At 33.6% G+C, this 72,089-nt stretch overlaps 4 protein-coding genes and 1 long non-coding RNA gene across 5 annotated transcripts; 2 read left to right on the forward strand and 3 right to left on the reverse strand.

Moving 5' to 3' along the window:
- Nucleotides 1-8,590: 8,590 nt before the first annotated feature.
- Nucleotides 8,591-9,841, forward strand: LOC128286864 (uncharacterized). Its single transcript, XR_008277523.1, has 2 exons — nt 8,591-8,939; nt 9,061-9,841. It is a non-coding gene; the product is annotated as an uncharacterized LOC128286864 (long non-coding RNA).
- A 13,533-nt stretch (nt 9,842-23,374) lies between these two features.
- Nucleotides 23,375-23,951, forward strand: LOC108462646 (carbamoyl-phosphate synthase large chain, chloroplastic-like). Its single transcript, XM_017762571.1, has 2 exons — nt 23,375-23,680; nt 23,793-23,951. Exons 1-2 carry the CDS (start codon nt 23,375-23,377, stop codon nt 23,949-23,951), a joined length of 465 nt encoding a protein of 154 aa, XP_017618060.1.
- Nucleotides 23,952-24,713: 762 nt separating this feature from the next.
- LOC108464489 (uncharacterized) lies at nt 24,714-27,451 on the reverse strand. The gene has a single exon (XM_017764817.2). The coding sequence runs from the start codon at nt 27,065-27,067 to the stop codon at nt 24,923-24,925; it is 2,145 nt and encodes a 714-aa protein (XP_017620306.1). The 5' UTR covers nt 27,068-27,451; the 3' UTR covers nt 24,714-24,922.
- A 19,306-nt stretch (nt 27,452-46,757) lies between these two features.
- Nucleotides 46,758-49,791, reverse strand: LOC108461795 (protein SAWADEE HOMEODOMAIN HOMOLOG 2-like). The gene is made up of 9 exons (XM_017761729.2): nt 49,222-49,791; nt 48,749-48,834; nt 48,596-48,641; nt 48,341-48,518; nt 48,171-48,243; nt 48,026-48,077; nt 47,594-47,737; nt 47,371-47,490; nt 46,758-47,283 (listed from the first exon to the last, which is right to left on the reverse strand). Exons 1-9 carry the CDS (start codon nt 49,273-49,275, stop codon nt 46,909-46,911), a joined length of 1,128 nt encoding a protein of 375 aa, XP_017617218.1. The 5' UTR covers nt 49,276-49,791; the 3' UTR covers nt 46,758-46,908.
- A 182-nt stretch (nt 49,792-49,973) lies between these two features.
- LOC108461641 (RNA exonuclease 4) lies at nt 49,974-53,899 on the reverse strand. Its single transcript, XM_017761541.2, has 9 exons — nt 53,634-53,899; nt 53,487-53,559; nt 53,223-53,301; nt 52,176-52,257; nt 51,647-51,755; nt 51,316-51,404; nt 51,162-51,226; nt 50,984-51,062; nt 49,974-50,418 (listed from the first exon to the last, which is right to left on the reverse strand). Exons 1-9 carry the CDS (start codon nt 53,700-53,702, stop codon nt 50,260-50,262), a joined length of 804 nt encoding a protein of 267 aa, XP_017617030.1. The 5' UTR covers nt 53,703-53,899; the 3' UTR covers nt 49,974-50,259.
- Nucleotides 53,900-72,089: the final 18,190 nt, after the last annotated feature.

Below are 72,089 nucleotides of genomic sequence, written 5' to 3' on the forward strand. Positions count from 1 at the left end.
GAGAATGATCCCATTTTAATGCTTGGGTTGCTCGTTATTCATCGAGGTTGTATCACCGATGCAATATCTTGTCTCCTCGGTCAACTAATATCTTTGACAGAAAATTCGAAAAGATAGTCACAATTTAGACTCCTCTTTCTCAAACATTTCCAACCCTTAGGTTTGGTGAGTTCTATACAACAGTCCTATTTCAAGTTCTTGTACTATTTAGAAGCCTACAAAGTAATATGCATAACTTTTTTTGTGAAAGTTTTATTAGTCCATTAATCATTATTTCAATGCAAAATACTTGAAAAAGATCATAACAATAGACAAGAAGGAAATTGATTAGGAGAATAGCTTGAAATGAATAAATTAATCAAAGATAGCAAATATAATAATAAGGAAATTAACTCAAAATGAAAATAAGGAAATTAACTCAAAATGAATAAGTTAATCAAAGATAGCAAATGTAATAAGAAGGAAATTGATTGGGAGCGTAGCTTAAAACGAATACAGTAATCAAGTATAACAAACTCAATATGGGTTAGATGAAAATTAGGTACCCCAGATATCGCAGCCTGAGCTTCTCTGTACGAACTTCTTGAGTACCATTTTGAGCTCGACATGTGTTTAAGAGATCTAGAGTACTTTGTCGATGCCCCAAGATTTAGCATACCTTCTTGTTAATTTAGGCATAGCAAGACTATCGTATGCCTTACTTTTTATCAAAATTTGAATTGCCCTTTATAGGTTTTCAATTCAAAACCCCTTTGGTCTCAAGGTGCTATTTACGGGTTTTTGTCTGGCTTCTCATTTTCCTTTCTTTTTTCTTTTCTCTTCTTTTTTTGTTTTTTGTTTCTTTTTTTGGAAAATTTTTTGACTGAATCTAAATTTATGGGATTAGGCAGGTTCTTGCCATCCATCTCGGTCAATATCAATGTTCCTCCAAAACAGGCCTTCTTTACTACATAAGGTACTTCCCAGTTTGGCATCCACTTTCCTTTGAAGTTCTTTTGTATAGAAAGGATCTTTTTCAACGCCAGGTTCCCATCGTAGAATTTTCTAGAACGAACCTTTTTTTCGTAAGCTCGCGTCATTCGTTTTTGGTATGTTTGACCATGACGGGTAACTTTCAACCTCTTTTCTTCAATTAAGTTCACTTGATCCATTCTGCTTCATCCGATTTTAATTCAGCCAAAGCTTGGAAATAAGGAATCTCGATTTTAATGGGCAAACCGCTTCTATTCCATAAACTAATGAGAAATGTGTTGCCTCAGTGAAGTTCCTAACCGACGATCAATAAGCATAGAGGGTAAATTGTAACTTCTTATGCCAATATTTACAAGTCTTGGACATTTTCCCCACAGTCTTTTTTTTTGTTTTGTTTTGTTTTTTTTTTGTTGTCTCTCATGCACTATTCATTTTGGGGTTATATGGCGTCTGATCTTGAACAGAATGCAAACTTTTGATATCATGTTATTATGCATTATTAGGGGGGAATTTAATGACCATCAAATTTGTGACATTGGCATATGAAATGACTTTCACCCACTTAGTGAAGTAATCAACGACTATAAAGATGACAATGTCTGCTAGAAGTTTTTGACAAGATCGGCCCAATAACATCCATGCCCCACATAGAGAAAGTCTATGAAGAAATGAAGGAGGCACATGAATCTTATTTCCATAAATTTGGAATTTACGGCAGAACTGATGCGATCCCCTTCCATGGTGTACTAATAGTACCCGAACCTTATAATTTGTCTGGCCATTGTAAAACCGTTAACATGTGTTCTTCTGTCGCCCTTATGGACCTCTTCTAAGATTTTCTTAGCCTTAACAGCATCCACACATCTTAGTAGCCCATGCATATCTTGATATGATCTTGCGAAAATATTTTTGAATTCTTGGAATAACTCAATGACGTATCGCTTTGTCTCTGTGGTGATATAGGCTCCGATATTCACCTCTTTATCTTCTCCTAGGCTCGCGATGTCTATTGACCCTTTTGTAAGGTAGGATCTGTTTCTCATCTTATTCTACCATCATTAACAAATCAGGAGATAGCTACAATCTCTATCATCTTAAAGTCTTGAGATCCCTCTAGACACATATCTTGCTCAAAAGGAGATTCTGGGTTAGTAGCAGTGTCGCTCATGTTGTTGATATTTGAAGACCTGTTGTAAGTACGAAGGAATATTCCAAAGAAATGAATAATTATTTGTATGGTATGATCATGAATGAAGGATAAAACAATATTTGAAAGAAAGTCCAAAGAATAAAAGAATCTAAGAATAATTATTGTACAGAATAAAAGAATATTTTCTCAAAATGATAGCAAAGATGCATTTTTTTGAAATAAAGATTTTGGACATAAACCTATTTCACAAAAGGATTCTTATTGCTTCTAGGCTTAAAGCAACAATCGTGTTTTGAATATTACTCTAAATTGGCTCTAGGAAATACAGGGATCTCTTCCATAGTTCTATTGTTCAAAACACTCCCAAGTACGTAAGGGCAGACGTTTGGGAAATTCTATTCCCTAGTTCCCTCTTCGGATACGTCGTTAATGTTTAGATTCTCCAACATTCCCACCGGGCCTTCGATATCTTCATAAAATTTGATTTCTTTATTATCCATCACATCCTGTACCAGGGCCCCGAACTCGATGCATTCTTAGATTTCATGCCTCTCTTCATTGTGGAACTCCCACTACATTGGGTGTGGATGGGTCGTCAAACTTTACAATCCCCATTTTAATAAATCTGTCGATTAACTTTTTGAACACGGTACAATTTTAGATTGAATGCCCAATGATTCCAGCATGGTATTCGCACTGAGCATTTGCGTTGTACCATTTAAGAAAAAGAGGTTGCGTCGGTTCTAGGTAGAAAGGGGACACCATGTGTGCATCAAATAGGTTCTGATACAACTCTTCATATGTCATAGGTATAGGTGTGAACTGTAACTTTTCTGCTTGTCTCGGAGAGTCCTGATGGTTGGTGGTTACTATCTCCGGTTGGCTTACAGTAATCGACTTTGAATGACCCTTGTTGTATGTGCTTATGCTATTCACCTCATTCTCCCTCTTTCTTGGGGCTAATCTCTTGGTGCTTTCTTCCGCTTCTATTTTTCTACACCTTATCATATTTCTTATCATTTCACCGGACATTACTATGTCCGAGAAACTCTTGGTTGTGCTCCCCAACATGTGATTAATAAATGGAGCCTTCAGGGTATTGATAAAGAGCATGGCTATTTTCTTTTCTAGCAAAGGTGGTTGGACTTTTATGGCAACTTCCCTCCATCTTTGGGCATACTGCCTAAAGCTCTTGTTTGTTTTTTTCTCCATATTTTGCAAGATATTCTGTCAGGGGCCATGTCTGTCACGTGACTATACTACTTCATGAAAGCCTGTGCCAGATCTTTCTATGATTTGATCTGGATACGGCTTAATTGGTTGTATCATTTGGATGCTACCCCAACCAGACTTTCTTGGAAATAGTGAATCAATAATTGGTCATTATTCACATAGCCTGTCCTTCATCTGCAGAACATGGTGATGTGGGCTTCGAGACAGCTAGTCCTGTTGTACTTCTCAAACTCCGGAGTTTTGAACTTGGGGGGAAGCATTAAGTCTGGAACCAAGCTCAAATCTTTAGCATCGATTCCATAATAATAGTCAACACTTTCTATTACTTTGAACTTTTACTTTAACCAGTTGCATCGGTCTTTCAATTGTTTCGATAGCTCCACCCATGTCTTTTTTATTTCTACCACACCATCGAGATTGGGGACAACGAGATTAATTGGGTTATCCCCCGGATTAGAGCCTGAGCCGGCTTGGTAATTTATTGGCGCCGAATCACTAATCTGAAACTGTTGGGGCCTGCTTGTAACAGATGGCCTTCGTGTGTACACCCCGAGTTATGTCTGAACATTTGTCGGGGTAAAACCCGGGGGATAGAGAGGATCTTCATTGTCGTCCCCAATATTGACCATAGGACCCTTTTCTTTGTCTGGCCCACTGGTCAACTGTTGTGTTAACTGGTTCATTATGTTTCTTTGTGATTCTAGCATTTGGTCCCTCATATCTTGTTGGATTTTAGCCAATTTCTCTTGCATTTGTGTTTGCATCTGTTCTTTCTTTGTGATTACAGCATTTGATCCCTCATATCTTGTTGGATTTTAGCCAATTGCTCTTGCATTTATGATTGCATCTATTCTTGCATCTCCTTATGCATTTGTTCCAACCTTTCCAGTCTTTTATCCATCGCTTTAGTTTTTTTTCGGGTTCCGTAACGATGCGTACTTGGTAGGTTTTTTTTGGTTTCTATATTAACTGAAATAGTTTTTTTAACAAATTAGAGCCGTTTTGTGACAGTCAATACATATGATGAAATGCAATGCAGATGCATGAAATGAATTCAAAAAGAGACATTAATTCTGATTCAATTCTGTTAGAACAACTTTTCTAGATAACAAATCTCTTTACATAAAATGGAAACATATACGACCTTGCCTTTATGCTCCAGGCGAAGACATCGATCCCTTTCTTCATATCCGGATGTTAAGATCAAATCTCGCGAAACTTCCCAATAGATGCCTCTACTAGCTATTTTTTGCTTGATCCGGGCTGTGACCTTTGCTCACTCATCCCCATGAGGCTTGTTAGCTTCTTTAAGAAAGTTGACTGCTCCCGAAAAATCTTTGTTGGCTTGAATCATCGAAGCATAGTTGTATATTCCTCCACAGACTATTAGCCTTCTCTCATTTTGTTTACTCAGACCATATTCGGATGGTCGTATTATATTTCACTTTATCAAGAAATCTATTTTCCATGACAAGCTCTCTATTTAGCAACTAAACGTGAATCAACACCTCTTTTCTATGATGATACAATACGATGTAGTCATAAAAAAAATAAAACAAAACTTGTCAGTACAGAAGAAATAAACAACAAATAGAGCACTTATTCGGGTAACTACTAGGGTTTAGAGTGGCTCTACCTAGGGTGGGCTTTTAAGGCTCGCTATATGTGGTTTGGTTCTAAAGAAAATGGTACCCAAACCAACAGCTTCCTCGATCCTTACCCATTATAGGCTCATACGGTCCGAGTTCAGTTCAGGGGAATACAATTCCCTATGGATACATAGAGATAAAGATCTAACGAATACATAGGTACGAATGTATCCCGAAAGCGATCCACTACCCTACACAGAAGTGAAGACCTCACGAAGGAATAGTTTCTCACTCCCACTTAAAAGGGTAAGATCTATTGATCATGTGATGCAATATGCGAATACATTCCAAGACTCGAACTGATAAAGCGAAGATCTCAAAAAAATAACGAATGACATGCAATGAGAGGATCGTAATTTTAAACTGGATTTCCAATTTTTGACAAAAAAACAAAAATTAATCAATTTGCGGCTTGACTCTCTTATTTGAGTCCCCAATAGAGTCGCCAAGCTATCGAAACCATTTTCAAATTTTTGAAAACAACGGTCGACTTTGGTTTTGAAAACTAAAACGAAAACGAAAATGGGAGTCGCCACCGATCCATTTTTTATGAGGTGTGATCTGTTCACCTTGTAATTTGATTGTTTTAATAAAATGTTTTGTTCTGTTAAAATAAAGATTTTGGTCTACGAAATTCGAGAAAACAGGTTCGGGAGTCGGTTACATACGAGGAAGGATTAGCACCATCGTAACGCTCAAAATTGGTATCTAATTAATTAATTAATGTCTTCATGTCGAAAGTTAAAAATCCATAAAGAATTTAAAAATACGATCCTTCTTTTTTATTAATGTTAATTTTACAAAAAATGTTTGGATAAATCAAAGTAGATGCTAAAGACTTTCTTGTTCCGAAGTAATAAAATGTCATATCCAGCACGTTAGGACACGACATTTTAAACCCTCGAGAATAAGCTTGTCTTTTGATTTTCAAAACTCAAGCATTTTAATTTTAAAAAGATATTCGGTCATTTGGGTCAAACGAGAAAAATCGAAACTCAGTACGTGAGGGCACGATCTCTCGAATTTCCAAACACAGAATATTGTCTTTATTAAAGAATCCTTTCTTATGAATTTAGGGTGAAAATTGAATAATATTCAAAAATGGTATGCGAATAAAATTGCCACGTGAATGAAAATGAATATACTAATAAGAACGATTTACGAAAATTGCATAGTGTACACCAATTTAATAATATAAATAATCAAAGATGAATGAGATAAATGATAACAACGATAACAATACCAAAGTATGCATAAAAAGACTACCAACTTAAAGAATAAAGGCAAAGAAATAAATAAAATAAATACATAAATAATGTAAGAGAATATAGTTTATAAAAATATTGAAAAGAAAGAGCCCAAATTAAAATATAAATAAAATCAAAGGTACAATTTGTTATAAAATATATAAATAAATGAAATAATAAGAATAATAACAATACAAGTAAAAAAAATCTAATTTTTACAATAATGGATAAACAAACAAATAAGAACTGGTAAAAATTTGATTAAAAATTGAAATTTAGCAAAAAGCAAATAAATAAAGTGATATAAATAAATAAATAAAATGTTAATTATAAGAGTAAAAATATGTATATAAGAAAAATAACAATAAAAATAATATTAATGTATATATAGAAATAGAAATATAATAATAGTAGAAATATAAATAGATAAATAAAAATTAGATAAACAATAATAGTATTAGAATAACAAAATAAATATAATTAGAAACATAATAATAATAGCAATAATATATTAAATTAGTTAATTTAATAATAAAATAGCGAAAATAAAAAAAAATGACTAAATTGAAATTTAAAGGGAATTTGAAGGCATAAATCAACATAAAATAAAATGAAGGGCCACATTGAAAGGCGCGCATAACTTGGAGGGACCGAATGAGGAATAATCCTCACCCTTTGAAACGCACCGTTCAAATGGACCAAAATGTAACTGAAGTGAGATTTTAGGGTTAAAATGAAAATAAAAGAAGAGACCCTATTTGAACCGCCCTAAAAAATGGAAGGACTAAGGGCATAAATAGCCCATACGTCTAAAAACACGGGTTCTTCTGCTAAATGGGTCGGGTATGGGTCGGCCTCCCCAAAACGATGCCGTTTTGGCTTCTAGGGTGGCTAAATGAAAACGATGTAGTTTTTAATGCTTTAAAAAGCTCAATTTTTTTTTAAAATCTTCATTTCAGCCCTTAGTTTAAAAAAAACTAAAAAGAGCTTTCAACTCTCTCTCCTTTCGACCGAACTCCGGTCACCTGGCCACAGCCCGTCCGCCACCGTACACGGTGGCCAGAGTTCCAAAAAAATAACCCCCTTTTGATCCTTTCACATGTGGAGCAAGGGTCCGAGGCCAAAACCCTGAAAAACCCAACCAAATCCGATGGAGCAACAAAGAAATGACATGTTTCTTCTCCTTTTCCGACTTGGCCTCCAACGGTGAGTAAATCGAACGATTTAGGTCAGTTTCTTTTTCTCTTTATGTTTTTGTATGTAAACATAATGAAAATAAAAAAAGGAACCCAAGATTAAAAGCAAGAAAATTTTGAGAAATGACCTCCTGAAATTTCTATTTTGTTCTTTGATTGATATTCGTATACCTGAAAAATACACAAAAATCTCATGTGGCTTTTATAGCCGAATACAAATTTCTATTTCTTTTTGTTCTTTTTTTGCTATTTTGTGCTGTTGTGCGTGTCCTTTTTGCAGGTACAGGGAGACGTGGAGGCATGAGGGTGGCGTACGGCGAGTTGACATGGAGGCAAGAGCGGCGCTGGGGGCTGGTTGCGGTGCAAGAGTGGAAACCCTAGGGTTTCCTAAAAACTGTTTGACCTTTGGGCCACTTAGGCCAATGTAATTTTGGGTCTAGGTTCTAGGCTTTGAATTGGGTTATGTTTTTATTTTTTTGGGCCTCGTGTAATTGGACTGTTGTAAATGGACTATTTTTTTTATTTATTTTAGTGTTTTTTATTTGGTTTTGAGCCCGGAAAAATTGGGCCTGTTACAGGCATGATCGCTAAAAGCTAAATATTATCCAAATTTTGATTTCTTGAGAACAAGTTTAGGAGCCTACCCATCTTATACTTAAAGGAGTATATGGTCTACAAAAGGTATGCTTCTGGAGGGTCTGAGCTGGTAGGTGGGCAGGGGCACAAGTATTGACATCTGGGAGGATATTTGGGTCTCTAGCCTGCCTATACAAAAAAATTTAGGCTTATGCTGCTAATGTGCATTGTAGAACAATCTTTGATTTAATTTTATATCATGAACATATATGGGATTTGGTAAAAATTACTAGAAATTTTGATATTGATGTGGCAAGTAAGATTCAATGTAGTCTTCTTACCTTGCACCCGCAGCCAGATACAGTGGTTTGGTAGGTTGAACCCTTAGGTGAGTATACCATTTGGAGCAGTTACATATTATTGCAAGGAAATAGAGAGATAAATAACAATGAAGTGGATAGTTACAATCTTTTTTACAAGAAGCTGTGGAAACAAAAATTGCCAAAAACGGTCAAAATCACAATCTAGCCTTTTTTAAGAACCTATTCCCTAATTCACACAATCTTTATAACATACATTTGGTGGGATCCACAATTTGCCTAAAGTGCGTAAGGGGAGTGGAGGATTTAAAGCATGGATTTGGGGACTATTCATTTGTTGTTGTAGTCTGGGATCTGTTGAACATTAAATGGGATGGTGATGAAAGTGGAAAAAATTTTCAAGATTAGCTACACGAAGTGTTTTATAATTCGTCAGAATATACCTGCAGGCATATTGCATATATGATTTGGTTCCTTTGGTCCGAGAGGAATAAATGGGTGCATGATAGATCATTTGCCTCACTACAACATATTGCAAATAAGATTTGATGGTGGGTTTTGAAAAGTGGAGACCAGCGGAAGAACCTAACTTCAAGGTAAATTTTGATGCGGCATTTCATGTTTATATTTCAAAATCCTGTTAAAGGATAATCATTAGAGATGGTAGATCTAGAACTATTGTTGAAAAAGTAACTGTCAATGAAAACATATTGTCAGCTTTTACAGCTGAGGCCCTTGCATGCCTTCAAGCTCTCAGATTAGGGGTGGATCTCAATTTCAAAAGGGTGGTGGTGGAAGGGGGTTATCTTTCTGTGATAAAGAAAGCAAACTTGAGTTGCATAGATAGATTGGCCATCGAGGCGTATATTCAAGACATTAGAACTGAACAATAGAGGCTCAGAGAGTGTGAGTTTGTTTATGTCTCCCGAGAGGTGAACAAATCAGCTCATTTACTAGTGCAAGAGGGATGGAGTAGGGGAGATGGTCTAAATCTAGAGCATAGTCAACTGGTAGAGATGGTAGCTCTGAATTGTAAAGGCGTTAGCGAAAACGATGAAACAAGTGTTGCGATGGCTTCAAGGTAGATGTTCTTCTTCTTCAAAAAGGATTTTGGTAAAGGGGGATTTTTCTGAGGGTGAAAAGGACGAGTGGATTTTTTTAGAGTAGAGATTAAACTGCTCCTATCTTTTGGAGTCTCCCACGGTCTACACGTGTATCCACTTTCGGGTGTGGCTCCTCTATCTAAACTGGAGTTGTTTGTTTTTTTAATTTTCTGCTGCGCTTTTGTTTTTTCGAGTTTTTGTTTAAACTACTTTAATTTATTTTAATAAATTCTCCAGTTGGATTTTATTCACAAAAAAAAAAACACATCATGCATAGTAGTTGGTTTTAGTCTAGAACATAACCCGTTTGTAATAGTTTGATATTTACAACTACTTTGACCTGTATTTGTAATTGTACTGTAGTTGTTATAACAATCAACCTTAAGCAAGACAAAGAGTTGGTGGCCAGTACTATATCAATAACAATTAGTACATATCATTTCCGTTTTTAATTAGCATCAAATCATTTGAGCAGTGTTGGTTAAAATTTCAATCTATTTTGACTGTTTTTGTGTTTTAGTGTATTTTGACCAATACATTGATATTTTAAATAATTTTTAATTTTGATATTTAAAATATAAAAATTTTAATTGTTACAAAATTTTGATATTTTAAATAAGTTTTAATTCTCTAAGTATTTTTATTTTTTATAATTATGATGGTTACGAAACTAACTAAAATTTTGACTAAAGCAAGTGCAATTATCAATTAATAGTATAACTAAAGTGAGCAAAGATATTGTTCCCACGAGGACTACAAGTGCTAGTAATTACCATTTTTCTATTATTTAACCAAATAATTAGAGTGAACGACTAAAACCTAAAATTAACTATTTTAATTAACTAACGAATATGACAAAGAACAAATTACAAAAATAATCGAATAATAACCAAGAAACGAAACAATACTCAGGAAACAATTAGCCTAGATTTCATCTGCCACTATTAATCTAAATTATGCACTTAGCACCTTGATCCATAGAAATCCCTAAATTATATTAATATCTCTTTCGAGTATAAGAGCAACTGACTCTAGATTGATTAATTGAAATTTCTTTCTAATTAAAACCCATATTATCACATTAACTCATGCTATGGATTCCCCTATTAGATTTGACTCTAATCCAATAGATTTATGTCATCCTATTTCTAAGATTGCATGCAACTCCACTCAATTACGCAAAATCTAATCTTAAACAGGGTCTATTCAACCACCGATTTAAGCATATCGAACATGGGTCAATACTCTAGAAATATCAAACCAAGAATTAAGCATACATAATTAAGAATAAGAAACGAAGTATTTATTGCGTAAAATAAAAATCAAACGACAGAATCCATTATAGGGTTCATCTTCCTTAAGTATTTAGAAAATTAGTTCATGCTCGAAAATAGAAACATCTAAGATATAGTATAACCTAAAAAAATAAAGAAATGCATAATAATTTCCTAAGAAATCAACTAAAAATATTAAATCTTGACAGAAATCTACTTCAAAATCCGCTTCAATGGTGTTTTTCGAGTTGTTTTCTTCAATATTTTGTGACGGCTCCCTCCTATCTTCTTATTTTTGTCATATATACGTCTTAGAATGCTCAAAAAACCTAAAAATAATGATTTTCTGCTAATTAGTGTACAATCCCGTGAAATTGATATGGCCTACCACATGCCCGTATGGGTCACACAACCGTGTGAAAAAGTGTAGCCCGTGTGGCTCCTTCAACTTGTTACGACGCTCTGATTTTCATTCTTTTTGTCCCCGAGTTCTCTAATAAGCATTAAAACATGAATTTAAAAGATTAGGAGTATAAAATTCACAATTAGCATCGAATAATCATCCAAAATTCACAATTAACATTGAATAATCATTCAAAAGTACGTTAAGAATGAGGTTAAAACATGTTACTTTTAGCACTTATCAAATTACATTAAAAATTTTAATATTTGCATTTGTATATTAACATATATGTTATTAAACAATAAAATTTTATTATAAATATATATATGAAAAACATTTTAAAATATCGATAAATATCTCATACATCATATAAACCTTAAATTGAAAGAAATTACATATTTAAAGCAATTCAAATTCACAAATCAAATTATTGCAATAATCGTGATGTTAATTGAATGATTATTAAATTGCTACAATAGTAATGATACGTTAATTGAGCTCGTGTATAAAAGCTTGTGAATGAATAATATTCATTTCGTTTTCTTTTAAAGTGGTGGCGATACATTTCATTTTCTCTTAAAGTGGTGGTGACGATAATAGCCTATTTTGTTTTATTTGAAAACGGTTGTGGTGTTAGCAATTGTAGTTTTTAGTGATTTTCTTAATTATATTTTTAATTTTATTTTTGAAAAGTTTAAAAGGAGGTTGGACTAACCTAACATCTATTGATTTAGTCTTAGGGATTGGGTTTGTGCATTGCTAATACTGAAGAGTCTTTTGGGGATCACTAGCATTGTTGTTTTTAGTCAAAGTTCATTATCAATGTAGTCTAACGGTGGCGAGACTAAAATGCTATAATTAGTGGTTGATCATGATGGTGCGTCTCTAGTGGTTTTTTGATTGTGTATAACTCTCCTTTATTGGGTTTTATGACAGTCATGACATGCAACTGTTAAAACAATGGAAACAGGTTGTTCTAAATGTTATTTTTAGTTTGATTTATTTTACCTAGTGCATTTTCTTGTTTGTATTTTACTGTTATTGTTTAGGTGGTTGCATTATCATTCTAGTTTATAATAATACTACATTTTATGTTATATTTCCATTTGAATTAATTGAATTACTATATTCTCTAAGAAAACAAACATGAAAACTTAGCGATGACTTCATGCAAAACCTTCTCTTTTCTTTCCACTCTTCATTTATTTTCTTTCCAAATCCTTCAACTTTCTTTCTTTCTTCTTTTTCGGCTCCACTCCAAAACCAAACCATAAATATTCCAACTTCATCTATTGGCCTTCGTAATGGCAACTCTCTCATACGAAAGAGATAAAGCATCGTCTTATTAAAGCCTATTCTACTTGAAACGTAGAAGAAAAGGATCCCAAAGTAGGAAAAAGAACGAACATGACAAGGATACTGATACTTGCTAGACAAATAAATAATAAAATTTGAAACAAAGGGAAGTTACTAAAATATGATTGCTTTCAAGTGTATAGAACATTTTTCTTAAATTTTTAAAATACCTCCAAGATACACCAAAACTCTTAATATTTCAAACAAAACTTAAAAAAATGACTAATACAAAAATTCTTTATATGGATATCTGTTATAGTATCTAAATACACATGTGATTAATGTGTGATTCGCTAAGTGGTTAGGTAGTTACAAAGTTTGGTATTTTGTTAATAGCAGTTAAGGTTCTCTTCTTTATATAAGCATGTATATGAACCGAGTAAAAATAGATAGATAATTACCTTGAGTGTATTACTCCTAATCTTCTCAGTTCTCTTTAAAGAATCTGTTGTTCTCTAGTACTCTTTAATGGTATCAGTCGCTTGGTGATTCTCGAGTATGGCTACCATGCATTCTACCGAAACTGATTCCGTTGAGCTTAGTGGCTCGACATTTCTTGGTGATCGAGTAGTCACGTCTTGTCCTCGACATGAGGTTGTCAAACTGGATGAAGGTTCGTTCGTTCAATGGTAGCAGCAGATCCGGCTCATTCTTCGTGGTGCAGTTTGTTTGGTCTACTTGATGGATCATTTACGGCTCTGACGAGGTTTCTTCAATCCTCCGATGGTAGCCTTGTCGTCAATCCCTCTGTTTTGATCTTCGACCAGCAAGATAGTTTGCTTACCTCCTGGCTCTTATCCACGATAAGCTCATCGTTTTTATCTTCATTCACGGATGTTAGGACTGCGCATGATGTCTGGATCATGGCAAATAACTTGTTTGCGGTCGATTCGAGCACGAAGCAGTCATAGTTGCATCATGAGCTTCACTCTCTCCAGAAAGGTAGCCTTTCTATTCGCTCGTATGTGAATAAAATCACTAGTTTGTGCGCTTTTTCTTGCAGCATCTGGATTTCATATCTCGGAGGCCGAATGAACGGCGGTTCTTCTTGCTGGTCTATCCACTGAGTTTGATGCTATTGTTTCATCCACGTCACTCTCCCCGGGACCTTTACCGTTTCAACGCATTGTAGATGCTTTGCCTGAGTACGAAGCTCGACAAGTTTGGTCGGCCCAGGAAATGTTGGTTACTGCGAATGCTATGAAGGGGACGTAACTTCAGTCGACGAATGGTTCGTTTCGTAGAGGAGACCATTCCTTTGTTCGTGGTTGAGGTCGTTCTTTCCGTCCACGAATCCAGTGCCAAATCTGTAGTAGATATGGCCATCTTATGCAGAGATGCTACTATAGGTACCAACGTGACGATCAATCACCAATCGACGCATCGATGGCACGACGGGGTGGTTTTACGTCTAGAACGATTGGGAGAGATAATAACCGAATAGGAAAAAATATCTTTGGTCAAAATTTGGGGACTTACGGTTAAAATTGGAGGCCTTCTTTTTGGCCAAATTTTGGAATTTATAGTTGTGTCCCACGTAGGCCACATACAAGGCCTGGGTATAATGGATTCAATCCATTTGTTCAAAATAGAAATGGGCACCGTGCTAATGTTGACCTAAAGTCCTATGGTAATGGGCATGAGATTGATGTTGAACTACTATGGGCTTCCAATTTGGTGATGCATCTTTGGGCTATTCGTATAGTAAGATGGCTTCTAGGCCACGTGGGCCAGTTCGATCTCGTCCAACTGATGGTCAAATTGTGTCTGGACCCTTTGCTAACTGTGTTAGTGTTGACAGATCTTGCCAGACTGTTCATGAGGCCCTGTGGCGGACAAAACCACGAGCTCGTGTGTTTAGTGTTGACTCGTCTCCGTATGACTCGTCTCAGTTTGTTGGGCTTCCCCCCAAGCTTCCTGAGTTGCATGCTTCAGATTATTCTGAGGCTACAGCATATGACTCCAATTTTAATTCTACTGACTCTTATGTTCCATTGCCAGTAAGAAGCACATCCTGGTGCCTAGACTCGGAGGCTACTCATCACGTCTGCAGAAATGATTCGGATTTACATGGCTTCACTTAATATACAGGTAACTCTTCTCTCTTAATGGGTAATGGGGTCGCAACCAAAATTTCATCTGTTGGGAGGACAGTTTTTCCTACAAAGACGAAATTACTACATCTCTCGAATGTGCTTTGTGTGCCGAGCATTCGAAAAAATTTATTCTCTGTGTCTAAGTTTGCTACTGAAAACAATGTGTTTTTTGAATTTCACCCCTCGTATTGTGTGATTAAGGACATCCAGACCAAGGAAACCTTAATACGGGGCCAAGTTCGTGATGGACTCTATCAGTTCTCAGCGAGTTCGAGTGTTTTGCCTCCATCTGTTCATAGTACTGTTGTTCAAGGTTTTTCTATAGCTGATGATGTTTTTAGTTGGTGGCATAAAAGGCTAGGTCATCTTGCTCATAATACTGTAAAAGCTGTTCTAGAAAAATGTTAGATTCCTGTAAATAAAAGTCATCTTGATAATGTTTGTGTTACATGTCAAAAAGGAAAACCTCATAAATTGCCTTTTTCTCATTCTAATACTGAGTATGTTAATTTGTTGAGTTGGTTGTGTCTGATTTGTGGGGTTCGGCTGCTGTTCCATATGAAGGGAATTTGTATTATGTTTCTTTCATTGACATGACTAGTCGATTTACCTGGGTGTATCTAATAAGCCACAAATCTCAAGCTGTAGAGTGTTTTGGTCAATTTCAAAATATGGTTCTCACTCAGTTCGGGAAGTGCATTAAGAAATTTCAAAGTGATTGGGGAGGTGAGTTTTGTGCTGTTTCGTCAGTACTAGCTAGTTAAGGGATACTTCATCGTGTTTCCTGTCCTCACACATCTGAGCAGAATGGTATTGTTGAACGTAAACACAAACATATTGTGGAGACTGGTCTTACTCTTCTGGCTCAGGCTAATTTACCAATGAAGTATTGGGGCTATGCGTTCTGCAATGCAGTACATCTTATTAATCGGTTGCCTACTCCTGTGTTGCAAGGACGATCCCCATATCAAAGTTTGTTTGATCATGAACCATCTTATGATCATCTCAAAGTGTTTAGTTGCTACTGTTTTCCATATTTACGTCCATTTGTTAAACACAAGCTTGAGTTTCGGTCACAGCCATCTACATTTCTAGGGTATAGCGCGCATCATAAAGGTTATTTTTGTTTAACGCCAGATGGTAAGATAATTGTCTCTTGGTATGTTGTTTTTTATGAAAATCGATTTTTGTTCCCGCTCTCTTCTTCTACTGATGATCAGACGTCTTTGGGTACTACTACGTATGTTCCTATTGTTCGGTCTTTTACCACTGGAGAAACTCGTGTTCGTCCTGAACTTGCAACTGGGTATCACTAGCAAGTCCTAATGATGAAATTGATTCGCATGATTCTTCTGCTATGTGTAGTGCTCCTCAACATAATTCTGAAAATTTGTTGAATGATAAAAATGACTCAGGGATTGTTGTTAGAGATGAGGATATTTCTACTGCTGCTATTCCTCCTAAGCGTGTTACTGTTCCTACTGTCTCTACCAGCAATACTAATGCTATGGTGACTCGGTCTAAGGTTGGTATATTTAAACCCAAAGCTTTGTGTGCAGACAATATTGAGGTTGAACCAAGTTCTGTTGAGGAAGCACTTGCTCATCCAGACTAGCGTGTAGTTGTTCAAGCTGAAATTGATGTATTAATAGCTAACTCTACATGGGAGCTCTGTTCTCTCCCTCCTGGTCAGAAGGCGATTGGTTACAAGTGGTTGTTTAAGATAAAGAAGAATCCTGATGGGATGATTAACTGCCGAAAGGTACGGTTGGTGGCCAAGGGCTGTTCACAGGTGTCTGGCTGTGATTTTAAGGAGACGTTCAGTCCGGTAGTCAAACCTACTACCATTCGTGTCATTCTCTCTGTTGCTATGACCAAGGGTTGGCCACTCTGGCAAGTTGACGTAAATAATGCCTTTCTGAATGGCGATCTAACTGATGACGTGTTTATGCAGCAACCTCCAGGTTTTGTGCAACATGGTTCAAATGGTGAAAAGCTGGTGTGTCATCTGACTAAAGCTTTATATGCCTACGGTAATCTCCTCGTGCCTGGTTTGACAAGTTAAAACAATTTCTTATTTCTACTGGTTTTATGTTGTCAAAATCAGATGCCTCATTGTTTGTTCGATCTTCTTCTGACCACACTCTGTATGTGCTTGTCTATATGGATGATATTTTTATCACTGGCAGTTCATCTGATGAGATAAATTGTTTTGTTCAGCAGCTACACAACAAGTTTGCTCTAAAAGATATGGGTGATCTCTATTATTTTTTGGGGATTGAAGTCAGTAGATCTTCCTCTGGTAGTCTTCACTTGTGTCAGCGTAAAAACATTCAGGAGCTTCTTGAACAGAGTTCTATGTCTAATGTCAAAAGTGTTCATACACCAATGGTAAGCTCTTCCATATTATCAAAGGATGAGGGTGACTGTCTTACTGGTCCAACTGAATATCGTAGTCTTGCCGGTGCTCTTCAGCATGTCGTTTTAACCCGGCCTGATATTGCATATGCTGTTAATAGGGTGTGTCAATTTATGCATACTCCCACTACTCTACACATGGTAGCGTTGAAACACATTCTTCGGTATTTACGTTGTAATGGCCTAAATTCAAGGTTATCGGAACAATGGTTTCGTAACCATAGATCCGATTTAAAGAAAAATTTATTTTAATATTTTTGCTTGAAAATTTATATGATAGGAAAATCGTATGAAAATATTGATAGGAAAATTTTATCGATTTAGTGATTAGTTCGAAAAAGAAATTATTGAAGAAATTGGGTAAAATAAGGTATCGGGACCTCTATCTCGTAAAACCGAGTCAAAAATAATTTTATAAATATTTATGAAATGTTATTAATGTGGTATTAAAATTTCGTTAGGAAATTTTAATGTTTGGGTAGTCAATTAAATGAAAAGGACTGAATTGTAATAGGTGTAAAAGTTGCTAGAGTGATTAAATAGCTTATTAGTCTAATGAGAAAGGATTTAAAAGGTAATTAGACCCAAAAGTTATTTGGGCTGGCCGGAAAGGGTATGCAATCAGCAGAAAAATTGATAAATTAAGGGTAAAATTGGAATATTGCAAAATTAACTAAATAAAACTAGGACTAAATAGGAAATATCTAGATTTCTCTTCATTTCTCTTCAATTCCAGCAGCTAAAAACGCCATAGGAGGGTTCTCTAAGCTGGTATTTCATAATTTTTGCACCAAGTGAGTTAATCCTTGCCTTTTTCTTGTAATTTTTGTGTTTCTAAGACTTTTACAACTAAATCCTACTATTAAATTCATTAGTTTTTGATTTCATGGATGAAATTTAAAGTCACCATGGTTGAGTTCTGTAAGTTTATGATGAAATAGAATGAAATTAAAGCTTTAATTTGTTTATGAGATGATTTTATTAGGCAATTTCAATGGAAATTGATTTTTGGGACCTAATTGTGAAAATGTTTGGAATTAAAGTCTATTGCTGAAATTCTGATTCCTAAAGGTTGTAAACTAGTTTAAGGTGATAGAATAAAATGTTAATTGAGAAAAATCAGCTCAATTGAGAGGCTAATTGAGTAGGGACGAAATTATCATTTATTAAAAGCTTAGGGGAAAAATGGTAATAAACAGCTTGCACTAAAACAGTTTGGACAGCAGCAGTAGACTAATTTTGAAAAATCACCAAAATTGTAGGAATCGAATTAGAAGATGAACAAAATATGTAATTAAAGCTTATTGAGTCTAGTTTCTCATAGAAGAAATATTGTAAGCAATGGATTTGTAAATTTTGAGATATAATGAATTTTGTGAGACAAGGTCAGAATGAATTCGGGTTCCCCTGTTCTGACTTTGAGAAATTATAAAAAATTGAATAAAAATAATTAGGGACTTAAATTTATATGTCTAGAATTCTGAATGAGTCTATTTTTAATAGAAACAAACAAGAACATCATTTGAATTCTGTATAAAGAGATAATTTATTTTTAGTGAAGAAGGGTCAGAACTGTTAGACAACAGAACAGGGTGACTTTGAAGAATAAACTGTACTGATTGGCTAAACCAAAAATTCTGAAAATTTTATGGTAAAAATATATATGAGTCTAGTTTCAGGGAAAATTAACGGATCTTAATTTCGAGTTCCGTAGCTCAAGTTATAAATAATTTAGTGACTATGACTCAAGTAGACAGCTTTGAATGAACTATAAATAATAGTTGAATTATAGAGAATGTTGCATATGAACATGAAATGTATTAAATTGATAATTAAATTTATTTATTTAGATCTAGAAGATTCAAATACGAAGCTAGATCGAGGAAAGGAAAAAGTTCGGGATTAATAGATTTTACTGTTTACAATCAAGTATCAAGGTAAGTTCGTGTAACTTGAATTATATTCTTAAATTACTTGAGATTGTATGTTTTGATATGAATATGATTTGAATGTTCATTGTATGAAAATTTATGAAACATTGATATATTTGATAAAATGGGAAGAAATCCGTTTGAATGAAAGGAAAATTCGATGGATTTCGCAAAGGAATTGACGGTAAAAGGATCTAGCCGGACGGGTGATCCTATCTGATATAGCCCTCCGAAGAATATGTGTAAAATGGATTTAGCCGGACGGGTAATCCGAATTAGGTCTCAATTTAGCTTTGGACTGGTAATTCAGATCCAAGCTCATTAGAGTAATTGTCGTTTGGGATTTAGCTCGGGTGGTAATCCCGACAATACTCTATGAGTTTATATTGTAGGATTTAGCTTTGGACCGGTAATCCGTTGCAAGGTTGAGGTTCACGGAGTGTGCTCTCTGAAATGGAAATGTCGCACATGAATATGAATTGACGGACCCGAAATTGTACACTAAAAGTGTACCTCTGAAAATCCATTGAAATTCCGATAAATTCAACGGGATAAATATGAAAAATAATAAGGGAATGAAAATCATGGTATTGATGAGTACATCAATCATGGTATATATATATATATTATTGATACATGGAAATTATTGTACTAACTTGAATGTTGAGTTTGTGCATGTTAGGGTAATAATGCATTGAATGGATATATGAATGTTTATTATATTGTATTGAAAATATTAGGTAAGTATAATTCTTGTTACATGAGCTTACTAAGCACAAAGTGCTTACCCCGTTTCCTTTTTCCCTGTTTTGTAGTGTTAAGAGCTCGGAAGTCGGATTTGGTGGGAGACACATCACTTTATCAACCTCGGGATTTCGGTATATAAAGAAACTTTATTTTGGAAATCAATGGCATGTATAAGCTAATAAAGTAAATGTTAACGTGAAATGAATGTAAAGTTAGCCATTAGTATGGTTAACAAACCTGGTTATAGATATGTGATGACGTTATTTTATATAAATGCATGAATCTATCATGAAAATATGTTGAATTGATTTGGTTGATGTGGATTGGTCTCGATTTAATATTACAGGGAAGGTTAGATATTTATAAAAGGGCTATATTGAATATAAAAAAAAAATTAATTCGTAAACTCCGGTAATGCCTCGTACCCTATTCCGGCAATGAATACGGGTAGGGGTATTACATACGTGGTACTATTTCTCATGGATTGCTTTTTCGACGATCTGAGCGACTGTCTTTGGTTGGCTATGCCGATGCAAATTGGGGACTTGATTTTGATGATCGTCGGTCTACTATAGGCTACTGTGTGTACTTTGGTCATACACCTATATCTTGGTGTTCTAAGAAACAACAAGTTATTTCTCGGTTACGGCAGAGGCTGAATATTGTAGTTTAGCAGCTGCCACTAGTGGTGTTGCTTGGCTAGTCTCTCTATTGATAGAATTAAAACTAAGTTCAGCTGATCCTCCGATAATGTGGTGTGATAATTCCAGTGCCGTAGCTGTTGCCGTTAATCTGGTTCTGCACTCCAAGTTTAAACATGTTGAACTTGATCTGTTTTGTCCGGGAAAAGGTGGCAAGTGGAGAATTGATTGTTGGCGAAGTTCTTGCCTGTGACCAAGTGGCCGATGTTCTCACTAAACCATTGTCTGTGTCAATGTTTACTCGGTTTCGTCATCTTCTTCGAGTCATCTCACTTGAGGAAGTTGGATGAATGTTATAGTATCTAAATACACATGTGATTAATGTGTGATTAGCTAAGTGGTTAGGCAGTTACAAAGTTGGTATTTGTTAATAGCAGTATATAAGCATGTATATGAACCGAGTAAAGATAGATAGATAATTACCTTGAGTGTATTACTCCTTATCTTTTTAGTTCTCTTTAAGAATCTGTTGTTCTCAATACTCTTTCAATATCCAATAAGTGTATCGTTTGTTTTATAAGATAACTTTACATAAAATTGTACAAATCAATAATTATAATTTATTAATTTTTTTACCTAATAAAATATTATCACTACCAATATTATAAACTATTAACAATATCTGGCCGAATCCAATTGTCATCGGCCAAGCTTGTGAATCTGATTACTCGACTGCCCGAACTTGCAAACCATTGATAGGTACGTGGTTGTATTAATTAATCCAAATCCTGCAACCGTCATTACCAACTTGAAAAAGGCGAACCAGACTCTCATGTCTCCAATACCACTCAAATTAGTCAAACAAGTCCTTGAGGAAGAACCATTAGGATATGTGCCTTAGAGTAGGAAATTTGTAGTGAATTATTTTAATATTTCAGATTAATTAATTAATAAAATTTTTACATGTTTATTCAGTAGTCTTTGTTTCACGTCCTCATTGGTTTTACATGAAAAGAGAATGATTAAATCTATATTTACTCATTAATTACTTAAATTTTAATTAATATTAAATTTTGTAATAAAAATTATTTTGTAATGCATAATACAACTTATATTAGAAGAAAATTTAAATAGGTCATAGTGAGACCTATTCATGGGCCGAATTCTCGCCTAGGCTCGAGGGCTTGTTCGAAATTTGAGAGGGTTTGGGCAAAAATATTAGGTCCAAAAAATAGGCAATAAAAATAGGCCCGTTTAAAATATGAGCCGATCTTAGGCTTGAACATTCAAGGCTCAAGTCCGGCCTAGCCCCTTTTTAAGTTTATAATACTTTATATTATGTTATTTTTATATATATACTATGTAATTTATAGCACATTAAAAAAATAAACCTCTACTAAATATATAATACTATTTTAATGTAAATATTAAAATAATATTAATATGACTATATAAAAATGTCAATAAATAAAAAAATATTAAATTATTAAATATTAAATTAAAATAATATAAATATTTTTTTAAAAGAATAAAAATAATACGGACAAACTTAAAATGGGTCTGGGTTAGTCTTTTGCAAATATGGGTGGACTTGGGTTAGGCCCATATTTTGGGCCGAGCCGGGCTTGGGCAAGCATAAATTATATTAATATCATACTTAGGCCCAGCTTGAACCTGACTCGACTTAGAATATTTGCCTTGTCAATTAGGATTTTTAAAATTGTAATTGTTTAATTATTCTAATACTTGTGGCAAGCATTAATGAGTATGAGCTATAAATGCAATCCATGTTGTGTGGATAAGTAATCTTAGCCTAAATAACCCCCATATGCATATGCGTGCATTTGTTGGTTATAATTAATCTCTCTAATTTCTAATGCTATTAATAAATTAAATTTTAAGCACTTTGTTATAGAGTTATTTTGTTAATAAAAGAAATAATTTCGACAAGCTTTTGGTTGACTATTTAAAAGGTAATGAGAGATTGGGTGGTATGCGTTGAAACACATAGTTACTGATTGGTTTAAACTTTTGTGTTGAATGGAAGCACTAGGCTTTAATGGCTACTTTGGATGCCATTATCTTTAATCCAAAATACAACAAGTGAACCATGTTTTCTCACTCTCCACGAATAAAGAGTAGAACACTCACACCCTAAGAATTTAGGTTGTAAACACAAACTACTTACTCTCAAATGCACTCACATAAATATGTTCATCGGTGAATAATGAAGTGTTCTCTATGCTCTTATCTAAAACCTATACAAATCTCTCAAATATAAAAAAATTTTCGAGACTTGCAAACATATTAAAGATCAATTACAATAGAACCGCTTAATTATAGAAGCTACAAAATAGTCAAAAACAATACACTAATAAATACATAAGAAAAGTGGATTGTTGTAGATTCTTTCTTCAACGATATATTCAATGCGATCTAGATTTGTTCTCCACAATCCAAAAGGTTTAATTACTTGATTTTGAACCAATCCAATCTTCAAGAGCAATTGCTTTAAATGAATTAGTCCATACATATTATTTGGTTTCAATAAATTGTAACTTCAAATATGATAAGTGACATCCTTTTGCAATGATGATGAAAGTGATCACTTTTGATTGATACTTAACAGGTCAGGTAAAAAACTTTGCCTCAAATCCACCAAAAAAGAAAATACTTGCCTCAACGTTATGTGTGATGTTGGTATCTAGCTAATTGATTTATCAAAGAATATTGAACTTATTTTTACATTGATGATCAAACTTATGTTATTAGATTCTCATCATATTGTTTTTTTTTTTATAAATTTTATTTGCAACCTTTTGAAGTTTTAGTTTTAATTTTTAATTTTAAAATCCCCTTTTATTTTTACCAACTTGTTTTACCAAAGAAATATAATTACCAAACCTCTATCTGAATTCAACCATGCTGATTACTACATACAAATTTAATATTTTTAAGTAAAAAGTTTATTTTTATTAGACTTGGACCCAACAATTTATCTGATGCAACCGGGATTGATGTAGCTTGCTGATTCACATGGTAACGTAGTGATTGGAGGGATAATGGAAGACATGAAGCAGGCCAGTGTCTATTCTGGTGACTCTGCCTACTCGATTCCCACTCAAACTATCCCACCTTCTTGCTTAGATACCATAAGGTCATCGACTACAAAATTGGCTGAGTCTAAATGTATCTGGGCTCATGACCTGCCACTGTGCGATCCCAGCATCTGGTGGGGTTTTCAGGCAAATCCCCTAGCTTCTCGTACTGTAACATTTGTTTCCAAGGCAATTGGGTACCCATTGGATAAATATGCTGCTCTTGTTATGCCTGGGAAGTCGCTCAATGATTTAGGTTTTACAAAAGAGGTGACAACGAAACATGTATTAGGCCCTCAGCCTTAGTGACTTAATTAACCAAATCCCATCTTGAAAGAATAGCGAAATCATTCTTGAGACTGGGATTTAAAATTGTTTCTAGCAATTAGGACAGCTCATTTGGTTGAACTCAAAGGGTATCCCAGTGGAAGGGACGCTGAAAATGTACCAAGGGCAACCACATGCGGCTGATATGATTGCTAGCGGTCAGATACAGTTGATGGTTGTCACAATTTTGATCAAATCCATTGCCGGCAATTGAGGAGAATGACTCTTGCTTACAAGCATTCACCTATAATCACAACTGTCGAGGGAGCCTTGGCTACTGCAGTCAGGCAATTCCAAGCACAATTATCATGACTGCAGTTCACAACTTCTTCAATACCCAGGTAAAATAAAATGCGGTAGTTTCACTTTTAACTTCTTTTTGGGTTTTCTTTAATAGAACTTTGTCATTGTCTTTACCTTAAAAAGAATAAGTAGGGAGGCCCATGGTGAGATGAAAAACATGGTCTGTGAAAAGGCTGAAAATCTCTGTTACTAACCAAAAAAAAAAAAAAAGGATAAGCACTAACTTCGTTGTCTTGAAATTTGATGATGATGACAATGCATGGCATGATTAACATGTGAGATACCTTACTTTTTTTAAGTTGTTGAAGTTTTTTTATGAGAAATCATGTGCTCCTTAGCTTAATTATAGTGAATTTCAAAGCAATTTTCTAGTTTTCATCATTTCTCAAGTTGATTTTGAAGGGGGTTAATTTTAATTTATTGATTAGAGCAAATGTGGAGCTTGAAGGAGCAAGATTGACAACATCTTTTAAACAAACCCAACTATAAAAAATTATGATTATAATTACAAAGAAGTCATGAATTGGACTATCAAATCATTTGTTAAACCATTATTTTCATTGTCTCCACCATGAAAGCAATGTAACGGCTCAAAATTGACATCTGGTGGAGCCTCTGCCAGCCTATTGGTAACATGCAATTCTTTCATCCATCATCTTCAGGTTGCCAATAATTCATCAAAAATCAAAATCATCCTTACTGTGCTACCCAAATTGGGATCAATTAAATACTATGGAAAACAAACAAATAATTTTTTTTTACAGAGCATAGAAGATACTGTTCAAATTGGACAAATAACCCCTACAACATTTACTCCTACAACTTACCAGTTACCACAAACACTTTTTTAACCTTTGACTACTTTTTACCCAACTCGGCTCATCAAAACCCAACTCCAGCGGCGCCAACTCCAACTGAAGTCGGCCCCAGCTTCCTATTCTTCCAAAAGCAAGCATCAGGTGCTAGCTTAGCCGATGACCTCCTCGGCTCAGACTTGCAGCGCGTGAGCGGAAACGGCTCATACCCTTTACCTCCAACAAACTTGTGCTCCATCGTTGTAGCCTTAGATCCGCCGCCGCCAGCTCCATTGACAGCTGCTGCACCCGCCGTATCCATAGGCGGAGCAGCCGGGAAAGAGCAAGAAGAGCGAGGTGGCTGTAAAAAAATAGGGCGAGGATTGGAGTCAACGCTGATTCTTCTTTTGGGCTCATCTCCACTGTCCTTTGGTTTGACTACTTGTTGCTTTCTCTTCTCTGGTAACCATCTGATGAAATCTGTGCTGCACACCCAAGTCTCCTTGGATACCTCCATTGACAGCTTTGGTTCGCACATCATTAATAGTAAACAATCTGGCAATAACTTATCTTGACTCTCACTCTCCTTTGACTCGTTTTCCGGGTCGGTTTCCGGGTATTCAAGTTCGGATCTTTCTTGGCTTGTCTCACCTTCTTCTTCCTCCTCCACTGTCGAATCTTCTTCTTCATCCTCTTCAGCTTTTGTTTGTTCTTCCCTTTCTTCCTCTCCATTTCCATTAACATTTTCCTCTTCAGCTTGGTGCAGCTCTTCAATGGCAGCTTCATTCTCAAGACTCAATGGAACTTCAGTCAAAGTTTGTTCTTTTGATGTTGATTTTTGCGGGTCTTCTTCCACTTCATGTTCATGTTCATGTTCTTGATCTTGATAATCTATACTTGTTTCTTCTGCAACTCCAGTACTTCCATTCTTCACCAAAACGGATTCAACCTCTGTTTCAGCTTCTGCTTCAGCTTCTGGGATTTCTTCTTGTTCTTCATTTGCTTCACAAGACACATACATGTCACTAACTTCACTTACTTGATGTTCCATTTCTTGCTCAAATTTTACTTCACTTTCTTCTCTTTCAGCTTCCAAAGTATCCTCTTGGACCAGCTCATGTTCTTCCACTTTCCCTTCCCTTTCATTTCCATCCTCCTCTCCCTCATCGTCATGTTCATCTTTAGGAACTGGAGTTTCCCAAAACTTATTAGCAAGGGCAGCCATTTTAACAGGATCAGATCTACATCTCATCAACAACAATGCATTCTTAGGCGGTATACATATGCTCACTCTAGCAGCTGCTTCATCATCATCATCACCCTTATTTTCATTAGCAAAATCATTTATTTCAATATCTTCAAAGACATGTCTCCTTTGACTACTTCGCAACATCATCATCTCACTACTTTCCCTTCTCTCATCATCTTCCCCACCACCAACAACCAACTCAATCTCCCTCTCTTTCCCTTCCCCTTCTTGAACTGCCAGAAGCCACCTTGTAAAAACAGCCCCACAAGAAGACCTCCCATTTCCATTCTTATTCCCATTCCCATTCCCAACATTAGCACTAGATCCTCTTGTTTTCCCTTCTTTATCCCTTTGGTTAGCCATACAAGAAGACCTGCAAGGTAGAAAACAATTAAACTCAGCCCCAAATGCCCTTAATGCTTCACAAATAGTCAATGGCAAATGCACCCATTTCTTGCACTCTTGCTGCTGCTGATGATGGCTGCTATTACTGCTCAAAAAATGACCCATGTTGTAATCCTGAGAGCTACTTGAATCAAGACTGTTGCCTCCATTGTTATGATCCACTTTTCTGAAACTAACTTCTCCCCTTCTTTTAGATCTGCAAGCTCTAAACTTTTTGCCCTGTTTCTTGGTCTTCACTCTAACTTGACCAATGCAAGTAACCTTAGGTGAAGAAGGCTCAGGGTTGTCAAAACCGGAGCCTCTCTTTTTGCCACTATTTGTAGGGAACATTGGTGAAGCTTGACCACCTTTCATGCTACCATTATTTCTCAACCTCCTACTGAGTGATGAAGAGAGAGAGATATGTGAAGAAGATTCCCTAGAGCGACCAGGACTAAGGATGGACTTGGAAGAGATTTTCATGGATGATGAAGAAGAAAGGCGTGAAGTGAAACAAATGAAGAGCTCACTTGTTGTGTTGTTGCCACTAGTGCTACTGTTGTTGATGCTAGTACTTCGATGGGGCCTCTCAGGATCCATTATTACTTTTTTGCTTGATCTACTGTGAGATGGCCATTTCAATAGAATGAAGAACAAAAACCAAACAAATAAAAAAAGCTAAAGATTTTTTTTCAGAGATTCCTTTTTTGGTGTGTGTGTGGATGGTCAATGAATGGACATTATGAGTAAGGGGGGTGTTATTTGGTTGTTTGATAGCCGAAGTGGTGGGCTGCAAACTGCAAAGCTTGACAGATAGAAAAGATTAATGGAAGAGAGAGAGATGAAAGCAAAGCAAAGCAAATGAAATGAAATGAAGCAAGAGAGGGTTTAATGGAAGGTGACGAAATGTTGTTTTGTCTTTTGCAGAGTGTTGTGTTGGGTTTTCTTTCTGGTTCCCCATGGGGGCATGGATGTTCGTGTGTTTTCCTTTTTCATTTAATAATTTTCTTTTGATTATTAAAATGGTTGTTTAAGGCTTCAAGTTTTTACCATGGGTAAATTACATAGTTAGTTACTCAATTTTCCAAAATTTTCATTTTGGGTGTCAAAAAATAAAAATTTTCACTTTCAACACTATCGTTAAAATTTTTTCCAATATTTATTGAATATAAAAAATAAATTATTATTTTTAACATTAATCTTATTATAAGTTTTTATTATATTTGCTTTTTTTTTTATACAATGTTTAAAATTATTTATAACCGCCCAACCCTTAAATAGGGGGATAATGTGCTTCAACGCAACTGAACCCATGCTCTCCTACACGAATAATAATGTCGATACCAATCAAACTATTTAGTGGTGAGCTAACATAAAAATCAGGCTCAAGGAATAGGAAGAGTTGGCATTTTTTTTATGTTCTGTTTTTCCCTCTTTTAAGTGATATTTTTAAAGAAAAAAAACAGTAAGGGTGAAATATCATAACCCAAACTAAAGTATATCTAACAAAATTTGGTGGATAATTTTTGAATAATCCAAATCAGACAAAATATTCACATTTTTATCAAGGGATCAATAATCAATAAGCATAGTGAAAGGAAATAACAGCAAAGTAATCACACAAAGTACGTGCCTCCTCAATGTTTTGGCTATAAACAAACAAATCTAAGCTACTAGTATTAAGTTTGTTAACAATTGCTAAACAATTTGACTCAACAATCATGTGTGAAAGTCCAACTCCCTAGCCATCTTGAGGACATTAACAATAGCAAGTGCCTCGATCGATAGAGAATTAAAGGCACCCTCAAGCTGTCCAACACAACTTATGCACACCATGACCTCCGAGTCACAACCACTATTTCGAAGGTCCTCAATCGTTCTCTAGCTTGCCATGCCGCATCAATATTGATCTTCAATTGCACACCGTACGGGGCCTCTCACCTCTCGATCCTCGATCCCCTAGGCAAAAAGGGTACACATAAGAGGTTGTGAACCTTGAAGCCTATGGAGGGTCCGATCAAGAATCAAAGCATCTTGCGAGGTTATAGTCTTTCCTTGGATGATCTCCAAGTTCCACGCCCCCTATAGCTGTCATAGAACCACCAAAAGGCTTTTGAAAGCCTCCTTGTCAACCTTTCTCATAGCAAACTCCAACCTATCATCGCTCTGCAAAAAGAGGTTTTTAATAAAAGGACAATCATAATGGCATGAATAAGATCCTCTTTCAAGCCACCACACCACATCTCCTACACTGATGTTCATTAGCCAAACAGAAAGGGACGCACTTCACAGCTGCCAAAAGAATCTCATGGCTCTATCTCCATCCAAATAACTTTATCTTGAGGAGGGTATTTATTTTTACAAATTTCCTTATAGTAAGCTCCATTTGTGTCATACCTAATCGAGTAAACCTCATTCGATGCATGACCCCAAACCAAGATATCATCGCTATAATTGCCACAAATGGAAATAGCCAAAATTCAATCCACATGGTCACCATCCAATAAAATTTGAATTAAATTCTCATTCCATCTAGAGTCACCCTCCACCAAATGAAAGAAAATTAAGATTCAACATTTTTTAAAACATGACAAATTGCTCTCTTTTTTTCACGTCATTTTAAAATCTAAAATGTCTAACATTTCTTAACATTCAACCTTAATAATCATAAGTTAAGCAATAAAAGGTTCATAAATACAAAGCAACGTTAACAAACCAATAACTTTTTCCGTGAGACTTTCAAATGAAAACCAACTCAGCATAAAGAATAACAAGCATGCATCATAAGTTAAAGAAGAGGTCCAGCAACCAAATACTCATTCTACACCAATATGCCTCCTTCATGGTAGCCATTGCGCAACAACATTAAGCAGCTTGCATAAGAGCATATTACAAATGAAATGAAAGTCTACATCAATTTGTTTCATTCTGTTGTGATCATTGCAGTAGACTGTGGGAGATCTCTGTAGTGGCATACGAAGTTCTTCTAACAAGCTTTTTTACCCAAGTAGCTTGGTGACAACATTTTCAATAAAATAGAATGTAGCCTGAGGTCCTGATGAGATGAAAATATGACGATAGGTATCATGAAGGTACCTAAGTACCCCATTTGCTGCTTTCCTATATGTAACCCAAAGGATGCATACATGTACTGGGAAAGTTTGTTCATGGAGAAATTGATGTTTACTAATTACACTTGATCAAAAAAAGTGTCAATTACATGATGAAAATGAGTTGCATCAATCGAGGGTGCACCATTATTAGTGTGAAAAGTCTTCGTGTTGCTCATGAGGGTCTTGGTTAGGCTACATTTATTGATGTTTTCTTCAGCTCTTAGTTCCTTGACATGGTTTGTTGGGAGAGAATTATCCCAACTGACCTATGTGAAAAATCTCTATGTTGCTCATGGAGGTCTTGGTCAGGCTGCATTTTTCCATGTTTTCTCCAGCTTGTAACTCGTCATGGTTTCTGTAGGAGAGAATTATTTCGATAAACTGCCATAGAACCTCAACACCCAAAATATGGTTCAAGTAACCAACGCCTTTAATTGAAAACCTTGCCGCTAAGTAAAGATACGGCATTGACAACAAGAAAGTTGATTAGCAACATTTTTATAGTTATTCTTTTTCCATCTTTTATATTAAGCAAAGTCGAACTTAAAAGTGAATCAAAACAAAAAATTTCATGCAATTTTTTTTATATTTTGGTGTTTTCTATTTTGAGAAAGAATGTTATATAAAATTAACCTTTTTTCTGTGCCATATTTAATATTATATAGCTTTCATAAGCCAGATTGAGTGAAAATGAATTGGTCTTGGCCTTGGGGTGAGTGAGCGAGTGAATGGGGGAACAAATCAATCACCATCCCCGTCTGTGTGTGCCCTCTTTTCTCTTCCCTTTTTCTTTGCCAAACTTCCTTTTAGTCGACCCAACTGCGAAAAATAAAATAAATTACGAAAAATAAAATAAATAAAATAAAGAATATACAAATTTTACGTGGAAATTCTTTCGAGAAAAAACCACGGGCAGAGGAGAAGAAAATTCACTATGTCAAAAAATTCACTATATCTATTTATAGGCTTGCAAAGCCATATTCTAGTAGGATTGAAACACCTTATCCTAATCAATATAAAATAAATGGAGTTTAATAAGGTTTAAAAACCTTATTCTAAAATAAAATAAAAGAAGTCTAGTTTTATATGAATTTTACTTTTATTTTATTTTCTATCATTTTTTATTTAAATAAGAATTTGGGTCACTTAATTCTAACACCAACAAAACAATGAAAGAAACTACCCACTTTTTGGTGTATAAATCAAATACAAATCAAAGTACGTGGCCAACTCTGTTTTGAAATGATTTTTTCTTTTAAATCAAATTAAAAAGGCAAATTGGATGAATATTTATCTCATCTCACTCATTATATTATCTTTTAAAAGTGAATTTTTCAACAAGATAATAGTAATTTTTTTAAGTACTTTTCATTCCGGTCCACCCAATATATAATATTTTGGGGGTGGAGTTGCCCCTTTTTTATTTTTTATTTTTATGGTGGAAAATGAAAATGGCTACACGTGACTACCAAGATGGGAATAGAAATGCATGCATTTAACTCCTTTTCTATGATCAAAATTTCATTTATTTTCGTTTATGGTCATTACTTTTTCTTTTTAAGGTATTCTAAAAGTTATATCCATTAAATAAAGAATTAAATCAACTTAAACTCTTAAAAATATATTAAAAAGAGTATTTAAAGTCACTCATGAATCTATTGTATTTAGAGGCCCGTGTCATTTGGGAGAGGGTCATTACCTTAAATAAGGATTTTCGTATTCATAACATGCTTAACAAGCCGATGCTACCGTTATACCCTATTCCAAAGAAGTGGGAGCCTTTAAGAGGTACTATAAAGATTAAATTCGATGCTACTATGTCCAAAACCAAAACTGGTTTTGGGGTAACTGCTAGTGACTCCGAAGGCTTTGTTATTGGTGGGGGCTATGGTTTCAAAAATGAGGAGATGACGGGTGACTAGGCAGAACTATATGCCTTCGAAGAGAGCCTCAAGATTGCTAGATTGCTGAATATTACAAAAGTCACCTTCGAACAGATTATGCCAGCCTCGCGAATAGAATTAAGAAGCGTAGGGATGATATTACTATCATGAGTTACCGCATTAATGAATGCTTTCAAAACATGGATATGTTTAATAATGCAGTTGTAAATTGGGCCTATCGTAATTGTAATAAGGTGGCAGACTTTATGAGTAATTATGCCATTTCTAATGAGGGTCATTTGGTTTTTGGTATGGATTGCCCTACGGTGATTCATAATCTTATAATTGATGATGCTATTAATTGAAGGAAGACTGACTTAGGTCTTTTTTTGTCACCAAAAAAAAAAAGAAATTATTGTATTTGACAAATATCTCGTTTAGTCCTTCAAGTAACTCTAATAGTACCATAGATTAACACCTACCACTCTATATCAGAGCACTTATACTTGACGATTGAGGCTCACGCCCTATTTTCTTCCCATTATAAATACTCCCTTAATGGAGAGTAAAACAACACAATAACACAAGCAACATTACTCTATCAAAACTCCCCCCCGTTCCCAATCTTTCTAAAATCTCCAAGTGAAGTGGTTTCTCACAACTTTCACGATGATAACCATCATCATCCTACTAACTTTGAACATTCTCATACTGTGAACTACAATAACAAATTACTCTTATTTTTATACATCCATTCTTAAATATTATTTAAGAAACATTAAACTCATTATAATTCAATACTACTTAATATTTAATGCCTCATCACGTTCAAGCAACCATTTTATTACTAAGCTTAGTTGTGAGCTAACTTAGTCATTAGCTAGCTCAGCATAAGCTATTACTTTAGAAGAAATAACATTAAAAGAAATATTAAAATAAACTAATGAGGTCTTGGGTGTTGTTTACTTAAGATTGAGTTTCATCATGTATAATTTTTATATGTAGAGTTTTATCATGTGCAATAATTATATATAGATCTTTAATTCTATCTTACATGAGTTTTAATTTGATTCTTAATTTATTTATGTTTTACATTGATTTAATTTGATTTTGTAGTTATTTATACGTATATTTATGATGGTATCCTGATTTATTAACTCTTTAAAAATATATTAGAATAATCGTTAATTAAAGCTAATAATATTCCAAGTTAAGCTCCTAACATCAATTTTGATTGTTGAAGTTGAAATGTATGTTTTATAAATGCAATGAACCAAAAAGGTTGCATGTGGACAAAAAGCAAGAAAAAATTGTGGGTACGAAAACCATGAGCTGTTGAAAGAACTAAAAGTAAAATCCAAATGGTGGGTGTCGTCTGGCAGTGCCAGTGAGGCGGAGAATCTCATTAAAACAGCGCCTGAATTTTATTAATGAACTTCTAATCTCCTATTCGGCGTGAAAAGGCCCACCCTACTTCACTGCAGGGCAAAGCTTCAGTTAAAATTGAACTGAAATAGCTCATCCAAATACTGGTCTCCCAAAGGGCCCTTAATTTTACCCAATCACCAAATCTCAACCATAGCCTATTTCCCTACTCGCATCTCATTTTAGCTTAATTATTTTGCAAGCCAACCTCTCTTTTCTTTCACCAAAAAGGAAATTAGATGCATAGCGTAACAAAATAAAGTCAAGAACCATATATGTTACATTCTTACTTATCAGTTAGCAATACTGGTGGTAATAGGTAGGGTTCGGTCGAGTTTCGGTTTTAAAAAATTTTCAAGTTTAGTCTCATTTTAATTTAGTTAGTTCACTATTAAAAAATAAAAAAATTCAAAAATATATTTTTTTAATTGATATTTTATAATAAAATTTAAATTTAAGAATATTTTTTTATTATTTAAATTCAATTTTGGTTTAGCTCACTTGAGATACAAAAATTCTTGTTCAAGCGCAACTGTAACGGCCTAATTTTCAGTGGTGTCGGAAATGGTGATTTGAGATCACTAAATTCGACAAATGAGATTGAACAAGATAGTAATTTAATATTTATGAGTCAAGTAAGAATTTAGAAGAATTTGTGAAATGGTGAAATTAGTGAATTAAAAGAATTTATTAGGTCAAGCGGGTCAAAAATGAGGTATCGAGACCTCAAAGTTGAAAATCGAGCTATAAATATTTTTATAAATATTTATGGAGTGTCATTGAGTTAGGATTAAAGTTTAGTTAGAAAATTTTAACGTTTGGATGGCTAATTAATTGAAAAGGATTAAATTGAAAATAGCACAAAATTTGTTAAATTGTGAGTAAATAGCTTAAGTATTTAAAAAGATGGATTTAAAGAGCAATTAGACCCAAAGGTTAATGGCTGGACGGTTTGGGTATGAAATAAGCAAGAAAACAATGTGAACAAGGGCAAAATTGGAAATAGATAAAAGTTAATAGTTAAATAATGATGTAATTGAAAAATCTAGACATTTTCTTCATAATTTCTCAGCCAAAACGCCATAGAAGGTCTGGAGAAAGCTGGTTTTTCATATTTTTACATCATGTGAGTCTAATTCTTGCTTTTTCTTGATAATTTTTATGTTTTTATGACTTTTACAATTAGGTCCACTTGTAGAATTCATTAGTTTTTGATTTTATGGGTGAAATTGGAAGTTACCCTGGATGGATAAGGGAATTTTATGATGAATTATTATGAAATTTAAGTTCTAATTTCATATTAAGGTGGTTTTATTAAGTGATTTTGATAGGAAATGATATTTAGGACCTAATTGTGAAAAAGTTGTGAATTGAAGGTTGCTGTTGAAATTCAGAATATAAAAGGTTTTGAAATAGTTTATAATGATAAAATAAAGTGTTAATTGAGAAAAATTAGTTCAATTGATGGGTGAATTGAGTAGGGACTAAATTGTGAAAACTGTAAATTTTGGGGTAAAAGTGCAATTTCGAAATTTGAACAGCATAAATTGTGAAGTGAATTAGAAAACAAATAAATGCTAATGAGTAGAAATATTTTATATTATAGATCAAGAATCCAAAGAAGAACGAGGAAAAGAAAAAGTTGCGAATAGTCCCAAAATTTCAATATCTTCTACAAATTAGCGGGTAAGTTCATATGGTTGAAATTAGATGTTTATTTGTGAATGATTGAAGTATATAATGTGTTATTTTATACGAATTTGTTGTGGGATTGTGTAGATTTTGTTAATGAAAGAATAAATGTGGAAATGCAAATTAGGAAAACGCAGGATTGAGTAATGTTCAGTATCGTGACGTGTGATGAATTGACGGATAAGACCATGGTTGTTCCATGACAAAGTGTGAAATGTAGGTATGGTATCATCCATACTGAGTTGTGAAATGTAGGTATGGTATTATCCATCTTGAAATGTGAAATGTAGGGATGGTATTATCAAACCCATCTTGAGTTAAGAAATGTAGGTATGGCATTTCCCATACCGAGTTGAAAATGTAGGTATGGTATTTCAATGAGGAAAACCATACTGAGTTGTGAATCGTGGCATTGAGCAACGACGTACTCAATTTCGTAAGCCGTTTCCTAATTTGATTATAAGAAATAAAGAGAAGTGATCCAAATGAAAGAGATTGAGTAGTTATTCTTGTTGAGCTCAACTATGTGAATTATTATAACAATGGTTGTGAATCGCAGGAAACTTTAGTAAATGTTTTGGTATTGTTTGGAAATATTATGTTTGGTAAGCATTACTTTTAACCTATGAACTTACTAAGCTTCAATAAGCTTACTTGTGTGTGTTTAATATTTTTATGTAGATTGACTTGAAGTGAAGTGGGTAGATCGGATCAACACAACAAAGCACACTATCCAGATCAATTCCGGTAGCTTTTGTTTTATGTTTGAAGATTTATATGGCATGTGTAGAGTTTGAATGAATTGAAGTAAAGATGTTATAAACTAGTTAACAATATTTGTACTAAAATAGTTTTCGGTAAGTAGTAGTAGTTTGACTTTGAAAAATCACTAAAAATAGTAGAAATGGAATTAAATAATGAATAAATTATGGAATCGAATCTCGATGAGTCTATTTTCATATGGAAGAAGCAAAACAGGTATATGAGCTATATTTTATGAGATGTTTAAATTTTTGTGAAATAGGGCCAGAGCAATTTCTGGATCCCCTGTTCTAACTTTGGAAATTCACCATAAATTTTACAAAGATAATTAGAAGTCATACTTTATATGTACAGATTCCTTATTGAGTCTAGTTTTATTAGAGACAAACGGCATAGTCATTGAAGCTCTGTACAGAGAGATATCTGATTCGTAATACACAAAGGTCAGAGTAGTCAAACCCTGAAACAGGGAGATTTTAAATAATAAACTGTACTAATTGGCTTGACCAAAAATTCTAGAAAAAAATTGGTAAGTATATATATGAGTATAAATTCAGATAAAATTTACGGATTTGGATTTCGAGTTTTATAACTCGAGATATGAATTATTTAGCAACTATGACACAGTTGGACAGCTTGTCTGGAAAGTGTGATATAAATTGTTTGAATTTGTTTAAGTGCTCAAATAAGTTTAGTAATGCCTCGTGCTCGACTCCGGCGATGGTCTCGGGTAAAGGGGGCGTTACATTTATTGGTATCGAGCCTGGTTTAGTCGATTCTCGAACGAATTTGATGTGTAAAGTGTTTAAAAATACATGCCATATAAATCAGTGATAGTGTGATGTGAATGATCCGATCTAATTACTAATTTTTGTTATAGATTGTAAAGATGTCTGATAGACCCGATGGTGCTAGTCAGGAAGAGGAAGTTAATAGTAGAATACAGACTTCTGAGCAGGGAACAAGTGGTAATGTCCCGATTTCTTTGATGAGAGAGGAAGAACTTAAAAATATGATTTACGGATTAATGAATCGGTGGTATCATGAAACAATACAAGGAAGAAGTCAGCATAACAACCTCCTCCTCCCCTCTTGTACCACCGATTTACAACCCGGTTGCTCCTCCTTTAATAGATGAATCTAGCAAAAGAACACCAATTGAAAAACTCGAAAGTTTGGAGTGAAGAATTTCGAGGGAGATCGGACGATGATCCGGTTAAAGCAGAGTATTGGTTAAAGAGTTTGGAGAGAGTTTTAAACAGATGATGTGTTCTCCGGAGGACTATTTGGGATGTGCGTTTTAGCTATTGAAAGAAGAAGCGATAATTGGTGGGAAACCATTGAGGCAAATGGTACTGCAGATAAACTTACCTGGGAATTCTTCCAAAACGAATTTAAGAAGAAGTATGTGGGAAAGAGATATTTAGATAAGAAGAAGAGAGAATTTCTTGATATTCGACAAGGGAATAAAACAGTGGCCGAATATGAAAGAGAATTTGTGTATCTCAGTAGATATGCTCGGGATGTTGTACCGACAGAGGAAGAAATGTGCATTAGATTTGAAGAAGGGCTTAATGATGAAATCAAAATGATGATTGGAGGTACAGAGATTCGAGAATTTGTGATTCTGTCTGATCGAGCTCAAAAGATGGAAGAAGTGTATAACAGAAAGATGCAAAGAGAAAGAAGAGGTAAAGAGGTATACAAAAGAAGTTTCTCTAGACCAACTTCGACTTTTCCGGCCAAAAAGTTCAGAGATGATTCTGGTCGACCTGTTACAATCCCGGAACGATCGAATAAAAGTAAAACGACTCAACAAGATGTCGGAGTAACTAAGAAACCAGCAGCTAGTGTTAGTAGTGTGCAAAATATTCGAGACTTAGATGTAAAAATTGTGGTAGATTTCATATTGGTGAGTGTTGGGGAAGAGCCGGAGCTTGCTATAAATGTGGTGGAACTGATCATTTTATTCGGGATTGTCCTCAATTATTAAAAGAAGATAGAGAACAAGGGGAGAAGCAAGCAAATACTCCTCAGAAAGGTAAACGTTCGGGTCAAAGTAGTGCTGCTGGGACTGTTCATTCGGGAACGAGAGATCTGCACTCGATCGAGACAAGAGTACCAAGACGCATATACGCTTATCCGGCAAGGGAAGAAGCTTCGCTCTAGATGTGATAGTGGTAATTTCTATCTTTTGATGATTTCTGTATGCTTTAATTGATCCGGATCTACACATTCATATATTTGCTTTGCATTAGTGTCGAAAAGAAAATGACTGTTGAGTCCATCGACCTTGAATTGCAAGTCACTAATCCACTAGGGCAAAGTGTGTTGGTTAATTTAATATGTCGGAATTGTCCACTTTGAAAATACAAGGTCGTGAATTCTCTGCTGATTTAATGTTGTTACCTTCCGAGAATTTGATGTTATTCTTGGAATGGATTGGTTGATTGAACACGATGCCATAGTGAATTGTAGAGAAAAACGGATTGATTTAAAATGTCGATAGGGAGATAGTTTCAACTGAGTTTGGGGATAAAAGAATGATGTCGAATTATTTCACCTTTACATTTCGGAAATTGATTCGGAAAGGTAATGAAGCTTTTTAGCTTATATTCTTGATACTCGGGGTTCGAATTGAAGATGGAACAATTGTCGATTGTTAATGAGTTTCTTGATGTGTTTCGAGGAATTACGGTTTACCCCGGATCGTGAGGTTGAATTCACAATTGATGTAATTCCTGCATGCTCCAATATCAATAACACCGTATAGAATGGCACCGGTGAGTTAAAAGAGTTGAAGACACAGTTGCAAGAGTTATTGGATAAAGGGTTCATCGGATCGAGTACATCACCTTGGGGCGCTTTGTCTTATTTGTGAAAAAGAAAGATGGTTCGTTGCGATTGTGTATTGATTACAGGCAGTTGAATAAGGTAACAATTAAAAATAAATATCCATTACCTCGTATCGATGATTTGTTTGATCAACTGAAAGGTGCTGCAGTTGTTCTCAAAAATAGACCTTAGATCCGGGTATTATCAGCTGAAGGTTAAAGAGTGTGATGTGCCAAAGACTGCTTTTCGAACTCGGTATGGTCACTACGAATTTTTGGTAATGCCTTTTGGTTTAACGAATGCCCCTGCTGCATTTATGGATTTAATGAATCGAATTTTTCAGTCTTATTTGGATAGATTTGTGGTGGTATTTATTGATGACATATTGGTCTATTCAAAGACGAATCCGAACATGCACAAAGACTTGAGAATTGTACTACGACTTTGAGAGAAAAAGCAGTTATATGCGAAATTTAGTAAATGTGAGTTTTGGCTTCATGAGGTTGGATTTCGGGTCATATTATATCAGTGAAGGAATTCGTGTAGATCCAAGTAAAGTTTGGCGGTGGTGAATTGGAAAACACCAAGAATGTAATCGAAGTGCGAAGTTTTCGGGATTAGCAGGATACTATCGCCGTTTTGTAAAGAATTTTTCCATGATTGCTTCACCAATGACTCGTTTATTACGAAGAATGTTGAGTTTATGTGGTCGATGAATGTCGCAGAGCTTTGATCGATTAAAGAAAATGTTAATGAAGCTCCGGTCTTAACTCAACCGAATCGTATACCGTATGTTGTGTACTGATGATGCATCTTTAAGTGGTTTGGGTTGTGTGTTAATGCAATCGGAAAGGTAGTGGCTTATGCTTCACGGCAATTAAAACCACATGAAAAGAATTACCCTACACATGATCTTGAGTTAGCTGCAATTGTTTTTGCCTTAAAAATTTGGAGACACTATTTATATGGTGAGAAGTGTTATATGTATACGGATCACAAAAGTTTGAAATACTTAATGACTCGTATGAACCGAACTTAAGACAGAGACGGTGGTTAGAGTTCTTTGAAAGACTATGATTTGGTTATTGACTATCATCCGTGGAAAGCTAATGTAGTTCTTGATGCATCGAGTCGAAAGTCATCCTTGTTTGCACTTCTGCAATGAATGCTCATTTGGCTCTTAATGAAGAAGGTGTTGTATTAGTAGAATTGAAGGTAAAACCAATGTTTCTTCAACAAATTCGAAGCTGCAGAATGAAGATCCAAAATTGGTCTTGAAACGACAAATGGTTCGGGATAGTTTAGATTCGAGTTCAAGATTGATGATGAAGGTATATTGCGCTATCATAATAGGATTTGTGTTCCCAATAATTCGATTTAAAGAATGATATTCTTTCAAGCACATAATAGTATGTATTCTATTCATCCGGTAGTACAAAAATGTATGGTGATCTCAAAAAGACATATTGGTGGCTGGTATGAAAAGAGAAATTTCGAATTTATTGCAAAATGTTTGATTTGCCGCAAGTTAAAGCAGAGCATCAAGTGCCAACGGGTTTATTACAACCCATTATGATTCCCGAATGGAAGTGGGAGCATATTTCAATGGATTTTGTGTCGATTGCTCGTGACTCAGAAAGAAAGATTCGATATGGGTGATTGTTGATAGATTGACAAAGTCGCACACTTTATTCCATCGAATAGATTTTTCACTTAATAAGTTAGCGTAATTGTATGTGTCGAGATTGTGAGACTACATGGAGTTCCAATATCTATCATTTCGCATCGGGATCCGAGGTTTACTTCAAGATTTTGGAATAAATTGCAAGAAGCCTTAGGCACCAGATTGAATTTTAGTACAAGATTTCATCCTCAACCGGATGGACAATGAGCGAGTGATTCAAATTTTAGAAGATATGTTAAGATGTTGTATACTCGAGTTTGGTGACAGATTGGGAAAGGTATTTACTGCTGGTGAGTTTGCTTACAACAATAGCTATCATCTAGTATAAAAATGACACCATTTGAGGCTCTTTATGGTAGAAAATGCAAGACTCCATTGTGTTGGTCTGAATTGAGTGAATCAAAAATAGTTGGGGTTGATTTGATTCGAGAAACCGGAGAGAAAGTCCGGATTATTCGAGATAGTCTAAAAGTCGCCAGATCGTCGAAGTCATATGCGGATTTAAAACGAAGAGACATAGAATATGCGATGGGTGATCGAGTATTTTTAAAAGTTTCACCATGGAAAAGGGTGTTACGATTTGGTAAAAGGAAAATTAAGTCCGAGATTCATAGGGCCATATGAAATTGTGGAAAGGGTTGGTCCTGTGGCTTATCGTTTGGCTTTACCTCCTAACTTGAGAAGATTCATAATGTGTTTCATGTGTCTATGCTAAGGCAAGATAGGTCGATCCTTCACACGTAATTCCCATACTGAAATTGAGCTTCAACCGAGATATGACTTATTCGGAAGAACCGGTGAAGATTTTGGCTCGTGAAGTTAAGGAATTGCGAACAAAAGAGTACCATTGGTTAAAGTATTATGGCATCGACATGGTATGGAGGAGGCAACCTGGGAAACAGAGGAGTCAATAAGATCACAGTATCCAAATCTATTTTCAGTAACAAATTTCGAGGACGAAATTTTTAAAGGGGAGAGTTGTAACTACTAATTTTCGGTGGTGTCGGAAATGGTGATTTGAGATCACTAAATTCGACAAATGAGATTGAACAAGATAGTAATTTAATATTTATGAGTCAAGTAAGAATTTAGAAGAATTTGTGAAATGGTGAAATTAGTGAATTAAAAGAATTTATTAGGTCAACGGGTCAAAAATGAGGTATCGAGACCTCAAAGTTGAAAATCGAGCTATAAATATTTTTATAAATATTTATGGAGTGTCATTGAGTTAGTATTAAAGTTTCAGTTAGAAAATTTTAACGCTTGGATGGCTAATTAATTGAAAAGGATTAAATTGAAAATAGCACAAAATTTGTTAAATTGTGAGTAAATAGCTTAAGTATTTAAAAAGATGGATTTAAAGAGCAATTAGACCCAAAGGTTAATGGCTGGACGGTTTGGGTATGAAATAAGCAAGAAAACAATGTGAACAAGGGCAAAATTGGAAATAGATAAAAGTTAATAGTTAAATAATGATGTAATTGAAAAATCTAGACATTTTCTTCATAATTTCTCAGCCAAAACGCCATAGAAGGTCTGGAGAAAGCTGGTTTTTCATATTTTTACATCATGTGAGTCTAATTCTTGCTTTTTCTTGATAATTTTTATGTTTTTATGACTTTTACAATTAGGTCCACTTGTAGAATTCATTAGTTTTTGATTTTATGGGTGAAATTGGAAGTTACCCTGGATGGATAAGGGAATTTTATGATGAATTATTATGAAATTTAAGTTCTAATTTCATATTAAGGTGGTTTTATTAAGTGATTTTGATAGGAAATGATATTTAGGACCTAATTGTGAAAAAGTTGTGAATTGAAGGTTGCTGTTGAAATTCAGAATATAAAAGGTTTTGAAATAGTTTATAATGATAAAATAAAGTGTTAATTGAGAAAAATTAGTTCAATTGATGGGTGAATTGAGTAGGGACTAAATTGTGAAAACTGTAAATTTTGGGGTAAAAGTGCAATTTCGAAATTTGAACAGCATAAATTGTGAAGTGAATTAGAAAACAAATAAATGCTAATGAGTAGAAATATTTTATATTATAGATCAAGAATCCAAAGAAGAACGAGGAAAAGAAAAAGTTGGAATAGTCCCAAAATTTCAATATCTTCTACAAATTAGCCGGTAAGTTCATATGGTTGAAATTAGATGTTTATTTGTGAATGATTGAAGTATATAATGTGTTATTATATACGAATTTGTTGTGGGATTGTGTAGATTTTGTTAATGAAAGAATAAATGTGGAAATGCAAATTAGGAAAACGCAGGATTGAGTACGTTCAGATCGTGGACGTGTGATGAATTGACGGATAAGACCATGGTTGTTCCATGACAAAGTGTGAAATGTAGGTATGGTATCATCCATACTGAGTTGTGAAATGTAGGTATGGTATTATCCATACTTGAAATGTGAAATGTAGGGATGGTATTATCAAACCCATATCGAAGTTAAGAAATGTAGGTATGGCATTTCCCATACCGAGTTGAAAATGTAGGTATGGTATTTCAATGAGGAAAACCATACTGAGTTGTGAATCGTGGCATTGAGCAACGACGTACTCAATTTCGTAAGCCGTTTCCTAATTTGATTATAAGAAATAAAGAGAAGTGATCCAAATGAAAGAGATTGAGTAGTTATTCTTGTTGAGCTCAACTATGTGAATTATTATAACAATGGTTGTGAATCGCAGGAAACTTTAGTAAATGTTTTGGTATTGTTTGGAAATATTATGTTTGGTAAGCATTACTTTTAACCTATGAACTTACTAAGCTTCAATAAGCTTACTTGTGTGTGTTTAATATTTTTATGTAGATTGACTTGAAGTGAAGTGGGTAGATCGGATCAACACAACAAAGCACACTATCCAGATCAATTCGGTAGCTTTTGTTTTATGTTTGAAGATTTATATGGCATGTATAGAGTTTGAATGAATTGAAGTAAAGATGTTATAAACTAGTTAACAATATTTGTACTAAAATAGTTTTCGTAAGTAGCAGTAGTTTGACTTTGAAAAATCACTAAAAATAGTAGAAATGGAATTAAATAATGAATAAATTATGGAATCGAATCTCGATGAGTCTATTTTCATATGGAAGAAGCAAAACAGGTATATGAGCTATATTTTATGAGATGTTTAAATTTTTGTGAAACAGGGCCAGAGCAATTTCTGGATCCCTGTTCTGACTTTGGAAATTCACCATAAATTTTACAAAGATAATTAGAAGTCATACTTTATATGTACAGATTCCTTATTGAGTCTAGTTTTATTAGAGACAAACGGCATAGTCATTGAAGCTCTGTACAGAGAGATATCTGATTCGTAATACACAAAGGTCAGAGTAGTCAAACCCTAAAACAGGGGAGATTTTAAATAATAAACTGTACTAATTGGCTTGACCAAAAATTCTAGAAAAAAATTGGTAAGTAGATATATGAGTATAAATTCAGAGAAAATTTACGGATTTGGATTTCGAGTTTTATAACTCGAGATATGAATTATTTAGCAACTATGACACAGTTGGACAGCTTGTCTGGAAAGTGTGATATAAATTGTTTGAATTTGTTTAAGTGCTCAAATAAGTTTAGTAATGCCTCGTGCTCGACTCCGGTGATGGTCTCGGGTAAAGGGGGCGTTACAGCAACCGTTAGAGAAGTTTAGTTAATAATAAGGGTTCAACACTACTAAAGGTTAGTTTATTATTGAGGATAAAAAGTACAGTGAAAAAGAACTTTTAAAAAGTGTTTTTAAAAATATTGATAGTATTTATCGCTTTTGTCAAAAAGTGTTAATTTTGAACATGATATTATAAAGTAAAAGATTGAACAGAAAATTAAAAGGTAACTTCATTGAAAAGTATTTTTCAAAAGTGAAAAGCTAAAATTTTAATTTTTAATTTGAGTTAAAATACTTATTTAAAATTAAAGTTTGATTTGAAAATATGCTTATTTACTAAAATAATTTATTTAAAATTAAAGTTTAAATTGAAAAGTACTTTTCAATCTCAATAATAAACAACGCCTAAGACAAGTATTACAAGTATTAAGGAGTAGATGAACAAAGAACATTCAAGGAAGGGGGAAGTTGGAAGTTACTACCTAAACGAGCTAAACGTCCTTCAGAGAGCTAGTAGTCAAAATTTGACATAGCATCCTACACTCATCAAATAAGGGAGACAAAACAGGATTAGCAATATTAAAATTACACAATAATTAAATAACAGTAGTCGCATCAACTTTAGCTAATTGAAATCCATCTCTAAGGACTCATGGTTCAGCTTAAACATTAGTATCACTTGAAATATGTTGAAATTAACCTATTATCCAACTCCTATAAAGAAAAAATAACAATTAATCAATTAGAGATTGATTAAAATTATTAATTAATTTTTTATTTAATCTTATAAAACTAAAAAAAATGGACTTGAAAGTGAAATGATGAGAGGAATAATGAGGGAGTTTGGGTTTTGACCAAAGAAGAAAACTAGAAGACAAAAGAAGTATTCAAATATGGGTTTAGATTTCTTTTAATAGAAGAGTGATAAATAAAAGGTATTAAAGTATATGATTCTAAATAATCAATGCCCAATTCAAGGTTAAGCCAACTGTGAATGTCTCAAAAAGGAAGTGTGTGGAGTTTGATCCAAAATTCATGTTAGGTGGGGCAGTCAAGTCAATCTTTGGTCATGTTCAAGATTAGGTGGTCCAATGTTTGGACCACAGCTTCTGAGTTGGTCATTTGGGACTAAGGTTAGGTTAGTGGGGCTAAGAGGTCAAACTTAGGTAATCGGCTTCGGCTTGTTAGGGTTATAGGCGATGATTGGTTTTGGATCCAATGATTCACCACCCACTTCATTATATTATATTTATCTACACAATCAGCTTGAAGTTATTCCTGAAAAATAAAAATATTTGAATAAAATATAAATTCAAAAAATAGATTTGGCTAAAAAAATAAAATTCGTTTAAAAAATAAGTCGAGCATTATGGGTAAGACTTTTTGACTTGATCCGATCTGAATATGAAAAAAAAAACTACTATTTCTTTATTATTTTCCTTTTTTTTGTTACTATTTTCTTATTGTTTTTCACTATTTTGTTACCATTTTATAATTATGTTGCTACTATTTTATTGTTATTATTTGGATATTGTATAAATCTTATTTTACTGTTAATTTTGTTACTATTTTAGAGCCATTTGTTTATTAAGTTGCACTTATCTTAGTGTTTTTAAGTATACATATTTTTCTAAAATTTATTTTCAATTTGTTAGGAAACATCTATTTTAATGTTTTTAGTATTTTTATGTATTATATTTTTAAAAAATTTATATAAAAATAATATAAAAATATTAATAAGATAGAGCCAGCTCAACTTTTAACATTTTATCTAGATTGAGCTTAGACAAAAATTTAATTGAGCACGAACCTAATAAACAAGCCTAAAATTTTTATTGGGCCTAACCTGGCCCATAGGCAGCTATATGTATCAACTATAATTCATTTTAAGGACAGACAAAATTCGTTCTACTAATTCGTTACAACTTCATCTTTGTACTTTACAAAAATTGAGGAGATAATATGATAGTTTATATATATATATATATATATATATATATATATATATAAAATTGAGCTGCAATCTTTTTTTGTCAATTCATTACATATAATTTACTAATTTTGTTAATTCTTTATATATAAATTGTTGAATAAACATTATTATCCAATTAGACAAAATTTTCCATTTCGGTAAAGTAAATGAATAAAATTTAAAATTAGCCTATTTAATATATAAGTTGGTCCGTTTTGGATAAATTACAAACTCACCATTGATGTATGGCTTAAATTAAGTTTTGATTATTAAAGTTCAAAAAAGTACGATATTGTTATTAACATGAGAAAATATTTGATATATTGTTAATGAAATTTTTAGATTTCGAAGTAAAGTTAAAAGATTGATAAGTGTCCTATATGAGTATAATAAAATATTTAAAGAAAAGACACATATCAATTGTTTAAAGTTACTTATAATAAAAAAAAAGTATCCTATCAATGTACCAAATATTCACCCTATTAACATTATCAATTTAGTATGTTATGGTCACTAAACCGTTAACAATTTCTGTGACAATAAAATGAACTGTTGAAGCATATATAATTTTTACATACACATCTTTATAATTTTTCTTTAACACACTCTTGAACTCTCCGTTTTAACCATAATTGAATATCTATAACTTTATTAGCCCTAATTATTTTAGAATGAATAGATAATTAAAGATGATGATACCAATAGTGAAGTTAGGAACATTAGCCCTAAGAAGCATCTCCAAACCCATTACCAATAAGCTTTAGAAAGATGCTGCCCTTCGGGACTTCATTATCAATCTTGCTCAGGTTACTACTTTCATCTTCTTCTTTATTTTTATTTTTTTATCTTTTTCCTATAAAAATCATAAGAAAAAATTTAACTTCACAAGCAAGTTACTACATATTTCAGTGATATGTGTCATTTTTTATCTCATTCGACCAGGGGGTGCACATAATAATTTTGCTTCATATAATATAATGTAAATTTCAAGTAGAAACACAATATATATTGCGAAATAGAATAAATAATAATATAAAAGAATCTATGGAGGATCAACTTTGAAAGGCTTGAACATTGCTTTCAAAATCACGCATAGAAGCAGTCAAACCATCGTTTGTCGACGAGAATGCAAAGAAGAATCTATGGACGATCGGCTCATACTCTGATTCGCCCCCTTAACAAGGAAGCTGCTGTTCAAGCTGCCGCATTTCTTCTTGGTGAATTATTCATCTTTGCTGTGAGTGAGTGAGTGTGTGTGTATCTGTAGCATTTGATGCCATGGATACATGGAAGTCTTCGAACTATTAAACAGACAAGAACAAATTTTGTTGAAGAAAGAAGAATATCTAGACAGAATCTAAGTCTTCCATCAAAAACTTGGAAGTTGTGATAATTACATCATATTATCCCGAAGGGACCTTTGCCCCATTGAACATCAGTATCTGAAGTCCGAACCTATAACTTTGCTTCCTGCACATTTTGACCAGGGCCGATGCCAGTGGCAGCAGCAGCCATAGTATTCTTGACGGGGGAAATTTTGGGATCAGTTGCATCAGTAGTCACAATTCCTGAAATTTTAGACTCTTGATTTGTAGTTTGTGCAGCTACAGAAACATTGAAATGTGAATCTGTGGCTGTCCTGGATTGATCTGGATTCTGCAGCTTTTGCATTGCTTCAGTTGATGAGCCGATAATCTTTGGTGCGGGAGCAGTAGATTGATCGGTGCTAGTTTTGTGTTGATCATTGGATAAGTTACTTGCGGTATGCAGTTGCTGCAACCTGTAATCAGTTTCAGGCCGACGGCAAACCTTCCTCAGAGGTACAATTTCCTATGGAATGCAAGTTAATGTTATTACAGTGAATATCATCAAAATGGAGGACTCAAACAATGAAATAATGGAGTGATTAACTAATACCTCGGACTGGTCATGATCGTAGCGCACCAGAAATCTACAACGACAACCTCGTATGTCATGCCTCCGCCTTTGCGCATCGAGGACATGGGCATCAAAATAGAGAGCCTGATCTTTACCTTCCTGTAAATTTTGAAAGCATCAAGAAAACGAATTCTAAGAAAGGATTGATTAAAAGAAATATATATTCTCAATGATTGATCAGATATTTTAAGCAGAAATCCACCTGAAAACATAGTACAAGGTCCCCAGGAAGAACTGCAACACACTCAGAAGCTTCACACGGGAGGGACCGTTGCCTGACATGCTTCCGAATGTTTACCCACTCATCCTCCTCTGGTCCAAAACCAGCAATCCGAACCTGTACTTCCTGCAAAAAGATAGCAAAATATTTTGGAATACTTTTTCTCAGATGGCAATTTGTGGTATTTTCAGTTCTGCATAAAACTATTAGAAAACTTGCAGAAGAGAACTATCAGAACATTTTATTCAAAAGTGAAAAACAAATTTCATGTCAAAAATTGAAAGATGGGATCAGATAAACATAAGAAATAAGAAAAGAATAATCCGTGTTAGTAATTTATGAACTCAGGCAACAGTGAATCATAAGTACAGCACTTGCACCGGCATATGCAGTGATAGTGGACTAAAAAATTACCGGATCACCTGCATCCAAATATCTATGGGCCAGAAAAGTCGCAACATCATACCTGAAAACAGGAGATTTAAGAGGATTGGGTTGACTGCAAATATTTGTTTATCAGTGAAACAAATTTTAAATAGACAAAGATGAACAAACTTACCATGCACCATCCCTTGAAGATTTAGCTTCAAACTCCATATAAGATTCTGACAAATTCCTTCCTGCACCTGGAACTGAGAGCAGCAAATGAGGACTATAAATCTGAAGTACGATGACACGGAAGACTTGAAAGGGAAAAAGAACTCTAAAGACAGTCAGAAATTATTCTACCTGTAGAAGCAGGCATTGGAGCAGTCATATGAGGAGGCACGGGAGCTGCAACAGGCTGTGGCACATTTCTCATGGGATTGGAATCATCCCGAGGCATAGATGTAATATTTAGCTTCCCAGGAACCTTATTTGATTTTGCCCTTATCGCATAGCGCCTATTCTGGAACCAGTTCCATATCTACACAAGAAGTTTTCCAAGTGTAATCGGCTGAAAATATTTCCTCCTTAACAAAAAAATAAAATCCAACTTCTTACTTGCTTAAACTGCACAACGATCTTCCCTTTCCGTTCTGCCGACTCACTACATCCAAAGCAAATTTGCTTACAGTTTCTTATAAGACAGAAAAAAAAAAAAAAAAAGAACTATACATCATGCAACACAATGTTGTTGAGGATATTAATGCATACCTGAACTTATCTGCAAGACTCATAAGGATCTCTCGAACAGGCATCTGATTATGGTGCTCCTGGAGAATAGTCTCCATCTCCGCCACCTTAATGCAGAGATTATGTTACAAATTCATTGTTTAAAGAAATAAACGAAAAAAAACTATACTACACTAGAACTTACGAAAGAAAAATCTTGAAACAAAGCCTAGGCACTTACAACTACGTTTATTTACCAAAAATATTAAAATTGGATTACTAACACTACCATTAACAAAATAGACTAAATGCTAAACAATCTATCACACAAAAAACTCAACCAATCAAAGCAATCATTAGCAGAAATTTTCAAATAAAAAAAACCCAGAAATTAGTTGACTAAAGCATGCAATCCCACTGACCCATTTGAGATTTCAAACTAAAAATCGAAACCATTACTATGAAACAACACTATAAGCAATATAACTAATTTCTCTTGAAAAGAAAAAGGGTACCTCAGTTTGGGTGAAACGAAAGGCAGGGCCGCCACTACTCGGATGCCGACCCATCTATTCCAACACTCTTGGTCGCGCGGGCTTTTTTCCCTTTTTTTTCTTCTTTCTAGAAAAATATAAACTTGATATGCTTTGGGTATTGAAGTATAGTAAGTGCAATTTTTTTTTTTTTATGATTATTCTGGAGAGGGACCAGATTTTGTCTTATCAAAGGTTTAGAATTTCTGATAGAACTATGGACAATAGAAAATAAAAAAGAGAAAGCAAATTTGTTTGGGATGGGGGTAGTTTCGACCCTAATTCTGTCGCCAATGCGAGTGAATCCCGTGATTTTTCGGTCTCCTTTTTTACCTTTGTCTTAAAAAGAGAAAGATTTTCATTTTCTTTTCCATTTTACTAATGATATTGGAGTGCTCGGCGATGTCTAAGGGCTGAAAACCAACGGCATATCAGATATATACCTAAAAAACACAATTTGGTTGCAAATCAATTTGCTGAACTTTTATCTAACGTGTTTGCAAGTTTTTTATAAGGCTCTCAATAAAATCTTAAAGGTCTTAAAAGAAAATCAAAGCGAGTGATGTTTTCAAACAATTGACTTAATATAATTTATCTTCTCCTTTTTCGCTCTGGCTTTATGCATCCTATCAACTTATACTTGCAAATTGGATTTGATTATCAAATTCCAAGTGCTAATCACTTAGTAAAATTTTGATACATAGAAAAGTCAATGTAGACATTGTAATGCAAAATTTATGAATAAAGTTATAAATTCATTTTCAGAAAGTAAATAGTAAAAACTAGTGATTGTAATATTTCATTGAATGGGATACATAACCAAGTTTTTTTTTCCATCATACTAAGTTTAACTACAGATGAAGAGGTCGGCCTTTTGTTCTCTGATCACCGTTTGATGCTGCATCATTTGTTTCTTGCAGTCCAGATTTATGGTAAGGATTCTGTAAATCACTCTCCATGAAGGTGATCCTGCTGAAGATTTTGGAACTTCATTTTCGACAATTATGCGACTTGTCGCCATTAAGATGCAATCAGAGAATGGTTGATATCAGCCTTTGGTTTCTTTCTCTGCTTGCGTTTCTTCTGCTTTTCTTTGAGCCTTAATTGATCCTTAACGCTTCTTTCCCATTCCTTCCGGTGTTTTGAGTAAAGAAGCATTGCAGCACGAGCATCGTCTACCTGACGAATGACAATACATGTTAGTTTGAAAACGTTGCATTGTTGGTTTAGAGCAAAAATAGGGAAAGCTGTATCAAAGTTTGCCCCTAAACACATTTGAGCTAAACCAACTCGAATATGTTTCAGAAAAAGACCATAATTCCCTTGATAATTACAAAACAACCCTTTCTAATTAAGTTCTACACAATAAGGATCTTTTGAGAGCTTGACAGACCAGCAGTGAAGAAACTCTTGAGAAGGAACTTTCCAGCCCCAAGTATTCTTCCAAAGAAAACTACCTTCCCTTGTAATGAATAACGGATGACATAACACAATTGTGTCACCTTATTGTCGCACATTGGCCTTCAAGAATGAAAATGTTTAAAATGAACAAAATTACCACTCTAGTGACAAGCCTGTGACTTTGAGCATCTCAGATTCAGATTAGTAATGTCAACAACCTTCTAATAGACAAGTTTAGAGCATATCAGATCAATCAACCAAGTCTTTTTCTGTAGTTTCAATGTAATTATTTCATGTTTGCTAACAGTTTGGAGAACAAGTATCTAATGAACATTTTACTTACAGGGCAGTGTTCGCCATTCTGGATCTCAACACCTAGAACCTCTGCTGCAAGATGCCGGAGTGCCTTTCTGCGTCCTTCCCTGTTGCAACAACAATCATTGTTATCTGAGGCACCATAGGAGCTGTTTAACACACTCAATTGTCCAGGCAATAATAGCTAAGAGATGAAAGACTAATACTTTAAAAACGGTTGAAACTCTGAGGTGTCCCTCAGGTCCTTCTTAGGATGCGTTAGTAGTAAGGCCTGTAGAAAATAAGCAGTCAAATCAAAATCTCAGTGCCAGTTTTCTACTTCCATACAAACAACAAAACAACAAAGCAAATAAAGAAAACCTTAAGGTCATTGTGCAACGCATGACCGACAAGAATTCTTCCCTTAATCAACTCTGCCACTTTCTTCTGAACAACCCTAAAATCCTTTGCTGCAGAGACAAAAAAAAAAAATTGCATTAGGCCAAAATTTCTTCTTCAAAGCAGTCAAACCTTCTTGAACAATGGAATGGCAAATGTTTTCAAACTAAAATTGGTTTTTATCATGTAAGAATTATACAAAAACGCATATACTTTGCATATGCAATATATATATAAGCCAATAGCCTTTTTAAGGATATGATGCTCCAGTTTCAGAGAATTCAGGTAACCACCAAAGCAAATTAAAGCCAACCTTTCCTCAAGTCTCTGGGCCGAATGCCACTAATATGTGTGCGGAAGTCAACAACACGTTCTACTGGCCGCACAAACTCATCATATATAACATTTCTCCATTTATTTACCTGTCATTAACTGAAATATTAAGTAATCAATGACCTTAAAAAGAATAATATATCAAACTCAAAATCTCATTAAATGAAAATGTTTAAATTAACCCAAAATGAAATATAAGTTTTCTTGTGCATAAATTAAAACTGTATCTTATTTTACTGATTAAAAAAGACAAAACATGAGAGCTTGAAATAAAAGAATGTGCGAGGGCAACACATGACAAATGCAATTAACCTAACATGAGAGCATTACACTGCATCAGATATTATCTGTTCTTAAAACTATTAAGGTAACAATTCCAAACTAAATAGGGAAAAAGAGAGACGTTTATTTTATATATCGCCTATCCCATCATTGAATTTTGGCTATGGATAATGTAAGATCATAAGACATAAACAGTATGATCAAAGATGCAGGGACAGCTAAATTACCACTGTAACTCGTCCAAGGGCACTCTTGTTCCCCTGACCGACACCAACCATTTCACAATCCATAGCTAGCACATCTGTCACACTGTCATACATTTGACAAGTCATTCAAAAGGTTACATATGTGCGAAGGCAGAAAGACAGATAAAGACCACATGAAAACAACTCACTCGAAGGAAGAATGGAACTTCTAGCAGTGTACTATTGCACATCAAAATAGCATTTCTCATTAAAAACACCATAACTTGACCTTACTATCCCAGGCATTAAAGTTATTGCAACATCCATATCCCTTAAAAACCACAAAATAAGAATCAAAACAACCTACTTCTACTTCCTTGCTTGGTGCATACAACCTGTATAGCACAAGTTACTCCTTGCATAAAACCCCAAGAGCAATCAAACAAGATGAAACACAAGTATTGTTAAGGTATGCTCGTAGGTGTTGCCCCTTAGTGCTAGGCAACAAAAACGCCACAAACCCATAAGGAAGGGGATAATATCAAACTCTCTGATTCCCAATATTTGAGTATTTAATATGCATATGGGATCATAAGAAAATCTTGTATACCGACCTACAAGAAAAAAGAATTGTGTAGATAAACTTTGTCCACCCTTAAGTTATTTATAATAATTACACAACTTAAGTTTATGCATATATATGCATATTGTGCTTTACTTCGTTCAAGTCAGCCTTTTCTTTATGTATTGTGCCTATGGCAATAAAAGGGTTTTAGTGCCTGGAAATTGGATTGCACCTTCCTCCATATATGGCACCCCGGGAAATACGTGTTACAATTGATCCATATCTGCAATTGTTCTACTAATCATTATTTTGAACGAACCCCATTGCTACCCAATTCCAGTCAAATCATCTCTATAATCAAGTTAAACACCAAAATCCAAGGTAAATCAGTACACTTGCAGATACTGGACTGAACTCTATTCGACAGCTGAAACACTTCTAAACAAGAAAGAGTATGATAAACAAGATGAAACTTCACAATGCTTTGATTGATCTTTTGAAGCATCAGAGAAAAACTAAAGCACCTGGAATCATCATTTGTTGGCATTAAAGGATTAGGCTTAGCATCATCAGTCTCTGAGTTAGGCCTCTCCTTACGCTTTCCTATAAACAAAACAATCCCACCCAAAGTTTAAAAAACCAAAAAACTGACACAAAAAGCAACCAAACAAGCAAAATTTAATATAATTTTCTCAACTTGGACTTGAAACAAAAAATCCCATTTGTTTCTTTTTCTCCAAAGCAATGCAAAGGAAACAGAAATACTGTAAATTAGCTAGTAATTTTACCTAATATAGAGTTTGGGGTTTCAGATTGTGGATTTTTCGAGTGTCTTGAAGGCTTAGCAGAGGACTTCAGCTTCTGCAAGTGGATCAAAGACACAATGAGTAAAAAGTCTGACAGAAAAAAGAAAAAGAATCTTAGGAAAAAAGTACTTGTTGGAGTTGAGCCCAGTTTGGGTTAAGCTGAAAGTGCTCTGGGTTTTTCTTCCTTTCACTACTCATTTTCTTCCTTTTCTCCTTCTGTTAAGCCTTGGCCGAATTCAGGGACGTGAAGGAATTGAAGTAACCTAATTACGCTTTCTTAAAAGAAATTCGTCGTCGTTTGTCACACATAAACGGAAGGGTTTAGGACTATTCTCGGAGAAAATAATAAATTTACTTTTTACTCGCTATATATAGTGATAGATTGAACTACTCAAAAAAAATCTATTTAAGTCACTAACCTATAAATTAAGCTAGAAATCTCCAAAAGGAGAATTCAATAATTAATACAGTGAATCAATATATATTGAGGAGTAAAAGAACATAATTTAGATTAAAGTTGATTTGATAATTATTATTATAAATTGAAGAATAAAGTTGTTTAGATTTTAATTTGTAAATACTTTACATTTAAACTATTTTATTAAAAAAATGATTTGTATAAGAGAAATGGGATTGGAACTTTCAATTAGTTAGTCGATGCAAACAAATAAGACTATACAACATGATTTTAACAGTTTAAATAATTTTATAACTTTTGAAATTGAGTGTAGTTTAGTAAATTTGAGTATACCTTACCCTTTAAATTTTAGTATAAGTATGTTTTCCAACTTTTATCTTTTTAGTTTTATATATTTTTCTTTTAATTTTAAAATTTTACCATAAAAATACTATCTTTATATCAATTAACTGCCTTTTTAGTAACATATAAAAGAGATAAATCTCAAAATAATACATGAACTTTGATTTAATGTGTAATTTAATACTTAAACTTTGATTTAGTGAATTTTATACATGTAAATTTGATTATGGTTCAAATGCATATATGAAACTTTAATTTTGATTCAATCATACACATTTAAAGAAGTAGGTAATAAATTAATTTGTATATTGGATAAATATAATTATATGTGTATGCAGTATGTAAACAAAAATGATGTTATATGAACAATCGTGTTAACAATTTCTTAGAATGTGAACAAATCAAAATTTCGTGCATAAAATTGTACAAAATCAAAGTTCATATATAAAATTGCACATTAGACCATAATTTATGTATTTGAGATTTATCCTATATAAAATAGCAAGTTCATATAGCATTGCGATATATTAATAATATAATTATTGCATATGATTTTAAAAATAATAAAATTTAATAAATTTAAATGCTATTGTTTTGGTCGAGATTGAAATTTTAAAATTCAATAAATATAAAGACAAAAATAATCAAATTAAAATATAAAGACTAAATTCATAACGCTTTAATATATCATTTGATACATGAATTTGACACTTTTTTTTCTAATGTACTACATGTGTGTGTTTTCCAATATGGTGTTTGTATTTGGCAAAAGTTATATTTTTTGATACCTATGGGTATTAGTATTAACTTTTTAGTGTTTAATTCAAATTTTAGAGTTGATTCGATGAAAGTTAATTGTCAGTATTATAAGGTTTGAATTTTCATGACTTTGTTAATAGAATATAATTAGTATTAGTTGCGAGTTCTTTTTATTTTGGTGTCCAATTTGTTAAATATAGTATGATGACTATGATTTTTTTCCCGAATTTTATAGTTTATTTGATGAAAGTTAATTGTTAATATTATCCGTATGTTATGAATTTTCATTAGATCAACTATAAAACCCAAATTAAATACTATAATTTTCAGGTTCCAATATGTGCACACATTGGACTAGAAAAAAACATATGTACCACATTAAAAAAATGTCAAATGCTGGTACCAATTGATATATTTAGCCAATCCATAACTTATATGTGATCTAATATGCAATGTCATGCATGAATTTCGATTTTATAAAATTTTCACAAATCACTAACAAAATTATCTAATTAGCATCATTTTACATTGATATATTACATGCACAAATAATTATTGTAATCCAATATGAAAAATAAATGTATGTGCTCATTTTTTAAATTATATAATTGAATCAAAATTAAAGCTTCATTTATACATATGAATCACAATTCAAGTTTCATAGGTATAATCACTCCACATTTCAAGTTTAATTTACTATTTAAAACCGACATGGAATTTTTTTCATTTGTAGATCAATTCTAAACAAAAGATTTCATTTGTAGAACCATAAAAAACAAAATATTAAATTTGTTAACAATAAATCATTTTTTAAATAGTCAATGTTAACTCTATTGAAATTTAAACTCTTTTTTAATTACATGATTAATTTTGGGGTAAATTAGCAATATATGCCATTTTTATAAAAATAATTAGGGTTTTAAGCTTATTTTGCTAATATTTAGGGAAATAGGTTGATTTCGAAGAGAAACATAAAAAGCATTCGTGACGTGTTTTTAGCTGAGATGCCAAAAAGCGCACCTTGTAGGACTTGCTTTCAGCGTCCTTGCTGCCACCCCAGTTGAAAACACGTCTTGAGATGTGTTTTCAACCAACGGTAACTTTTCCCCAATAATAAAAAAGTCCAAAGGCAAAAAAAAATTTCGAATGACTAAAAACATCTAGTTTATTTGCTATATAAACCCAAGCCATTTTTTCCTTTTGCATTCAAATCTCATTCTCCTAATTCTCTCAATTCGTCTGCTCTCTCAATTCTCTCAACTTTTTAGTTCGCAATTTTTCATAGAATTTCTCTGAAAATCTTGTTGTTTTAATTTTATGTTTCGTAATTTCTTTGTTTTTAATTTATTTTTATAATGTCTATTTTGCTTATTCGTTTAAATGACAAACACATTTCCGGCATCCAATTGCAAATGGTAAGAAAATATTATTTTTTTTTAAATTTTAATTAAGTTCATTATTAAGTTGCTAACATTATTAATTTTATAATTTTTTTTACGTTTATATAATCAGGCCGAAGATCTGATTTTAGAGATGTACATACACAATTTAACTGCGAGGGCACCACGTGTTATTGAACAACATTTGCAAGAGGCGGGATTCTTGTACGTGTCTTGTATGCTCGAGGGACTAAATTGGATCCTGCATTTATCAACACTTTGGTGGAAAGATGGAGATCTAAAATGCACACATTCCATCTTTCGTGCGATGAGTGTACAATTACACTCGAGAACGTAGCTTTACAACTCGGTTTATTGGTGGATGGGCTAGTCATTATGGGAGTAGTAAGCATTAGCGATTGGAGCACAATTTGCAAGCAACTATTAAGAAACATGTCGAACAAGTTTTTTGGTAGCTAGATAGAGATGAAATGGTTGGAAGAAATTTTGCAATTATATTGACAAATCCACGAGTGTCATTGAAAGAGAACAATACACTTGAACATTCATCTTGAGGTTAATTGAAGATCTTCTGATACCCAATCAATTTCGAAATCTAGTACATTTAAGGTAGCTACTACAACTCGTCGACTTAAAAGAAGAGAGGCAACTTAGTTGGTCAGCTGTGTTGATGACATTGTATCGAGAGATGTGCCAGACGACGCAACCACAAAAACTTAAAATCGATTGTTGCATACTTCTTCTTTAGTCATGGGCATGGTGTAATAACCCCTAACCCATAACCGTCACCGAAATAGGGTTAGGAGCATTACCGAAATAAATAGATCAAATACAAACATTTCATATTATTTAACATTCATGTCAGACATTATTCATAAAGTCCCTTATAGGAGCCATTGAGGCCCAAAATATACATTAGAAATTAGTCGAGACTAAACCTGATACTTAGAGAATTTTTCGTAAAATCTCAAAAAAAATTTCAAGGTGCAGGGGACACACGCCCGTGTGGTCAGCCATGTGGTTCATACGGCTAAGAGACACGCCTGTGTCTCAGGCCGTGTGGGCATTCGAAGTAGGGCACACGGTCATGTCCCAGCCCGTGTTCATACCCATGTAACTCTCTGACTTGGTCATACGGCCAAGACACACGCTCGTGTGCTAGGCAGTGTGAACATAATAATTTTCCTTAAATAGGTGCAGGGGTCACACAGCCAAGCCATACGTCCGTGTGCCAGGCCGTGTGATCAATTCTGAGCATTCTATTTTGAAATTTTGAAGATATATGGGACACACGGCCAAGTCACACGCCCATGTGCTAGGCCATGTGTCACACACAGCTGAGACACACGCCCATGTCTCTTCCTATATGGACAAAATAAGGTTATTTCCAAGCCTTATTTCTCACTCAATTTGTATTCCACCTATATTAACACTTTAACACTTTCACAGGTCAATATAAAACATTCAATTCAAGCCAAAACTAAGTCTTATATATGACATATCAACTCATATGTTCAATTATCCAAATTTACCAAAATAACCATATATACATATGGGCATATTTTACCAAATTTATACTATCACAAACCAATCATCAACATGCCAATACAATTTCCATCATTTATCCATTTCAAACACACATCAACAGATTAAAGCCACTTTTTACATATCAAAACATATCAATTACAAGGCATACCAAATGACTAATTTCAATCAAACACATACATACCTTCCATAATCACTTTTAGCTTATACATGCCATTATAACCAAAATGTAATTACTATATATACCGAAATGAGTTGATGGATAGTGTGATGATATCTCTGCCAAACCTCCAACCCAACGAGCTTCTAAATTACTATAAAACAGAAGAAATAAAACAGAGTAAGCATTTAATGCTTAGTAAATTCGTATAACATGAAATTTAACTTACCATTATTTCATACATAAGGTACGCATACAAATATTTATCCAAAGAAATTTGGCAATTTCCCTAAACACATATAATCTCAAGAAACATGTTAGTCATGTACTTCACGTGAATATCAAGAAACAAAGATGAGCTCATCATGTAACAATTTTCATATATATATATATATATATATGCTTTCCACATCAGATATTCATATAACATGTACATTTCCATAATAATTCATCTCAAGTTCAAAATATTCCATGTCGAAACTTTGCCAATTGAATTTACTTGAAATATCGATGGATACACAGGTAGTACACTCAAAGTGTACAAAACTGTAATCCGTCAATTCATATTCAGGAATGCTCACGAGCACATAAACGGGAAGCCCTCTCTTGAGCCATATAACAGGAAGCTCAAGTGAGCCATGTAACGGGAAACTTATCCGGGCTGTATAACGGGAAGCTCATAAGAGCCATATTTAGGAAGCTCATGCAAGCCAATAATGGGTAGCTCCGAAGAACCATTAATCAAGAAGCTCCGGATAGCCATATATTGGGAAGTTCAAGCGAGCCATATCGGGAAGCTCCGAAGAGCCATTAATCAGGAAGCTCACAAAGAACCTTTAATTGGGAAGCTCACGAAGAGCCATATATCGAGACGCTCATAAGAGCTGCGGTATGTCTACAACATATGCAGAATCACAACCAATCAGGATGCTCCAAAGAGCTATTAACGGGAAACTCGCAAGAACCATACAATAGGATGCTCGAGAGGGCTAATAACTAGATGCTCTTTCGAGCTGTGGTGTGTCCGCAACATATACAGGACCACAACCAATACGGGAACCCTATATCCATCTAATTTCATTTGTCTAATCGGGACTTACTACTTGATGATCAGTGTTGAGTATGTAATAAATTTTCATAAACATAGCAATTATACATTCACATAAACACAATTCAATTTAAAATTTATAATTATACAATTTAGTTACACAAACTTACCTTGACAATTATTCGTGTACACAAAATATACTGATCTAACACTTTTTCTTTTCCACGATCTGACTCCGTATTTGGTCTATCCGGATCTATATGAGTAATTTAGCTCAATTTAATACAATTCATATTCAATTCAGTCCAATTCACATCTTAAGCAAAATTATCATTTTACCCCTATACTTTTATTTAATTACGATTCCGTCCCTAGGCTTGGAAAATGAAATTCATGCAATTTAATCCTTATTTTTACATATAACATTTGCAGTCCATATATTTCATAAAAATTAGAATTTTTCTATGAATTTTACATCTTTTCAGTTTAGTCCCAAAATCATGATTTCATCTAAATTTCCTTAACAAAAATTGTTTATCTATCAACAACCTTTCATTTTCTGCCATAAAGCTTCATAATTCAACTATATTCATCCATGGAAAAACCCTAGTACTTTGATAACTTTGCAAATTAACCCCCGAGATAGCTAGATTAAGTTATTACGATATCGAAAATATAAAAATTACTAAAAACGGGACAAGAATGCTTACCTAATTAGGCCAAATAAGTTTCTCTTTCTTCAATTCTTCATGGCTAGGGTTTCCATCTTTTTAATTTGGGAAAGATGATGAAATAAGATGATATTAGATTTTTATCATCTTTAATTATTTTTATTTCCAATTTAGTCATTTTTTATTTAATTTTTCATGGATGAATCATCATACTTATCTACTAACTTCTCTTAATGGTTTATTTACCATATAAGGACCTCAAATTTTGAATTTCATAGCTATTTGATACCAATAGCTACTAGAACTCAACTTTTGCATTTTATGCAATTTGGTCCTTTTTATCAATTAAACATGTAATCGATAAAATTTTCTTAACAAAATTTTCATACGACATTCTTATCATAATGCAAACCATGCAATAATATGAAAATAATTTTTCTTACGGACTCGGATTTGTGGTCCTAAAACCACTGTTCCGATTTCACTGAATATGGGCTGTTACACATGGTATCGACTACCATTTTTATATCCCCGAGTAAACACCCCACATTCTTTCCCATTCATAATAATGTAAATTTCTTTTGATAATATCATTATCATAATATTTTTTCATTATTATATTATTGAAATAACATATTATTTAAATAGGGGGTACAATGATACGAGTCATGTGGGTATATCGGACGAGCTCAAAGATATTCAGCTATTGTTAGATCAACGATCAGAAGTCGAGGTTGAAACACCAACACATATTCGTATGTATATACCAAACCATTGTTAAACTTATAACCTCATTTACAATCAAACCACAAAATAACTATTATTTAGACAGCCTAGGTACATGTCGACACAAAAGATAGACATCACCACATTTGAGTTTGGGATTGTTGTTGGATGCTGAATCGACAATCAAAAGTTAAGTACCTAACCTGCGCATGGAAAACAAAACCATACGTTGAGTAAAACTCAATGACATTTCTATAATCCGAATATTTAAAGACAAAACAATATAATATGCTCAACTGAATTATAAGGACATATTAATGTCTAGGATATAACTATCATTTTTCATTTGTTAAACAATATCCCAATTCACACAATTGCTATATAAATGGTTATTCACATATCAAACCATATTTATTCGTACAATGGCATTAGTCATGCAATACTCAATTCATGAATACATCATTTCATACCATACTCAATTCATGAGTATATAACTAATATATTCTATGTATTGCCAACATATTTCATATTCTATTTTCAATTCACATCACTTCCATTTCTCATACCATGTCATTTCAATATCAATTATAGAACTTCATTATTTATTTACTGCTATTAACACGACTCGAACTTGGATGGATACACGGATCCAACCAACACACTAGTTTGGCACCCAGTACCTCATTGGATAAATCCGAAGTAATAACTGCCCACAATGCTATATAAATTTGACACCCAGTGTCTCATCGGTTAAACCGAAGTAAATTGGCACCCAATGCCTTATCGACTCAAAGTCAAAAAAATCCCTAAACTCTTCCAATCCTATGGCATGCCATCTATATCCGACTCAGCCCGATACAATTAATAGAGTTTCAATTCACTTTCTAAATACAACAAATATCCAAATTTCACATTAGCACATTTACTCATATAGATATTCATTTCAATTCAAATAATCAATACATTCGTAATATATCACTTTAATCCATTAATCAACTTTAATTCAATTCAATATCAAAGTGCCAAATACTCACCTCAACACTTACCATATGCTTATAACAAATTAACAACTAAGTTCGGATTATAGAAATACAAACCAAGAATTCCGAACTATTCGACGTCAACTTTATCTTTCCCCTTTTTAGTCGAGGATTCTAGTACGACGTTAGCTACGGAATTAAAACAATTAAAATTTATCAATACAACACAATTCAATTTCATATTGCATATTTCAATTTTGGCTCAATATTTTCCTAATTTTCAATTTAGTCCCTAAACCAAGACTAACTTTATCTCTTTACAATTAATCCTATATTTTCATACAAATTCCACTTTAAACTAAATTTAACTCCTTATTTTCACTTAAATCCCTAAATTTTGAGTTTTTCATAATTTAGTCCCTATTACTCAAAATTTATAATTTATTTTACAATTTAATCTTTTTTCGCTTCTAGCTTAAAAATCTATCAATTTAATCCCTAATACTAAAATTATTCAACATTAACAACCTTTAAAAACTCAATCAATGTTAAAATTTCGACATGGGTCAAGTAATACTTAACACTGGGATTCCAGAAACATAAAAATTAAAAAAAAATGTACTAAATTAACTAACCAATTGGACTTTAAACCTAGAAATCCTTAAGCTGTGCGTTGAACCTTCTTTCTCTTTTTCTTTTTTTCTTTATTTTCTTTCTGTTTCGTATGGCTTTCTTTCTTTTAATATTTTTTATTATAATTATATAATATTTATACTTAATAATTAAGTAAACATATTATAATATATATTTTAACTTTAATATTATAATATATAAAATAAATTTACACATGTAAGTTAGTAATATCGTTCACTTAATGGAATAAGGATAATTGCTTCTTTAGTCCCTTTAATTATTCTTTAATCTATAATTCAATTTTCACTTTATATGCAATCTAGTCCTTATACCTAATTACTTTTAATTCAAGCAAATTCACTTAACCGAAATCTAATTAACTACACAACTAGCTTTGTAAATATTTACTAAAAATATTTACGAGTCCGATTTACAGGAACGGAGTCCCGAGAATGGATTTTTTTTCAATTTGGTTCTTTTTAATTAATTAACTATCGAAACGTTGAAATTTCTTAACCAAACTTTAATACCACCTTAATGACACTCCATAAATATTTATAAAAATATTTACGGCTCAATTTATAAAAACAAGGTCCCGATACTTTATTTTCTAAAACCACTTGAACTTAATAAATCATATAACATAAATTATCAAATCAAAAACTTTTTTTAAAAATCGCATTTGACTCGTAACTTACTCGTCGAATTTGGTGGCCCCGAAACCACTATTTTCGACATCATGGGAAAACGGGCTATTACAGAGGTTATTTTTTAATTTAAATTATAAATATTTATGTAACAATTTAATATTCAATATTAGGTACTTAATAAAATTTATAATTTTGTGTTATGGTTTGAATGGATGTCATATGCTGATTCGATAATTCAATAATGCATCCCGGTCTAATTTTTGGCCAATTGTATTATCTGGTACGCCAAGGTGCCATTGATAATTTTCGTGATAGTTGAGATACACAAATCTGATCGAGTGATGAGCCAGTTCGTGTTTAGGCAAAGTATTCCTCTGTCACTTCAGGACATTGAAGAACTACATAAGGTTAACTTGCGGGGGAGAACTGATGAAGATTGAGTGAAATTCCATGCCAAATATATATACATTTGAGAGCATAGGTACGATTTCATACCTATGCACAAATCAATTCTCACACAGGATTTGACGACTTCTTTCAGATTACATGACATGATTTAGACATCACAGTAAATAATATCTACTGCCGGAAGAGGAAAGGACTAGGCAACGTCATTGTAGGATGCGAAGATGACTCCACATGAATCCTAAGTTGGGAGTACATGTCTTGATGGAGTCGTCATCAACTCTAACCCCACACAAGGCATTGATGGGTGCACCACCTCTCGGTCAGTATGATTCATATTATTCTGGTGCTTTCATTAACCATATTTTTTTTACACAAGTACCACATTATGGAGCACCAATGCCAAAAATCCACTGACGTATCTGCCATCTTTGACAATTCTAATATTTTATCCGCAACTGTGTTATGCTACACCATATACTTATCCACTGATAGTGTCGCAAACACCCCAACATCATTGTTCTACCGAGGTGGCTCATCTTTGCAACCACATGTTGCTACAACCGGTGATATACAATGGCAACCTAGGACAACACTGTTGAAAAATCAAGTTTGAAGAACACAGAGGAAAATAAATTTAGGAAAAAACCAGAGTTTAAAATTTTATTCCAAAACAAGAAATTGGTTCTGATAACTAAAGTAATAAACACCTAATCAAAATTGTACCTTTTTTATTCGTCTAGGATGAACGCTTCGATCGGGTAGTGTTCTCCGTTATCCTCAAGCTAATGTCTGCCAAGTGTGGGCTCACTTCGAATCAGAAAATTTCACAAAAATTACCAGTGAGGTAATTTCATAATTTCTCTAAACTTTTAGGCCAAGTTATAAAAAAGAAAAATATCTCGAGAAATTTTCTGAAATAATTTCTTCAAAGAATTTTCTCTTTACAATTTTCTTTTGAATTCAATTGTATTTAAATAATGACTCAATGGTCTCTTTATATAGGGGAGTTTAGAGAGTTCAACTATTATTAAACTTAATCACTTTAATATTAAATTTAATCTAATATTTATAATATTACATTAAACTTAATATTAAATATTATTAAATTAATAGAATATTTATCTACAAGATAAATATTAAATTTAATATTAAGATAATCACTTTAATATTAAATTAATAAAAATTATTAAGATAAGTATTAAATTTAATTTAATATTAAATATTAAATATATTAAAATATTATTATTTTTGAAATAGTTAATCTAAAATCAAATTCTTTAGTAGAGTCCTAGTAGGAGTGTAATTCTTTCAATACTCAACCACCGAAGACTCATTGCCGCCGACCATTTTTTGACCACTGGAATGTTGTCGTCACACCCGCCAGCACCCCGAGCTGGTTCGATTTTTGCCGATTCAGTCCAGACCAGTGGCGGCTCGACTGATCTGGTCCAACCACCGATGGACCGTCAGTCTGGTTTGACCAGATTTTGGGTATTGGTCTCGGTTTTGGGCTCTCAGGCTCAATTTACAATCTCAAGTCCAATTTTCGAGTTCAATTACCCATTGGGCTAATTGTCTGACTTAAAAATTAATTTCTAAAAATATCATATTAATTTTAATTAATTTGATTAATTTAATTTTATTTGATCAAAATTAATTTTCCCAAAAATCACTGAGATTTTTCAAATTAATTTTTTAAGAAAATTCTTTAATCAAATTCTCTAGTTGAACAATTCTTACGACTACCCAATTTAATTTCACATTGAATAAATCGACTCAATTAAATTATTTTTAAAGTCGTAGAATTTTCTTCTGATTCAAATGCAATCCAATTAAGTTTTTGTTGAGCTAGCGGAGGGATTAATCAGAAATATACAATTAGACTCTAGTAATTGCAATTATGTTCAGAAACATCGTTTCGACAATTTGCAATTACTTAATCATGGAGTCAGTCCACAAGAAGTATCATGATTGAAAACTCCTTATCATATACTCTTTACGAAAGCAATTCATCCAACTGCTTTATCCAATGACCTCGTCATGTGTATGTCATCCTCATATGATATTCTTGATTCCTTTTAGTTAAATTCATTCACTCAATACAATCCTATTTTATCTTATTGTCACCATTGTGTCTTCTTAATAATTAATATGATCACTTTCAAAAAATGACTGTAAGAAATTGCTCGTTCAAAAACAAATAACCTGTGGCCACGTTTCATATTTATCAATCCATACAATGCCAATGAGTGGATATCGTTAACTTTTTAATTGAGCTATGAATTCCATTGTTGCTAGTAAAGTTACGCCATACACAAGTTATGTACCCAAAATACCGACTATGGGCTTGACCATCTTTAGAGTATAAGCCTCCATTTATATCAAAGCGCATGAGTTACATACACATAGTCAGTGACTAACTCAGGATTTAGGTGAATCACACCATGAATGTCACAAGTGAATTAATTCACAAACGGATTCAGAATTAATTCATCTTAGGTCCAGTCCAATGTATCATTCTACCAATGGATACATCTATGTCTCTACCCATGGAGTCAACTGCCTTGATAGCCAAAACTAGTCAACATTCAAATGCATAGAAAACAATTATATGTTTACTATAATATAGACACATTTTCCAACAAACATGACACTCAAGCATGAAGGAACGAGATGAAGATGAAGATGAATAAGATAAGGAGCCATAACCCTAACAACGAAGAAATCTTCCTCGCAATCGACACCCACAGGGTTGTGGCACACATTCAGCTCGATGAAACAGATGATTTTTTTTGTTAGGTAAATTATTATTTACTTTGTTAACTTTTAATTTGTATTGTATTACATTTTTTAATCGATAATGTACTTATTCAAATTATATAATAAAAGTTATTCTATTGTATTTTACATCAATAATATAATTATTTACAATCTAAGAAAAAATTTAAAAATTAGGCAATTGTGTTCTATTGTATTTTATATCAATAGTATATACTTATTTGTTTAAAAATGAAAAATATTTATATTGTGTTCTATTGTATTTTACATCAATAATATATCAATATTTACAATTTACCAAAAAAATAAGAAACAATGAAAAAATAAACAATATTTACAATTCTACAGGGCGCGCTTTCAGCTCCCTGGTTGACACCTTAACAGAAAACACTTATTACAAAATGCGTTTTTTGTTTCTCCCTCTAAAATCGACATGTTTTCCTAAATATTAGAAAAATCAACCTAAAACCCTAATTATTTTTTAAAATCGACATTTTCTTTAAATTTACCTATTAATTTGGTCCATTTAATAATAGAGGGACAATCTTGATCTAATCTTTATAATAGAAAGACTGTTAAGCATATTCATCCATAAAAACTAATAAATTGAATCGGTATATTCAACCGATTGAACCGAAAATTAATTGGTTTCACGATTCATCAGATAAACTAAATCGAAAAATTGATTTGTTACTATAACATTGAAATTAATTAATTAACTTAATATTCTTCTGATTTTTAATGTAACGCCCCAAGTTTTATATCTCTGTTTTCGTGAAAAACTGATAAGTGCGTATCTACTTCAGTGGTTAAGTGTTCTAGGTGTGTGTGTGAGGTATCAAGTTCAAGCCCTACCTTTGGCAAATTTTGATATTTTCTGATCTAAGCCTTGCGTTTGAGAAGTGGGCTTATATTTAATTATTTGTAAACCATATCAAAATGAGCCTGCTGGTTCAAGTGGTAAGGGAATTGGTGTGCTGGGGGTCTTGAGTTCGAATCTTTGTGTGAGTGTGGGTGATATTTTGCTCTGTTTTGCGTCAGAGTTTCAGTGGAATTTAAATTCTTAGGAGTTAGGTGTTAGTGGGTTAGTGGAGAGATAATTAAGAGATTTGGGAAGTTTTCAGATTTTATTATTATTTTTTATTTTATTCTAATATTTTTCGAAAATTTCGGCTTTCTTTCCCAATTCTGACGTTCTTCAAAATTCTTTCTTCTCCTATGCCGTTTTCATTTTTTTTCTTTTCCAAACACAATATTTTTCTCTGCTCGTTACTCGTTTTGACAAAATCGTGCTTCATTGTCGCGGTATTTCTGATTGTGTGCTTTTCGTTTGGTAAGTGGTGGTGAGTTTTGCCGATGAGGGAGCCTCTGTTAATCTTTTTAGCCTTGTCGAATGCTCTATTAATGCGGTACTTGTGTTTTGACAGTAGCAATTCAGGAAAGTAGGGGCATTCCTCGTTCAGAATTTGTAATCAAATCGTGAGGGATTAGAGTTTTTGGAGGCTCGGGAGTGGTTTCGCATTGAAACGATACCAGCTGTGTACCTGAAACGCAGAAAACGAGGTTTTGGCAAAAGGCAAAAAAAGGCCACTGTCGACACTACATGGGCGTATGGTCACTTGTGTGGTAGGCTGTGTGAGAGGACACGATCGTATGATCGATAAAGGTATGACCGTGTGCAGCATACGGTCGTGTAGTTGCTCGAGTGTGGCCGTGTGAGTCACATGGGCTAGGCCAAGTTGGGTGTATGGGCCCACACCGGCATGACACATGGATGTGTCGATTATTAGGCCAAACCGTGTGGGCCACACGGGTAAGGCCAATTTGGGCTTGTGGGCCCACATGGGCACGTGGGCCCATTATACTAAGATTTTTTGTAAGGTTGTTCGGGTCGTCCTAATCGACTATGGGCGTACTGTAGGGTCGATAAATATTATCTAACCCTAAAATCAAGTGATATGTTAGACTGAAATATGGTTATGAGCATGCCTATGTTTGTACATCTATTATCTGTTTATAAAAGTATGTTAAGTATGATATATTTGTTAATTCTGTATGCATGTGATATGAACTCGTTTCGGTGATGATTCGAGTAGTTTAGATGCCCAATCGTGAGTTTGAGTAAGTTGTTCTTCGTTTCAAAACAAGATAAGTTTAAACAAGAATAGGATGAAGAAAGAAGGAAATGGGTTTTAAAAATAGAATATCAAAGTTGTTAAAACAAAGAAAATGGATAATTTACTAAGGTCGAAAAAAAACCAACAATATTGGATTGTTGACCCGAATCTTAAATGGCTCTTAGGTGTTTTACGGTTTAAGGAAAACAACAAAGGATAAACCTTGATCCGCTATCAATTAGTGATAGGAACCAAAGGTATACGAACGCCACACTTGAAAGTGATAAGTTCGGTTAATAATGGAAAGGATAGACGCCACAAGCAATACTTGATAAGTCAGATCAGTTCCAAAAGAACAAAGAGAATTGGATAACTCACAAAACTAAGTTTAACATAAATTCAGCAAAAAGGTTCTCTTACAATAGGCTAATTACAACTATTTATAGTGTTAAAAGAGGCTAGCCGAATGGTCACATGTGATCATCTTAATGAGCTAATAATAAGCTGAAATAAAGCTCAAAAACTCTTGAAATTCTAAACCTAAGTAACTCCAATCTTCAATACCCTTTAATTCAACTAAATCAATGAACTTGAATGCTTTGGAAAATCTTTTGAAGTCTTCTTTGGCCAACCAAATAGACACCAGTAACTTGGATGGAAATTAAGCTCATGAAGTGATCATTTAATCAACAATCGGTTATGAAAGATGGAAAAGGCTGTTGCCGAATTTAAGGATGTGAATGCTCCATTTAATTGATGATAACAACTCCTTTTAATGAAGAATAATGTTCCCCCTTGTATGTAACTGAAATTCACTTGAAAAGTCACATTAATCAATTTGTAACGGCTTCCAACTGAAAAGACACCTGCAATTAAACACATTAAAACAAACATATTAAACACATTTAAACACTTATTAAACACAAAACACATTAAACACTTAACTTAAATAAATGAACTCAAGCACATGCATCAATAAATTATTCCAACAACTAAATTATTTAAGAAAAACATTTATTCTAACAGCTCAATTAAGTAAGATGCTTAAATGCATGGTTTAGAATGCAAACTAAATAAACAGATGAGTTATTTAATGCAAGACTTAATTTAATAATGCAGACTTAAACTAACATGGGAGTTACATAATGCAAATCATTATTAAATGTAGAACACACAAAGTGCAAGCTAAAATTAAAATATGCAAACTTATTAATTTAAATAAAACTTAATTAAATTAAAAAGTCCTTAAAAACAATGGCCCAATAATCAATCAGGCTTATGAGATGTTTCATCTTGCACTTGAGCCCTTCAAGTTTAGGCCAATCTCGATGGTGTCAAGTTGCATCATAACATGATGCGACCAGGTTCACATCACATGTTATGTAATCTGATATTGGGTATGGGATAATGTATATTAGAGGAAGTGTTCTGAAATGCATTTTGAGCCTATTACCTGGTAGCATGACTGCATTATATCTGTTATGTGCCGCATTGGTACAACATGGTGTAGGGCTAGGTGGGTTTTAAACCCCACATGGTGTGTAGGGCTGGATTGTCAAAGATGGTGTGTAGAGGATGGGGGTAGGATATCTGATTCTGATTCTGGTTTGCACTTCTGTATCTATAACTGTAATGGGCTTAAGCACGAATCTGTATCTGTCTAATTCTAATTTTTGGTTGTGTGCATGTTTAATTCTGTGGGGTTACACACTGGGTTTACGTAAACTTACTCTTTTCTGTTTATCCTATTCAGGTAATCCACAATCTTAGGCGGATCGGTGTAGCGAAGGACTCGACGGTGACCACTCGCCATAGAACTGTTTTATTTTGCTTTATGATTTTATTAAGTCTCGGTATTTGTTTTTAGAGAGTTTGTAATTTCTGGACTGTATGGACTTTAATTGTGGTTTTGGTTTTGTTGCTTGATTTATGCATGCTTTAACAAAATGATTTCTTCTAAAATGACGGTTTACTTCAACAAGGTTTTCTAAATCACAAATTGTATTGTTTAAATATCACGGTTTTCCATAAGCTTCTGCACTAAAGGATTTTAAGGCAAATGAATAAATGTTTTGAAATAAATGAAAGCAAATAAGGGTTTATAAGTTTAAGGTTTTTATCGAGTTAGCTTGTTTTCAAACCCATTCTATATGATATCACCAGATTCGGCTGTAACGTCTAGGCTGAATTTAGGGTGTTACATTTAAAATTTTATTTTATGTTTCTAAATTATCTTAATGGAATCAACATCAAATAACTCATATTTAATGATTATTTACAAAATTTAAATTTCTTTTAATTATATAATCTGAAATATTCCAAAGCCAAAAGTAAATAAAACATCTTTAGAATTAATTGAATTGATTGATTAATGTGCATTTGTGATGGATAAATTTTTTGCGTGAAAGAAGAGAGACTCTCGTGAGCCTAAATTACCAGCAACCTGCTACTTGTGGTATTTGACAGAGCCAATATCGTTGTCAATTTTCAACCATCGAACAATAGACCTCGCTGGTGAATTCAAATAGCTAAAGCTACCATGAACATAGACCTCGCTGGTGAATTCAAATAGCTGAAGCTACCATGAACATGTTTGCACACCTTCGCCATAGCAGCTGGAGCCATACAATCTGCTAACATGAAAGAACACCAGTTGTTAGTTGCGTTTAACTAGTTCCCTGATGCGCCTTAAGATTAGACTCAACACCACCTTACAAAATTATGTAGTTAGATTTTGATATTTTCAAATTAAAAATTTCAAGAAATTATGTAATTAATTTGGATTATTTGAAATTTAATATTTCAATATTGAAAAAATAACTTTTGGTAAGGGACAAAAAGTACAATACTATAAATTTTTAATGCATTATTTTAAATTTTATTGACTTTTCATTTTAATTCTTAATATTATTTACTTGGATCAAAATGTAAAAAAAAAATTGGTGATCAAAATGAAAGTAGCCTAGAGATTGGATGATCAAAATGAAAGTATAAACGTGATTTGACGTATTTAATCAGCAATCGTTAATGATTCAACGTTTGAGTGATTAAAATGAAAACATCCTAAAAGAAACTTAATGATTTTTTCGAGTGGCCAAAATAAAAGCACCTTAAATGTTAGGTGACCAAATGGATAGTTTACCCTTTAAAAAATAATTTATTTTAAAAAGTAAACTACACCCATGGTCACTTTTGCTTACTTTAGTTTACATTTTTTGTTACTTATATTTGAAATATTATGTTTTAGTCACTTATGCTATCGTATTGTAATATTTTAGTCATTAAGCTGTTAATTACCGTTAACGGTGTAACAGTAAGCTGATGTGGCATGTTAAATAATCATTTCAAACAAAAATTTTAGTTTAAATTATACAATTAGTCTACATTTTTTTTTTCCTTTTGAGCAATTTAATTTTTTTTCCTTTATGTTCTTTAGTTTTTTTTTTTCATTTTCTTCTACTTTTCCCTCTGTTTTCTTACTTTTTACATTTCTTTTAACATATTAGGAAGTCGAATTGAAAGTGAAAAAAAGAAGCAGAATGTAGAAAGTCATCATTGCCTATAACCAAAACCCATAAACCCATGCCATTTGCTAACTATCAAAATCCTCCACCACCACCGATCATCTTCATTTCATCCATTAACGCCTTCACTACTACCATAACCTCTTTTCGAAAACATCTTAAGAAATCTCCAACTTTTGGACTACCTAAGATCGAATATCTGTCATCGGCCATTAGATCGACTCCATTTTTTGATATGCGCTCTCCCTTCACTGGTTATTGTCTAATCTTTGTCTCTTTGTGATTTTTTTGGGGCTTATAAATTATTGTTTACTTGGATTCTTGATTTATTTGAACATGGGTTTATTTGGTGAGGGGATGATATTGTTGGGTTTGTCATGAATGAGGTCATGATAGTGGTAAGGGTGTTAGTGAATGAAATGAAGA

The sequence above is a fragment of the Gossypium arboreum genome, chromosome 13, assembly GCF_025698485.1.
Source record: "Gossypium arboreum isolate Shixiya-1 chromosome 13, ASM2569848v2, whole genome shotgun sequence".
NCBI classification, from domain to species: Eukaryota; Viridiplantae; Streptophyta; class Magnoliopsida; order Malvales; family Malvaceae; genus Gossypium; species Gossypium arboreum.

What these genes read in the sequence shown, in the direction of transcription:
- LOC108462646 (XM_017762571.1), top strand. Translation starts at nt 23,375, where the DNA reads ATGGAAGACATGAAGCAGGCCAGTGTCTATTCTGGTGACTCTGCCTAC. An exon ending in ATTTAGGTTTTACAAAAGAG is followed by an intron (nt 23,681 to 23,792) that starts GTGACAACGAAA and finishes AATTGTTTCTAG; the next exon opens with CAATTAGGACAGCTCATTTG.
- LOC108464489 (XM_017764817.2), bottom strand. Translation starts at nt 27,067, where the DNA reads ATGGATCCTGAGAGGCCCCATCGAAGTACTAGCATCAACAACAGTAGC.
- LOC108461795 (XM_017761729.2), bottom strand. Translation starts at nt 49,275, where the DNA reads ATGGGTCGGCATCCGAGTAGTGGCGGCCCTGCCTTTCGTTTCACCCAA. An exon ending in TTCGTTTCACCCAAACTGAG is followed by an intron (nt 48,835 to 49,221) that starts GTACCCTTTTTC and finishes CTCTGCATTAAG; the next exon opens with GTGGCGGAGATGGAGACTAT. An exon ending in ACCTTGTACTATGTTTTCAG is followed by an intron (nt 47,491 to 47,593) that starts GTGGATTTCTGC and finishes CAAAATTTACAG; the next exon opens with GAAGGTAAAGATCAGGCTCT.
- LOC108461641 (XM_017761541.2), bottom strand. Translation starts at nt 53,702, where the DNA reads ATGAGTAGTGAAAGGAAGAAAAACCCAGAGCACTTTCAGCTTAACCCA. An exon ending in AACCCCAAACTCTATATTAG is followed by an intron (nt 53,302 to 53,486) that starts GTAAAATTACTA and finishes TTTTGTTTATAG; the next exon opens with GAAAGCGTAAGGAGAGGCCT. An exon ending in CGTTGCACAATGACCTTAAG is followed by an intron (nt 51,227 to 51,315) that starts GTTTTCTTTATT and finishes TATTTTCTACAG; the next exon opens with GCCTTACTACTAACGCATCC.